Source organism: Cololabis saira, chromosome 24 (assembly GCF_033807715.1).
Source record: "Cololabis saira isolate AMF1-May2022 chromosome 24, fColSai1.1, whole genome shotgun sequence".
Taxonomy (NCBI): Eukaryota; Metazoa; Chordata; class Actinopteri; order Beloniformes; family Belonidae; genus Cololabis; species Cololabis saira.
In genome coordinates, this window is record NC_084610.1 from 6,418,124 (window position 1) to 6,490,212 (window position 72,089).

At 39.9% G+C, this 72,089-nt stretch overlaps 1 protein-coding gene across 1 annotated transcript; it reads right to left on the reverse strand.

The window, feature by feature from the left end:
* Positions 1-15,292: 15,292 nt before the first annotated feature.
* On the reverse strand, positions 15,293-48,881 carry LOC133425089 (prospero homeobox protein 1-like). Its single transcript, XM_061715770.1, has 7 exons — positions 48,544-48,881; positions 44,486-44,901; positions 43,665-44,273; positions 42,085-43,314; positions 37,853-37,960; positions 29,868-30,062; positions 15,293-16,804 (listed from the first exon to the last, which is right to left on the reverse strand). The coding sequence occupies exons 2-7, from the start codon at positions 44,834-44,836 to the stop codon at positions 16,619-16,621; spliced, it is 2,679 nt and encodes an 892-aa protein (XP_061571754.1). The 5' UTR covers positions 44,837-44,901; positions 48,544-48,881; the 3' UTR covers positions 15,293-16,618.
* Between the last annotated feature and the right edge of the window lie 23,208 nt (positions 48,882-72,089).

Here is a 72,089-nt window from a genome sequence, read left to right on the forward strand (position 1 = left end):
AAAAATTAAGAATAACAAAGAAAAACAAAACCAAGGCATTCAAAAGGAGCACCTCAAATATCAAAACCCAAATATCAAATATCAACACAGGAAAAACTTAGAAACAATGACAAGGTTCAGCAAAGATGTCGGAATCCAAAAGTCCATGGCAAAGGGGGCGAGCTGTTGCCTAAAGGACAGTTGGCCGTGAATGACGGCATCTGAATCCTTTTTAAAGACAGAGCTTATGCCAATAGCGTAGCAGGTGGTGAAGGCCTGGGATAGCATCCAATTAACTAGGCAGGAGGCGGCAGCAGGGGCGGATGGAGCCAATCCCAAACCAGTGCTAAAACATCCGCCTTACATAATGGACACCAGCAGCGAAACAGTACATCAACCAATCCTTGGAGAGCACTGAAAGTGATCTCTTGGCATAAAGGAGGAGCAAATGAACATGACTGTGGCCAGAGGTGTGGCAGACGCTTGACAGACGATTTAACCTTCAGATCACTAAAAAACACTGGCTTGTCTCTATGAAGCAGAAACGTGTTTTTGCTTCCCTTCTTTGAATTGCCTTTCCTCTTAAATTTTCTTCCCACCTTTTATTCTTGGATATTTATGTTTAAATCCATGACATGTCCACAAAACTGTTTAATTTGAGATACCGCCATCCAGTGGGTCCATGGCGTGGGTAACAAAATAATTTTGTCTTATTTTCCACATAATTTGTACAACATTATAGATTTACTTTATAAGTACAGAATTATCTTTGCGCGCTCTCACAGGACGGATACAATAAGGTGGGGGGACCATGGGCCTTGAGTTTGACATCTTATGTAGCGTATGTAGAACAAGGGTTTTACGACTTAACTTGCTCTGAGTCTCTGTACTGTTAGACTTCTTGAAACAAAACAAGTAAAGGATCCAGATACACTTGGAAGAAAAAAATGCAGATATAGCAGTTGGTACCTGCTTTAAGATTTGGTTGATCATTCTTTCCCAGCTCTACTTTGATGTGAAAAGTTTTGACTTTTTTGTTGTTTAACAATTTAAAATAAAAAGATAAAGAAGTTCATAAATCCAAAATGCCATTGATTTTGATGCACAGCTCATTAATTCCCTGTGCCTTAGAATATTATGGCCAGTCTCCATCAGAAAAACATCTTTAAATTCATTCTGTAATAGATCCACAACTGCAAAAACACAGTGAATCCTCAAGCTCATGTGTTAAAAGACCTCTGGAACAGGAAGGATGTTCAATCCTTCAACCAGACTGGATATTTAAAGGTAAGCAAAAAACAAAAGAAACAGTTTTACAACATTTTGTTGTGCATTTTGTGTACAAACAAAACTATAACTAAATCATAATAGTGTCTGATTGTTGCTGACAATATTTTGCATAAAAATGTTCTACTTAGAGAAATCACAAGAAAAACTGCATTCATTTTAGTGATATCCAATTTGTTATGCTTTCATAATGTGCAGAGGCAAATACAGGAAAACCACAGAAGGTGAAATGACCAAGATAACTTTTTAGTTGTTCACAAGCTCGTCTAAACTTTTAACCAGAAAAGGTCTCTTTTTCATTTGAATAAAATGAAATCATTAGCTGCAGCCCAAAGCTGAACGGTTATTGAAACCGCATGCTTTTAAGTGACGGCTAATTTAAGGATCCACCCAGAAAAAGTTATCGCACAAATGTGACATTTTACCTTTGAACGAGTGCATAAAACTGGAGATTTATCCTTCATCCCTCAGATTTTACATTAGAGGCAGAGAGGGGGAAACAGAGAAATGTGCGAGTGCATGGATGTCAGGAGAGATTGGTGATGTGGGTTTAAATGGAACTGCCTCGGGGTTGTCACCATTTTTGTCTGTTCAGAGGACAAAGTGTGAGCAGGAAGTTGTCTGTGTGTGTGCATATGTATATCTGTGTGTCAGTTGATGGAACCCCTGGGTTCTTGAAAGGTTGTTATTGATGGACTCGATGGCCTTATGTACATGAGCCACGTGGCTGGCACACTCTTTCCACTGTATGTGAATGCAGGAGATGTCTGTCTATAAGGATGTGTTAATGTGTATGTGAGCCCTCGTGGCTGCTCTGTGTGAGCTCGTATTGATTCCCTCAGTAGATGTCTCTCCTCTCAGCTTGGTTGAATTTTATCATCACGGGGTGTCCAGTCGCTGCTGTCAGAATGTCGAAGCTGAAAGAAAAAAAATCTTTCAATGAATAAAAGTTTAAAAGCTTTGATTTTAATGGCTCAAACAGTGGCTTTAAAACTTTCATCATATAATAACCTCTAAAATCTACATTGGGTTCTCTTGTTGTGTCTTTGTAGTTGTCTCCCAGGATGAAATTTTAAACAGGAAAGTCATTTTTAAGCTATTTTTGCCGCTTTGGTGTCATCTTTGACAATGTGACATTGTTTTAATGACTCCACGAATCCATGGAGCCAATCTAGATTAACATTTTTAAATGTATTAATTCCTGACTATTTTTGCAACAAAGAGAAAATTAAAGGCGTAATTAGGAGTAATTAGATAATTTTATCAAAAAAATCACAGAAAACAAATATTCAGTTGGTACAAAGTTAGGTAATTCAGTGATCAGATGTTTTGTACAAGGTTAAGGGTGGAGAATTGAGCAAATTATCTGCTGGGTCTATGAATGTTGGTGTCAGAAAAAAAAAAAGATTAAACGTGTTCCCTTTTCTGTCAAAACTCTTTACACCTGGTATTAATCTCTGGTGTTCATGCACCCAGGATGCTATGAGATTGGATCACTTGAACCACATTCTGGGTCTGGGTCAAGTGAATGTGGTTTGGTCACATGGAGACTCTTTTTGCAGTATAAACACAATCTGTCCTGAGTTACACTTAAGGACATCCTGCATATAACTGACCTCTTCTGTCTAGATGGAAGAGCATACTCATTCCTGCATCATATTGAAGTGTGAGACAACAAGCAGGAGACACAACAACCGACAACACACATCATGGACTTGTCAGTGTTGTTCTGATTTTCCTTCCTCAATTCTTCCTCTTCTTTTGGATTTCTAACTTTTCACATTTGTGTGTCCATCCTCTAAATCAGCCTTAGGTAAGGGCAGGGGCACACGGCAGCACAGGCTGCTTGCTGAGAAGAGTGAGGAGGATACGAGCCTTCAAGTTAGTCTACTGTACAAAATTCTTAATGACACCTGAAAAAAAGTCGTAGATTGGTTGCTCGTCACTTTAAAAAAAAAAAAAGAAAAAGTGAGGGGTCTGAAAACTCGCTAAATAAAGCGACAGAGTCCCAAAGTTGGCAACACTGAAGTCAGCTCACTAACCACAACTGTGACTCTAGGTTGAAGGTTACGCCTAGTCACGTGCCTGACTAAAACTGTAATTGTGATGAAACTTTTTGATAGACAATGAATACATAATGTATATAACAGTTAATTGAATAATGTAAATGTTATTAAAATAAAGTCAGATCAACTTCCAGTTGTTGTAAGCTGTCATTGGTTGTCAGTCCACCTCTTTGAAGATCATCTTAGCTGGATGTAAGTCAAAAATGTGTACCTAAATCTAACTCAGTTTTGATAATCCCGTTGTTGGCCATCACCTGCTCTTGTGCAGTCTCTGGATTGGAGATTTTTAAAAACTGTTTCGCTAAAGGCTGACAAATTTTAAGCATGGATGCTCCACTTAGATAGATGTGTATTTTTTTATTTGGTAAATGATAAAAAACCTTTACAAACAAGACAGAGGTTGTTGAATGTTGGCTCACTGATTCCACTGTGCAGTATCTAGATCTGGATCTAGGTCATTATTGTGCAAAGTTAGGATTGGGTTTCAATGAATACAGGCAAGCTAATATACCCCTCTCACACCAGAGTGGTTACTTGCGTCAGTCAGAACAATTTCCTGTGCTGATATGATATTGTGGAGATTAGTTAGAATAAGTGTTCTAAAGCATAACTTGCCTTCACAATAATACCTCCTCCTCCATGCTTCACAATCCAAAAAGGCCTGACATCATTTATTTTCTCTTTGATCGTTTTACTTCTAAGTCTCTGGCCTCTCTCTGCACTCATCACTGTGACTCTCCAGTTTTACTTTTTTTTCTTGCTCCAACTCTGTTATATACCCTTTTGTGTGTGGAGAAATGTGCAGTCTTTGCATTTCAGTTTTACAAAAAAAAAAAGCTCATATTTGGGAAGGGAGGGGGATGAAGATGCCAGCCAGTGTCACAGTGTGTGTATTTGCCAGCAGAAAATTGCGTTGAAGCACCAGTGAACATCTGGCCTATGTGCCAATGATTGGTTGGGGAAGTTCCTCCGCATATAACACTTGAAAATATCTTGGCATGTTCATGATAACAGCAGTGCAGTTTGTGCAATGAGTGTGTTTATGTGTGCGAGATCATGTATTATATTTGGTGCATTTGTGAATGATGCTTGTGTTGATTGTAGCAATTTCTGCTAATAGTATTCTTATGTTGCGAGTGGTTATTGTGCAGCACTTGTGTGTAAAACTGTGTTCTTGTGTGTGAGTGTTGGGAGCTTTTACTTCCCACCATTAGCTCTAAACTCTTTTTTTGGGCTCATTCTTCCCCTGATTACCATTTAGACTTCTGCTCATTTACCAAGCACCATCTCTCCTTTGTTTTATCTGCCCATTATTCTTCTTTCTCTGGTATTCTACTTTCTTTGCCCATCATGGTTCACAATAATGTTACTTGGGTTCAACAAGAGGCCATAGATTTTTTTCTTTTTTTTTTCTAATTTTCTCTCAAATCCTTTTATTTCATTTACTGCTATATTGACCTCTGAGACTTCCACACCCTAATCACCTTACAGTTTTGAACACGACTGATTGCATATGTGACTTTTGGGCTCACATGCGCCCATAAGGGGAGACGGTGGTCCTTACTGGCGACGTCTGCCGGTGGAGGCTGCGAGCGGCAGGCCGTGGAAGATGCGGCAGGGTTGTTAAAAGTGTTGTTAAGAGAGCGGCTGGCAGCTGTTCCTGACAGGTTGGGGATGGAAGGACAGATGGTGTTTGATTAGCGAACAGACCGCTGATGGAAGTAGATATGGAGGGACGAATGAGGGAGGGGGAAATGGATTCCAGTTCAGAAGGAAGGTAAGAATAGAAATGAATCAGATTGATAGTTAGTACAATAGCTGAAAATGTAACAGATGGAAGAATGAAAATATCTATTTGATAAGAAAGTGTAAGATAAAATAATGTATTGTCTTTTGTGAGGGAAGGAACAGAACTTAATGGAAAACCAAATGAATTAATTTCATGTTGGGAAGAGGGAAGGTACTGTTATGGCAGCTGTTCTAAACAACAATTATCTTCATTCACCTGGGTGCCATCTTAAAGAACTGATGCAAATGAACCTGCAGAGCTGGCTGATTAAAGTCTGTTCAACAAGCTCACCGTGATTGTTGCAGCCAGCCTTCATCTGATCAGTCACTTGTTTATTTCAGTGGTGTTATGAGCTGTTGAAGGAGTAATCAGTGCTGAGTTTGGCTTTCGAACAGGTCAGTCTGAGGTCACACTGTGTGTTCACTTGAAAGAAAATGTATTGAAATGATACCAAAAAGTGAGAGAAACCTGGACTCTGTCCAGGTGTTGTGCTCAAGACAAAGTCAGCATTGGTTTAAATTATTTTATTTTCACCAGCAAGGGTATATTTGAAAAGTTAAACGCTTAAGATGACAAATAATTTATTTCTGCTGCCATAGTTATGGGAGCATATACATGACTTTCTTTCATTGACAGCTTTGAAACTGATAACGTGTTCTTTCATTCTGAAGTTTACTCTTCTTGAGGTTTTATTCAGTTTATTTTACAGACTTTGGAGTTTATCTTCATGGGAATTAGTAAAGATGGTGTAAAAAGCTTTAAAGATTGTTCTAATACTTAACGGCTTTCCAAACTTAACGGCTGTCTTAAGTTGTAGTTTAGGATTCTCAGCAACTGCATTGTGTTCACATGGGACTGATTGTATATACCAAAATATTATCTAACATCCCTGTTGAACACAGAACATGTTTAACACATTAACTACAGCAGGACAGAGAGAATTTCATTCAAAAAAACTTTTAAATTTCAGTAAACTCAACATTTTGACTATAAATGGGACACTTACTGTAGAAGATGTTTTCTGCTCCTGTCACCTGTCTTTTCAGTCTTAATTACCATATATAAATCTGACCTGCAGGACTGTGAGCAGTTTGGATCAGGACATGGTCTGCAGCTTCTGACTGATATGGAACTGCATGTAACCAGAATCAAAATATGTTCAACTCTCGCCAACTTCTAGTCTCCCTCTGAATAATAGTTTAAGAAAAGGCTGAGACGGAATTCTATTCTTCCAATGACAAGCTTTAGTTGTTATTCCACTTTTCTGTCATCTCTTTTTCCAAATTTGTTGCATTTCTGAATGGGTGCTTGGAATATTTGTGTGTGATATTGTTATATTTGTGTGTGATATTGTAACCCTTGTTACGGTATAATAACAGAGCACAGGTAGATAATAATCAATAATTATAGCTGGACCAATAACAGAAGACTTAAAGTTTGAAAGAGCCCTTATTTTTGATTACCAATAATAACAAAGGCAATAATAGTTTGCTGTTTTTTTTTCTTCTTTTTTTTGTGGCACTTGTTACTACTAACAACACAATGAAAATACAACAATTTATTACGAAAAAAAAACATTCAATGAAAATAACAAACTAAAACAATAAAGCTGGCAAAAACAACAAATAAAAACCCTCTGTTCCCAAAGTTAGCGTTGGGGCCCTTTTTTTCCTCTCAATGTCAGTGTATCAGTGTAGATGCTTGTGCTACCACACAGTCCGAGAGAGAGGGGGATTCAGGAAATCCTTTACTTCTAGGGATCAACACCAGTGGTTCGATGCAGCTCGCCACCCAGTTCACACTGGGACTATGTTTCTTCGGATCTGGAAACAGTCTCTGGATCTGGGAATCAGAAACCTCACATGCACCCAGCCGGAAGTGTTCCAAAGGATGGTTGGATGTAGTTGCAACCTCTTTTTAACGATGTCACCAAAAACCTGACCACTGAGTCAATGTATGAATGCGCTTTACAGCATTTCACTACGCCAGATCGGCAAAATCATCCCGTCTCTCACGCTGCTCTAGTGGATGACAACAGATTTTATCTCTGAATGTATCAACAGCACACGAGGCAGCGAGCGTGAGATGTCCGCACACAGGAAGTAGTGACAGGAAGTAGAACTACGGGACTGATCACCTGGGACTCACTGATTGGCTAGTTGGGAAGCCCGTTCTACAGAGCCCTTCACAGTAAGTCATTAAATGCCAATTGGTTGCGTGCAAAATATATTTTTTTCCTTCGTCATTTTAAACACGTTTTTAAACACTTTTAATCGTTTTTGGTGCATATAAATCAACTTGAATGAATTATTTATTTATTTCGAAATAAAATGAATTGTTTTAAAGCAGCACAACGTAACTTTCAACTTTTCTGAGTTTGGCGGCATCTTTTGGACAAAAGCGGTAGTGCTTTACCAGAAAGAACACTACGTTTCCCATGAGCACCAGCGCGTACTGCCGGAAAACTCCTGTCCCGTCGCGTGCATTTGTTTTGAAAGAAGACGGGACGCTTTTCTGTTTCACCATTCGAACAGATGGAACGCCAAAAAAAAGATGTTAAACTGCTGGAAAGGAACTGGAATTTACCGGGATACCTTAAACAAGGAAGCCAGGGAGCGGTATATGGAGAAAATAATGATTATTAACGGTTTGGGTTCATATGAAATCCCCTATCAAAGAATGGAGCTCCTCGTCGGAGCGCCACTCTTTAGAAGGATTTACTGCCGCAGTTCTGCACAACCCACGTCTCCGGCTACCTTGTTTAGGAGTGTTTGGCAGCTGTTTTGGTAAATGTTTGACTCGCCATGTGTTTCAATAAATTAGTATAATAGTACAACATACAGTACATGTTTTGTATTACTCTTACTTTTCTTTTCTTTTTTTTTGACTGCTTTGAAGAGGCTCCGAGGCGTGAGCAATATTTTTGTTTTCCTCGTGAGATTATTTTTTTCCTCTGCAGCTACAAATCAAATAGTTAATTTTTTTCCTCAACAAAATTAATCGCACCGCAGAGAGCTGGCCAACAACTGCGTTTAGCTGTAGAAGTGGGGAATAAAACCCGTTTGAATGATCCGACCCCGGTCTGTGAGTGTTTATTTGTGGTTTAATAAACCCGTGTTTTGATCCGACGCCCGTCTGTGTGCTTGTTAGTTTGTTTACTGAGGAACGTTATGTTTGGTCGGACTCGTTACAGCCGCGATCCAACCCAGCCGACGACTCTTTTACTCCTTTACTTTGTTATCAGATACTTGGCCGGCCTCCGTGGTTCTGCCTCCAAGCAGGAAAGCGGTGAAAAGTTAAACCATTAGCGATCTTTTCCCCACGTCTGTTGTGTGTGGAGCTGCTGCAGCCACAACGCAGCAACGGGTTACCAGCTTCTGCGGAGCTGCGTTCCAAGGCCCGCCCATGTTCGTCTCGACTACGAATCGGGAAGGAGGGGGAAGTGACGTATGCCGTAAAGCAGTCAAACCATGTTAAGAAGATCGCTTGATTTATAAAACATTTGAAAGTGAGGAGAGACGTCATTCTTTAGTTTCTCTTTTGGCTGTTTTATAGTCTTGCTGCTTAAGCAGAATGCACTGCTTGCAGTTACTTTCTGTGAATGACAGTATGTTTACTACTATTGCATTGTGCTCCATACAGCTGCAGTGTTCCGTGTGGATTTAGGGCCAATCCCAATACACCCCCTACTTTCTACCACTAGCCCTAAAAATTAAGCCACAAGGCGTAGGGCCCTTGTAATCTTCCCTACGGATTGGGACACCACTTGCTACGTCACTGCGTGGTTTACGTTCGGGTACGTGAGCGACTGCGTAGTTACGTTTGCACATACGTCACACCATATCAGGAAGCGGAGAGCTAGAAGCTGTTTTAATTTCCGCTGTAGCGCTGTTTATATGCCACTTTATTAGGTTTTAATATTTTTTCAGGCGTAAAAGTAACCGTTAAGATCCCCAACCTGGGCTCAGTTTACCCAAATAATGCTTGTTAAGAAATTTGCTGCAATGTTTTAGGCATGAGAAGAGCCGCCGGCTCGGGAGCTGATTTATGGTTCCGCGTTACACCAACGCAGAGCCAACGCGTGCCGTACAGTGCGCGTCACCGCGTAACCTACGCCGTAGGGTCTACGTTGGTGTAACGCAGAACCATAAATCAGCCTTTATTCTGGCGAGATCTTCGCAACAACGGGCAAGCGAGTGATTATACATTCACTGAGTGAATATTATGAAAGTAAAATATATATTTCTCGCTAGAAATGTAATCAAAATGCATTTTTATGCAGAAACTAACTCAAAATATTGATTTTATTCACAAAAAATTAGAAATGTCCGCCATGTTTTTTTGTTTGATTCAGTCTGCAAATGATGACGTAAAGCATTCTTGGAAATTTTTCTGGCCCTCGGTCGCAAAGTCAGCTTCTGAAATCCATCACTGTGAAGGGCTAGATTCATACACACTAGCCCTTGTTAAGGCCACTACCCTTACATGCAAAGAGGAATTGGGACACCACTACCCTCACGGGAACGCGCAAAATTTCGGGGTAGTGCTGAAAAGTAGGGTTAGTGGGGGGATTGGGACTGGCCCTAAGTCGACCACTAATTTAAAGCCACTCTATGTAGGAAAATCACTTCTGACCACATGGGGGCAGTACTGAGATAGTGGCGATATGCATAGGAATCCATAGGAATCCAGATCTATCCTTTGACAAGGATATGTTTGTTATCATGCCCCATGCATGGGAAGCTTCAACACGACTGACCCAAACAATCATGAGTATTCACGTGTTGGAGAATCACATGCTGAAACAGTGTATGATGCTGGACAGGTAATGGTTAAGCTGACACAAAATGTTATGTTGAGAAAGGTTTTCTTCATAATAAACTCTGTTCCTACTTCATAACAGCACTTACTACCTAAGGTGCATCACTGTTGTGCCATCTTTGTGGGCAGTGTGTGTGCTGGTTTATTGCATGCTGATTGAGAATGAAATAATCATCAAGCCAACACAAACACAGCTGTTTTATTGTTGCACTGCTCAGATGTGCTTTCACAGCCTGCCGGGTTGTGTCATTGTGTGTGTGTGTGTGTGTGTGTGTGTGTGTGTGTGTGTGTGTGTGTGTGTGTGTGTGTGTGTGTGTGTGTGTGTGTGTGTGTGTGTGTGTGTGTGTGTGTGTGTGTGTGTGTGTGTGTGTGTGTGTGTGTGTGTGAGAGAGAAGGATAGAGAGAGAGAGAGATAATTTGGATCACAGTGACCACACCTCCTGTTCAACCTTTCCTGTACTAATGAAGAGCTTTGGCAGTGGAAGACAATGCACAAGATATTATTGGTCATCTTTGTTGTTTATCCACACTACCAGTCAAAGGTCTGGACAAACTTTCTCATTCTGTTGTATGAGAAAGTGTGTCCAAACCTCTGACTGGTAGTGGATATTCTGTTCCTTTTAAAGCCAAATATTTGCAGCAGTCTTTCAGTGTTGTTGTATTGATCTGTGCCGCCATGTGCTCCATACTGGTAATGACTGAATTAGACAGCTTTGCTACTCACTTCTCATCCTTCCTTGTTGAACCATCTGAAAGTTATACAGTTCACCGCTAATACTGTAAGTCAAATTATTTCTTTTTTTTTGGTATTAATAAGTAGTGATTGTTGAACAGACCATCTTCATATGAATTGTTTTATTTTTTTTGAGAAAGGGGCTTGGTATATAAGGCTTTCTTCTTCTTGCCCCTTTTCCATCATGGAATGGAACATATGTGAACTATTTCCATGATATGGAATAAATAAAAATGAAATGAAATGAAAAATGAAATAATTTTCAGTTCACTCGCAAATCATCATTAGCAAAGGCAAACTGCTCAACACTTTGTGCCAAAGCCTTTTTTGTTCCCGCTGCGCACCTCAGATTACATTCACGGGCATGAATAGAACTGATTTGTGTTCTTTGCAGAAAACTTGTCAGGATTTGATATTTCCCTGTTTTTGTTTTGTAAGCCCATGTCCCTGAGTTTCAGTTCTCTTGACCCTCCTGTTTCCCATCTGCCCTGATTGTGTATATCTAGTCTTGTCTTTCCCCTGCTCCTCGCTGGTCCGTATGTTTGCTCCCTCCATGTTCTCCTCGTCAGTTTTCTTGTTCATGTTCCCGGTCCGTTTTTGATCCTGCTCAGCAGCGTTTTTGGTTTTGTTTTTGTTAATAAATCTTTGTTTTTATGAACTCCTGCCTCCTGCCTCCTGCTCTCCTGCGTTTGGGTCCTCATCTAACCAATCCTGACAAAACTAAACATTGGCTGAGATACAAACATTTTCAATAATTAATATGGAGAAGCTGTGGACCATGTAAATCTGCTAAATGTAAAAAAAGAAAAAAAGAAGTAAGACACCTGATTCTTATGGTGCAATAAACATCCATCCATTTTATATACCCGTTTAATCCTGTGCAGGGTCACAGGGATCTGCCGGAGCCTATCCCAGCTCATTACAGGCAAAGGGCAGGAGTACACCCTTTACAGGTCGCCAGTCTATTCAATAAACCTCTTAAAGCTAAGAATAAATAAATAAATAATAGAAAACAATTGAAAATACCTATGTGGGGTGTGGTGCTGGTACATATTTAGACAGTTACTGCAGCTGCATTGTGACACTTGCCTGATGGTACTAGTGAGAGCTGGGTGGAGTTGTGGTTGCTGGAGTTTCAGATTATCTTCCAAATCACCTGTCATCCTGGAGGAAGCAGAGCTCACCTTCTATGATTTATCTTGGCATACCAATCTCTGCAGGACTTTACAACTGAGGGCAGAGCCATTGTTGTACCAGGCAGCGATTCTGCCAGTAAGAATGCCACCTCAAGATAAAAAGGCATTGTTGAGCCAGCCTTTGTAACAGCCTCATAGTAGATGGACCAAGTGAGATCCTCAGATCCTTCAGAATTTTATGTTTAGACCAAGTTCTTCTAAACATTTCCATTAGAGAGTATTCACACTGTATACTTCACAAACTGGCCCTGAATGTGTACAATGTGTTTGATGTGAACCTCATCTGTACCTGTCTATCGACTATCAGATGTCAGTGATATGAGGCATTTACATAGCTGGCCTCCACTTTCTCCAGAACCTTTGTAGGTCAGAGCTTGTGTAAAAGTGTGCATTTTTCCTGCCAGGTTTGTCTTTATAGATCCTCATTTTTGCAGCAGAAGTAACCCAATCATCTCCTATATCGGGGGTGAGCCATGGTGATGACAAGACTAGGCCCGTTGGCTGTTAGACACTTCATCTTCTAAATGCATCAAAAAAAAAAAAATAAATATATATATATATATATATATATATATATATATATATATATATATATATATATACTAATATATATATATATATATATATATATATATATATATATATATATGTGTGTATATATATATATATATATATATATATATATATATATATACTAATATATATATATATATATATATATATATATATATATATATATATATATATATATATATATATATATATGTATGTATATATATATATATATATATACTGTATATATATATATATATATATATTTATTGATTGATTGATTGATTGAAACCTTTATTGTCCACTCTGGGGAAAATCAGTTGTCAAACAGCTCATGACATTTAAAAAGAGGAAGAAAAAAAAGTGCAACATGTGCATGTGTTGAAGTGCAACATGTGTAAATAAAAGTCCAAGTCAGTTAGACTTTTATTTAAATATATTTATATAATAATAATATTAATAATAATAATAATAATAATAATAATAATATTATATAATATATATTATATATATATATATATTTATATTTCCAGCCTTTTGTCAGCAGAGTAAAATAAATCTGTTTTGTAATTTCATAAAACTTCCTTTTGTGAATCTTTTTTTTTATTTATTTTATTTTTTTGATTATTGTTCTTGTGAAAGACTATAATTTAACTGGTCATTTTGGCTGACATGGACCCACTACGTTTTCAGGAGCAGTTAATGCTTCACATAGGTATATTATGCATGTCCTTTATTACAACTCTAATATCTAAAAACCAATGTCAAAGTTATTAACCCTGTAACGATAATCTCAGTTCAAGTGTGTGGAATTTCTGGCAGCCTTTTAGAAGAAACCCTCACATGATATCTATAAGATTAAAGTGAAAACGAGGTCCTCTGTTTTCATCATTCAGAACAAGCACCTCCTTGATAGAGAAAGGTAAAGTAGGTTGTCTTCAGTTGGTTGTTGTTCAACTTCACAGCTAGGTGTCACTAAGTCCCACATACTGGGACGTTCAAGTCAGTCTTTGTCCCAGTTAATCTAAACCAATCAAACCAAACACCGCTCATACAGACTGGCTGCTTTTTTACTTTACACAGACGCCGCAGTGTCACAGTTTGTTCTCTTTACTCATTTATTGGTGTGGGAAACTTATTGTATCTTCATTTTTTTATCCCCCACCAAACTCAGTTTGATTACTACACTTGTATAATTGGAAACTTGTTTATTATGCTAGCACCACTTTTGCAGTTTTGGCAATATTTGGGTGTTTGTTGGAGCAGAGAAAAGGAAAGGCACATCGAGTGCTGGCACTCTATTCCACAATGTTGACTGTGGTTGGCATATAGTCAGCGTTTGGCGCCAACACTCAAAGGGCATGGTGTGTATTTGTTTGTGTTAGAAAGGTCAGTGATGCTAGATAAGTATGGATGTGATAAAATCTGTAAGAAAGGAAGTGAAGAGTGGAAAAAAAGATATAAGAAGGGTGAGGAGAGTAATACCAGTGATGGAGAGGATGAGCAGAGGAGGAGGATGGTAGGGCAACGAGGGCAGACGGGCCTCGTCTTTGTGAGTGTGAGTCTGTACCTATGTCTTTTTGTGCATGTGTGTGTGTGTCTGTCCCTGCGTCTTTGTACTGGCTAATCTCGGCGTCAGCAGCTTTTTGAGGCTTTTGTGCTGACAATAATCACGCAGCGCTCCTCTTTTCAATTCATCAGCAACAACAACAAGGGATCACATGTCCCCCATACAGAATCCAGAGAGGGAGAGGGCATGGACGGAGTTAAAGTGGCCATCATGTTGCTTAGTTACAGCCTGGGTTGGTGGCGAGTTTTTGTGTGTGGGTAGCCACATTCAAACGGTCAATGCCCTCTTCACCCCTGATGAGCGTAAATAGAGCAGAGAAAAGTGCTGTCACATACATGGAAACAAGCAACGCCTCCTTTCTGTATGAATAATTTATTTCATGTTGCAGTGATGGATAAACAATGAGTAAAACAATGAGTCAAATCTGTGGCAAGCATTAATGATAATCATCATCAGAATAACATTAATAGGAATAATTCTTTCTGTTTATAAATAATAATATCAGAGTGATCAGAGTAATTATTACATCTATACAAGCTACAAATATCAGCATTTTGTTGACCTTTTTTTTTCTTTTTTTTTTCCTGCTGTTAAAACCTGAAACTTCACACATGAGCTGGCTGGTGCAGCTGCCCCTCCCAGCCAATCAGAGCCCAGATAGGTAAAGAGTACAATGTAAGCACATTTTAGGACAGTCCGCTTGAAAGATCTAGAGGCTAAAAGTGTTCCAAGTGTTGAAATCTTTGGAGTCCAATCAATACATGGTGGAAGAAGACAAAAAAAAGCCTTCTGTGTGGTGACTTAAGGGGAGTTCTCCACCTAAAGAGGATTATTATATTTTGAATTTGTGAATAAGCACTTGATTTTGAAAAAACAGCAGCACATGACATTTAAAAAAAAAAAAAAATTGATTTGAAATGACTTAGAGATTCTGTGAGACACACCTGAAAAATGAAGCATCTGTAAGAAGTAAAACACCCATTCCCACATTTCTTACTTTCATGCTGCATTTAAATAAATATTAAAAAATAGTACTAGTTTAACCCAATTGGTTTACTTAATATTGTTGCAAAAATGTTTCAATCAGAAAAAAAAAAAGATTTAAAGTGCTAAACACTATTTATTTCAAGGCCACATGGTTGTGTGACAAAATCCGTCCACTAAAAGAAAAGTCCTGCTTAGGATGTAACATCTTAAAGCAACGCAAAATACTTTTTTCATCTTAAAGTGTCAGTTTCAAATTTATTTGAAAGAACATTTTATTATTTTTAGAAAGTAACTTTGGACTCCCGGTTACGGTACCATGTCAGACAACTATGAAACCAGCTCACAGAGCTACAGTGGACATCATGGTAGCGGAGATAAACAGACTACCCCAGACTTGAGCAAATAATGTTTGAAGAGAGAGCGAGAGTAACTGAAGAAGAGACTGAGCAAGTAAATCAAAGATACTAGGAAAGAAGAACAGATCACTCACACACATTAGTAGCAGCATGTGCCACAAAAAATGGTCTCAAAACTTATGTTAATGATCATTTTCAAATAAATCTTTAACTAACTGGCTTTTCTAAACGTATTTAAAAAATCAGAAGGATATTGAACTGTGATATGTGTGATCTAACTATGCAATAGTGAGGATTTGACTCTGATGCTCTGGATGCATGGCTGCAGAAAACATGGCTGGAGGGGCAGCCAGGGAGGGGCGGGGCAAGGAAAGCCACACAGTCAAAACAAACAGTCTCAGTACAAGAAGATGATGGTGTAAAAAGAGGAAACATGTACAGGAATAAACAAATTTCTTTTTTTATGCCCAGATTTTCCGGGTTCAGGTTAAGATGAGGCAATGCTACTGTGCTTTCCTATTCAAGTGCGTGTGTGTGTGTGTGTGTGTGTGTGTGTGTGTGTGTGTGTGTGCCTAAGTTTGTGTATGTGTGCATTGCTGAGCGTTCATAGAAGAGAGGATGTATGCTTATACAAAGGAGAAAAAAATACGGAAACATCACTTTTTTTGTTGCTTTTTTTCTTCCTTTTTTTTTCCAAAAATGCCCATGTAACTTAAAAACATCCACAATAAAAAGATTTTTTTATATATTATCTTCTTTATTATTAGTTCACTCCAGACCTCATGTCATGGGCTGATGATTCATCCATCATCTTCATCACCTCTGTCTTCCTCTTGGGAAGTATGAAGAGACAGTTTGAATGAGATGGAAGAGACAGAGATGACAGGGCTTTTGGGAAGGAGGAGTTTTTCTGTAAGTGCAAGGTTTAATTCTCATTGTTTTGTTTTAATTTATAAAAGTCCCAACATAATTTGAACATCATCAGACTCTGAGTCTGAGCCCTTTATCTCATTCAAATATAACTCAGTCAAATATCTTTTCATAATAAATCATCTTGAGGGCAGTCTTGTCTTTAAAAGAAGGATTGACTAGAAACAACCGTCAAATCTCTGGTATCCTCCAAGAAGGACCTCTTTGAGACTCCATGAATACCAAATGCCTTCAATAGCTTTTCTTTCAAGACCTCAAACTAATCTAACTCTGTACTTCTGGAGGCATTTTGTAACGGTCTCCACACGGTCCTTGGAGGTTTGTCTTGCTTCTTCTGTTTCCTCACTCCTAGTCAGTCATGTAGGAGCTCCTGGAGACAGCTGGGAGATTTGAAGATCTCAGGAACGTCACTGTCCAATTTGCAAATCACCTTGTAAATGGCCTTTTTCCATGATGGGTCTGCATCCTTTCCAGCCACGATGGCATTGAAGAACTCTCGAAGAGTCACCTGGGCGACCTCGAGGAATCGATCGGGAACCTGGATGACAAAAGTGGGATAGGCAAAGAGAAGCATGTATGACGGTTAACATTGTTATAGGAGGAACAAACCTTTTTATAAATGGATCATCACGCAAGTTTAAAAGACACAACTGCTACATCTGAGTAAACTGCGGTTTTCTTATTAGAAAGTTATATGAATAAAAGACCTACAATGGATCAAGGTTGACATTACAGTTTTTTCTTCTCTTTTGATAATTAGCTCTTTCTATTTCAGTGGTTTAAACAGTTGTTATAATTTTTCAGCATTAGAAAACCAAAGTAAATTTATTTGTGAGTAAATATTTTTAACCAGCAAATAAGTTTATTCCATACCCAAATGGATAAAACATAATACATTTGCATTTGTCTTTGCTACTGACTATTAAACAACAAGATTGTGTTGAGAGCTGTCACAGAGTAAGATAAAATACAGAATTGTATTTTCTCTTACTTGTGGTCAGATTTGAAGAGGTTGCTTTCAGAAGACTGTGTGACTGAAAGTGGTGAAGAGTTGAGCGTGTGTGTGTTTCAGGTGTTCCTATATTACTATTCCTGTAAAAGTGTTCTTCCTCAAAATGTTTCTGAAACATACTTCCCTTTTCTTTACAGCCATCGCGGTTTGTGTGCATTTGGCGTCACACACCCACACGCAGACTGACGCATGACAGCAAATAACACTCTCACTCCGTGACAGCGGCAGGTGAACGGTTTTCAGACTGTGTGTGTGTAAACGAGAATTTAAACAAGAACAAAGTCACTGCTGGAATCCAGTTGTCCTCACTGACGCAGGCACAGATATAGTGTCATCACAAGTCTTTTGTTCATGTTTAAGTGTGTATGTTTTTGAGTCTGCTTAAAGCAGTACTTGAGGCCAGAACAATGGCACACACACACAAACACACACACACACACGTATGCATCCATTTTTCATTGTTTTTTTTTTTGCCCTTTCTCCTGGGGAGGAGAACATCCAACAACACCAAACAACCCGACTATAATTTTCCACCTTCCTCATCAGTTTCTTTTTTCTTTCACTTCATTTTTTATTTTTATAAATGATGCATAGAGATGCAAAGACGTGCTATTGACTCTACCTGACCAAATATGTCCACCTTTGCACCCAAACGAACTAACACGCATGTAGAGGACAGGGGACTGCCGTCTACGTGTAACCCTGCCACGCGTGGCAGGACGTGCCAAGGTTAGCTGCCAGGAGAACGGATGAATCACTCCATGCACACACATACACGTGCATTCGCGCACAAACTTTCATGCACAGCCTAAATGATTCCCCGGACTCTCGTATACTTTGTCTACTCCAGCCCTACCCTTTCTCTCCTTTTAGCTGGCCTCTTGAGACCACTGTTATTTCAATGAGGCCCTCTGTCATTGTCTTGGCGTAGACACTACTGTACAAACATACAAAAATAGAGACATTTTATTCAACCTTTCACGCGACATCAGCAGGACCAGTCTAAACTTTGGATGTAGATATTGTCTCATTCTTTTTTTTTTCAACATTTTTCCAAGTCTTTAAGAATGTGTAGAAAAGGTTGCTATATTTCCTTTTTTGGGGGCTTCACCGTGTGTTTCAGCCCAAGCACAACACTATATCCCTCTGTTGATACAGGAGAGAGCATGTGGGTACTGAATACCCTACAGTGGAAATCATCAGCTCAACTTCTCTACATGACAATTAACCATAAATCTCAAATTTGGACTCATCAGGCGGTCCACTTGACAGTGGTTCTATTTGAATGAATTTGAATGAAAGTATGACTTATATATATAAAGTTAAACTTTCAAATGTCATGTTTTCCAAGATATTTCAAGGTTGTTCTTGCTGACTGAGATGTTTTCAGTGGTGTGCAGTTGCAGAATAGTGACCGGCTAGAGGAAGCCTCTTGTGTAGCTCTGGTTATTGTCTTTTATTCTCTGTTTGCAATTTCATGAAATATTTTTAACATTTAAAAAAAAAAAATATTAAAAATGTATTATTTATTTAACATTTTTCTTCACAGATTTGGATGCAGTGCATCTTTAGGGATTTTGTTCTGGTAATTATGGCACATTTTAACATCTGTTATGATGAGTAACCATGCCAACTGGGTAAATCGTTTACATGTGGGAGCAGCGGATTATTTTTTCCAAAGCCAGAGTAGTGCCTGGAATAAGAACCCAAATTCACATGGATAGAAGATACGTTGAGGATGTAAAGCAGGGGTTCAAATTGAGAAAAAATATAATGAAGTTAAATGATTTCTTCACTTGATCAGCATAGGGAATATAAGATCAAATCAACTAAAACAGATTAGTTTTTGAAGCACTGCAAAATAAATGGAAATATCATTTTACTGCCTAAAATTCACACACTCTGCCTGTACGCCTTTTGATATTTAAGACCTCAGATTAGGAACCATTCATTCCAAAACAAACCCATCTCTAGTTTAATAAACAACTTGCCCGACTTTCCAGCAATCTTGTTTTGATTTCAATCTTTGCCTTTTACACATCCAGGACAAGTTTAAATAAACTGCCACTTTAACAACTGCATCCTCTGACTCTTAATGGCAAAGTTTGCCTTCATTTTGTGATGTTTGTCTGTGTTTGATTGCTGGATATTGAGGATTTTTAGATTTGAACAAAGAGTAGTAGAAAATAAACTTGATTGAAGATGAGCCTTGGACCACATCAGGTGCCTAAAATGATTCTTGTAATCTTTAAAAGGCTGCAGCTCAAAGAGAAAGCCCTACAGTCAAGGTGCTGTTTAATGGTTTGCTGTGAAACTGCCCACTGGGACAAATAAAAGTTGAAACCTGAGCTTGATCTTGAAGATGAATGTGCCTTTGAGACATCCTTTCCCTCCTGGCATACACGCCCCTTCATCCTTTGGTTGCTCAAATCTTTAAACAGGACAAATCCCTTTCCATTTATTCCTGCAGGTTCTTTTTTCAAATATATGTCCTCACAGACAATAATATTCTTTCGATTTCTGACCTCTTCGCTGTTATGGTCCTGAGAGGGAGATCCTAAACAATCTAAAAAAAATCTGGTGCTTTGGTTCCATTTTCACAATGTTCCATTGTCACAATATTTCTTTTAGCATAATACGTGTGTTTGATTGAGTCCTGCGTTTGATTGATTATCTGAATTTGCAAAGAGCTGTGAAATAAAAACTGCCGTGCACAGCTGGACAATAAGAGAGGGAAAGACCTTGACCTAGAACAGGCCTGGTCACACTGTCCTTGTGTCACCGCCTGACTCGGTGTGATGATTGCTGTGTTTTTTCAAATGTTTCAGGGTGACGTTTGTCATCAGCATGGCAGTGAGACGACTCAAAGTGCTGAAGCAAGACGACAAAAAGGGCACCGCTGACTCGCACGGAAGAGGTACGGAAACACGAGCAGAAAGGATGGACTGAAGCAGGGAGGATATTGTGTGTCAGGTTAGGATAAACACACACAGACACACACTTGGGTCCAGATGCCCAGATTTGTCTGGCAGTCGTAAATCAGTCCAATAAAGAGATCTAAATTAGGCCATCATCAATACAGATGGGCCTGTTTTCTCTGTGCATGTGTGTATCTGTGTGTGTGTGTGAGAGAGAGAGAGAGAGAGAGAGAGAAGGAGAGATCAACTCTGCCCAGGATCTTGATATGGTATCTAGTTGCCAGGAGAAAGTAGGAATGGGGAAAGTGGGAAAAGAAAGAGAAGGATGAAGAGGAAGAAAGACACTTTGTTTCCAGTAAACAGAATTTGCATGATTGCTCGGGTTTGGTGGGTAAATATTGGATGAGGGGAGGCTCAATTACTCTCTTCACACAAACACACACTCACACAAACACAGAAGGACAAGAGCCTGTAAATCTCTAAATCACTGCCCAACAAAGAGGCCTACCGGGACACCTTCCCTTCTGTTTTTTTCCCTTCCTCCTCTTCCCCTCATCTACTCACTCCCTTCCCCATCTTGATGTTTTGTTGAAAATGTAATCTTTTGACACATTACAAGACAACTCATCATATATACCACAAGCAAACTGGTCTCACTCTCAAAGACATTTAGAGGTACAGTAAGGTTATTTTTCTGATACTGCACATCATGTCTTAACATCTCAGCTGGTTTCAGCCACTTGACTCCTTTCTAACCTCCGCTTTCAGACCGCCTTTGAAACTGGTTTCATAGCTTTGTGGCACCCACTTTCAAAGAATGACAAATGCACTGTGATTTTAAGTTGGTTGGAGATAAGAATTTCAGGCTTCGGCTGCCACAAAACAAAATTCCTTTTTTTTTTAAGAGTTATTTTATTTGGTTGTCACTTTTAATATGTGGTCTAAAGCACAGGAAAAAAACGTATAATTTCTCCCCTTTTAATAAATGATTCCATCTTAAAAGCTGGTTCAGCTACTTTCTTGTGATCAATAGTTTTCTGTCAAGTTAAGTGGGAGGAATTTGGAACCAAATGTCCTTTTTCTTCTATTCTGAAGACCTTTCACCTTTCATGCAGAAAGCATCATCAGTTCAAATGAACTGGTGGGGGATTTTATCATATGATGATGCTTTCAAGATTTTTTCAAGATGGAAGACGAAGGATTGAAGCCTTTGAGACCTGGATGACTAAGCATTTATACCAGCGTATGTGGGGAGAGGTTTTCATTCAATTTTCAACATGGACTAAATCCATTTCATTTACCTGACTCTCTTCCATGGCACCGCAAAGGTCCATTATGCCAAACAGCATAACATTTCAGCATTTTGATGGAAATAATAACCCCTTTCTGAACACATTTCTATCAGAATCATTAGCGGCTTTTTTTTTCTGTACCCAAGACTGTGTTGCATTCACAGTGATGCTTGCAATGACTAAAAACCACCTGCAGGGACATCAGCCAAACCTGAAAGTGCAGGAAACAGCCCAGCAGTTTACACCTAGCAACAGTGAAGTCTGGGTCACTAACATGGTCATTTGTCAATGCAGCAGGTCACAAGCACAAAAGGACACAGTTGCACTAAACATATTTGTAGGGTAAAGGAGAGCCCTTATAACTAGGTTACTTTTTAAATGTGTAGTGAGCAAAGTAGCCCCGAGATATTGAACAATAAAATAGTGAAAACGCTCAATAGAAAAAGCTCCTTTTTTCAATTTTTCTTTTTCTCCTTATAATTGAGCCGAGAGAAACCTTCAGCTAACAGAGAAATTAGTTTCAGTCCAAATACCGTCATCACTCTGTTTATCATCTCTCAGTCCTTGTCCTCAACGTGAAGGAGAACAGCTTTTCTTCCACTTTAAAACCTTTATCTTCACATCAACCAAGGTGTTTTCTTCAGCTTGAAGGAACTCAAGCTTCAGAATCTGTGTCACATCCCATAAATATTGTCAGTTTTGTTTTCATTCGTCCGGCTAAAGATTACCACTAATGTGATGTTTGTTAACAGTTGTCCATCATCCTGCTTGGTTTGCACCCTAAACGTCAGTCCTACCATTTCTCCTCTTTTCCTTCTCATTTGGCTTCTTCCTCCTCTTCCTCCTACGTTCAAACATATTACTGCTTTTCCCTCCTTGTACTGTCACAATGAGGTTGATAGAAACTTTTGAGATATGCATGTTTGCTTCCATTAGTCTTTCTGCCTTCAAACTTCTGCTTTCCTCCATCTTAACTTTGTCTTTTACAAAAAAGGAAACATGCACATGGGTGTCCTCAAATCAATATACAACATACAGGACTGTCTCAGAAAATTTGAATATTGTGATAAAGTTCTTTATTTTCTGTAATGTAATTAAAAAAACAAAAATGTCATACATTCTGGATTCATTACAAATCAACTGAAATATTGCAAGCCTTTTATTATTTTAATATTGCTGATTATGGCTTACAGTTTAAGATTAAGATTCCCAGAATAAACTCTTTTTTTTTTAGATAGGATATTTGAGTTTTCTTAAGCTGTAAGCCATGATCAGAAGTATTAAAATAATAAAAGGCTTGCAATATTTCAGTTGATTTGTAATGAATCCAGAATGTATGACATTTTTGTTTTTATAATTGCATTACAGAAAATCCCAATATTCTAATTTTCTGAGACAGTCCTGTATGTTTAATTCTATCATAAGAAAAGGTGGTGTGTTGTTTTTCTGTGTTTATAACTTTCCTGCTGATGCTTTTGTTTTGGGAGTTCTGTCAAATACTTTCACAGTTATGCGTCTCCCCTTTCTTGTACCTTTGAAAGCACCAATTTAGTCTTTGATTGTCTTTTTTGTATGTTTTAAATTATAGACGAAACACACTTGAAACCCTCTTTTTTCTTGCCTTGAGGTCTGCTCTGCTGCTGGTCAGTCAAGGGTTTCCCTATCGAGTACACAATATTGGAACGCTGTCATGTGCTGCTCCTTCTATGGACTGTGTGTGTGTGTGTGTGTGTGTGTGTGTGTGTGTGTGTGTGTGTGTGTGTGTGTGTGTGTGTGTGTGTGTGTGTGTGTGTGTGTGTGTGTGTGTGTGTGTGTGTGTGTGTGTGTGTGTGTGTGTGTGTGTGTGTGTGTGTGTGTGTGTGTGTGTGTGAGTGAGTGAGTCACACACGAAGTGGGCATATCATTTTTGCACCAACACACAGGCATCTGCTTCCTTTTTCCTTTTCTTCTCTATCACTCTCTTGCTTTCGCTGCTATCAGACCTGGCTTCAGTCACACACACCCTGGCAAGAAAATACAAACACACACAAAAACAGGAGAGGGTCCCACATCTAAATCTCTACTTTGTCTTTTTAAAGGAAATAATAAAACCAAATCAACAAGTTGGTGCTATTATTTGCAGCTTTTAAGATGATGGAAAAGGATGAGATTATAGTTCAGGATCTATACTGTATATAAATGCCCTGCTCTACATAAACGTGCCCCAATGACCCATCACTATGAAAGTATCCTCATCTTTTCATTACTTTTTTTTTAAATTTGAGTTTCAAGAAGGAACATTTGAATTTATGAATGTATAGTAGACAGTTTATAGAACTGAGTCTTTGAAGGACCTTCAAATTCTTTAAAGGTCTTTCATTCCATTCTTCGTCTTGACTTCTGACAAGGCTGAGCCACCTCTTCTTCAAATGAAGGTGTTCGCATTCCATCTCTAACCTGCAGTGGTCTGCAAACCTGTCAAACTGCAACTGTGAGTCACCTCAACCACACGCTGCTTTACTGTGTGTCATTCCTCCAGTCAGGAGATTCATCTCTGTTCCTCTGCTTTCCTGCTGCTCATAAATAACACAGACAATAACCCTCTGGTAGGCTGCTCTTTGACACAGTCACCCATATTTGCAGCAGGCAGACAGCAGACATTCTGAGGTCAGGCAGGTAATACAGCACTGACAAGAGGCGGCTTCTGCAGCTCAAACACTCTTAGCTTGACTCTCAGCTGCTGCTGCTCTTGGTTATATCAGCCGTGTAGGTTTTGAGTCAAAAGAAGGGTAGAAGTGGAGACTAGAGGTTCCTCCAGGACATCAGCAATATGTTTCCTTTCTCAGCTGCTCTTTTGTCAATCAGTCACTGATCTCACTGTCACCAGGACAATGACAATAAAGTTTCTCTTTGTTCAGACTGCATGTGACTGAGAGGAAGGGTCTGCGTCCTGAGATTGCGTCTCCGTGTGTGTGTGTTGTCACTATCTCATCGGTGTGAGTATCTTCAGTTTGTGTGTGTGTGCACTTTGTGTGTCCTTGCTCATGCACGTGAAGCGCTTCCTTGGATTTGTGTGTGCGCTGTGTGCTTCCTTCTGTGTGCGCTTCTGCGTGTCACCCATAGAGGACAATAGCCCGGGTCATCTGACTGAGAAGCTGCAGACCACTAGTATCACATGATAGAGGCTGAAGGCCACGTCTTTGTTACCAGGCCTATTGTTAAAGCTAAGGAGACAGCTGGGGCAGGGGAAGGGAATCACTGCATGCCCAACACACTCACACTTACTGCCAGACCACACATGGACACACATTCATACGCCGCCCCATCGTGACTCCAATCAGGCTCGGTGACAAAGATGATGCCCTCGTCTCCTCAACTGGAGGACTAAGACACACGCGCACACAGGCACAGACACACACTGCAGGCAGATAGCTATAATTATAGTGACAGAAAGTGGCAGGTGGCATTGTGTGTAGCATACCATTCTCTTTCAGCCAGCAGCGCAGAGAAAATACTGTGAAAATATGGTTACTTAGTGTTCATTATTCATGTCTGTTCATGACGGCATCAAGAATGCGCGTTCACATTGAATGTATATAACTTGGGTTGCTGTTTTTGTTCGTCTTTAATGCTGAATGCTTGGGTCAGTTAGGGTTAAGGTTTGAGAAAGAATGACACTGTGTTGAAGATGAAAAAAGATCCTGCTGAGATATTTCCTTTATCTTCAGAGTGTTTGAACAGAGCGGGATGCCAGTGTCAGGTGTCAAAGTCCTGAGCTTTGTACTCCCCATCCACCCACCCTCACTGACCAAGAAGTATTAGAGGGATATTTCTGTTGGTTTGAAGTCGCCGTGTGAAGTTCTTCTGAGTAGCTGGCGTCTTACACGCTGAAGACGGCAGACTGGGAGGAATTCTGATGGGCAGCGAGACCAAGGATTGTGGTTTAAGGCCGGTGTTGTAACACAGACCATGAAAGTCCACTCTTCTGTGATTGTTACTCTGATGCTGGTTCAGATTTCCTAAACTAAAACTAAAACTATTACTAGTTTGTAATGTAAGTAAAGCAAAAAGATAGTTTATAAATATGTTGCCTGACACTTTAAACTGCACCATCAAGTATCTGATTCAATGTATGCAGTCTCCGTTCGAGTAGCCAAGGCATATTTTCTGCACTAATTCTGAATTAATTTGAGCTCTTTCCCTTAACTCACTTCCATTATCTGTACATTATTCTTTTGGATGCTTTCTCTTAAGACCTGATAATTTGCAGTACTTGGTATAGTTAAAGCTTGTGTATCTAGGGAAACATCCAACATGACATGAACCTTAGAAATTAAAAATAAATGTCCAAACCTATAATAAGAGATGATACAGAGAAAAGGAGGTGAAGACAAAGAAAGCAGGACAGGTGTTGTCTTTGAAGTTCACCTCCTCTGAAGTCCTTCATCCATTACTCAAGTGTGCATGTACGGGTGTGGACGTACGCGTGTGCCTTCTGGGTAGGTTATAACTTGAGTAGGCGAGGACGACGGACAGATTGAGGAGAAATTCAGAAATAAAGATACACGTAACTAGAATGGACCAAAACAGACAAGTCTTCTTCATAAAAGGATGACAAGAACCTGCCCTGCTCAAAGCAGATAAACCCAAACTTCATCACCAAGGCACTCTTCTCTTTCTCTGAGGACAATCTAAAAGAAATCCCGCTTTCTGAATCGATTCCTGGGAGCCGAGTTTAGCCCCCTTTTCACTGGGTTCGTATAAAGAGGAAGCGGAAAAGATGATTGAATAGATGAATAACGAGCAAAAAAGATGACAAAGAATCTAAAACGCTGCAGAAAGACACGAGAAGTTTAGCCTTTCACAAAGTGCACAGCTTATGAAACCAGATAGCTCTGAAATGTGAGTGTGTGACCACTCTGTGGCCTCCAGGTGTGTGTGTGTGTGTGTGTGTGTGTGTGTGTGTGTGTGTGTGTGTGTGTGTGTGTGTGTGTGTGTGTGTGTGTGTGTGTGTGTGTGTGTGTGTGTGTGTGTGTGTGTGTGTGTGTGTGTGTGTGTGTGTGTGTGTGTGTGTGTCCATGTGTCAAAGTCAAAGGGCAGATTTTGGGAGCTACCACACCCATCCTTCAAGGGAGGGTATCTGTACTTTCAGATGATCACAAATGAGTTGTATGTGTGTGTGCGTCAGCATGTGTGTATGTGTGTGAGAGGGAGAATGTGTGAGGCGCAGCTGTGCCGTCATTTGGTGCTGACAGAGCCAGCGAGGATCCTTGAACTGGAAAGATGAGAACGTCCTCTAGAAGGCCTTATAAAAATGTCTCATTGTCCCATCTCACCCAACAGTGCACGCACACGCGCGCGCACACACACACACACACACACACACACACACACAAAACTAAATATGACAGCTTTGTCCCATTCCACGCTGCTTTATTCTTCCACTTCACATTTACATGTGTGTGTGTGTGTGTGTGTGTGTGTGTGTTTATGTTAGAGTTTGGAAGAATGTGCAAATGGTTTGGCATGCTTCAGCCTCGAAGTCGTAGGTGCACCAAAACAAGTGCCATGCCCAACGCTGCTGGCAGACCCAACCAACAACTCGTCAATCTGTTCTCGGTAATATAAAAAAAAAAGAAGAAGAAAAAGAGGAAACATTTCTCTTCCACTTGGCAGAAGCCTGAGGCTGACACCTTTCCCTGAGTGTCCTGGCAAAGAAAATGTCTGTCTCTTTTTGTTTGCTCACTTTTTTTTGAAGATGAACCTATTCCCCGTTTCCTTTTCTTTTCTCCAGCCTCCTCCCTTTCTTTGCCTTCCTCATTAGTAAGTGGGCAGTGCAGCAATTAGCACAAAATTGCTTCAGAGATGAGGGAGAGAGGAGGAGAAGGGAAACAGGAGAAGAAGGAGAGATGGAGAGACAGAGGTAAACAAGAACGAAGAGTTGAAAGAATGTGGCTGAAGAGGCGGGAGGAGGAGGTAATTAATGAAGCTGCTGTAATTACTGGGGCCTGTTTACGCCAAGTTTCGAAGACAACACACACACAAACTCCCGGTGAATTACTCTCACCTTTCCAAAACATTAACTGTTTAAAATGCTGGCAATGAATGTTTACTAATGAAACAAGCTTTCCAACTCAGAAGAGTTGAATGCTTGATTGCTAATCTGCTAATTTAACCAGGAGAATATCTGTCATAGAGTTGAATATTTCAGATATTTTAAATAAGATTGAATTGATCAAGCAATTTTGCTTGGAAAAAAGAGCTCAAAGACCCTTTTTGACATTGGTTCAAGTGCTCTTAAACCAAATCTACTAAACATCTTTCTGCCACCATAAAGGTGAAAAGACTGAAACGCTGGAGATCAATTTGTTGAAAAGGCAGGGACGGAAGTGGAACAATAGCACAAGGAGAGAGGTCTGTAGAAAAAAGAAGTTGATAAGAAAGAAAGAAGTAGCAACAGGGGAGAGAAAGAATGGAGAGAACAAAGGCAAATGAAAAAAGAAGGTGACCAGGAGCACATAATGATAGAGGACACACGTGAGGAAGGATAGCAAGGAAAGCGCAAAAAGAGGGGGGTGGAGGTGTGATGAGGGACAAACCAAGGTGGAACTCTGATGATGCTAAATTTGGTAAAAGAAGACTTCTCTGTGTGTGTGTGTGTGTGTGTGTGTGTGTGTGTGTGTGTGTGTGTGTGTGTGTGTGTGTGTGTGTGTGTGTGTGTGTGTGTGTGTGTGTGTGTGTGTGTGTGTGTGTGTGTGTGTGTGTGTGTGTGTGTGTGTGTGTCAGGAGACTTGCTGAATCGGCCGAGGTTCCAGTTTCACGCCTCTGAGTTTGACGGAGGGGGAGAGAGATGGAGAGGGGAAAGAGAAGGAGAGAGGGAGAGAGGTTCCCTAGCCAATAATGTTCCCTCAGGGCAGATAGATGAAGAGAAGAAGGGAGGTGAAGGGAGAAGAGGTGGCAGGAGGGAAGGGGGACAAAGGAGAAGAAGAGCAGCTCTTACCTTCAATTTATTGAACACACACAACCTTTTACAGATGCCCTTATTAGCATATTTGTAGTCAAATGTATGTTTTGTAGCACTGCAAAGTTACTTTTATATTTCTGATTCTCAGTCAGCCGTTAGTTAATATTCAATGAAGAAATGAACAAGTCAGATCCAGGGTCAGATGATTGTTGCTGGGGTCAAGCTGGACTGAAATCATCTGATGCCTTCTCAGCTCAACAATGTTGAGAAATGAGCGACACCAATGTGGTTGCTTTCAGCACAGTCCCCATGTACAGTTGTAGTTTTTGAAGCTTCATCACAACACTTGTTTGGAAACAACACAGAAGAGCTGATGATACGAAACAAGATGTCTACAAGATGATGTAACGGCAGGAAAATGGATTTTACGTTTGAGAGTGTGCATGGTTTAGAGGCCTGCTTGAACCTTTACCCTTCATTCCCTAAATATAACCCTCCTGACAACAGGCCGAAAACAAACACACGCAAATGATTTGCATGTGTCTGTCCGTTTCTTGTACATGCTCTTTACATACACACCTGTGAAAATCTACCTGACTCTTGCTATGCAAAGTATGCAAATCATTTACTATTCGCTCCTCCAAATAGGACACCAAGACATTTAGTCGGCGTGTTGGACTGCGTGTGTGGGTTGTGTCTGCAAATCTTAGCCTTTATGCATTTAAGCTTCAACAATCATCTCCCTGAGCAAAAACGACAAGAGTGTGTGTGTCAGCGAGAAGGTGTGCGCTAATGGACGTCTAAATGCTGCTGATGTTATGTTGGATAGTTTAAGGGCCCTCCGGTCCCCTTAGACCAATATTGAGAGGCAAGAAGTGAGCGAGAGACTGTGACTTCTGCAAATCGCTTTGACAAGGACGCCGGCGCCTGGAGCAGCGTCCTCTTTCGCCTCATCGAACTCACACAAACACACACGCGGACTGTGACATCCACACCTCAGCAGAATTGTGAGGTGACTGTTGCGCTCAGCACAGCTGACTTCGTAGAGGACATCTGTGTGAGTTGTGTTTAACACAGCTTTAAAAGCCATCCAAGAAACCAATTGGGATTATGGGTGGGGGTAATGACACATGTAACCAAGCAAATTAACTTGCACTTATAGAACAATTTTCATTAAAATGTAGCCATATATTAATAAAATGGTGTTATCAGTATAAAAAGAGGAATTAATGAGGTTTATTCTCTCTGCAGCTATATAAGATATAAATATGTAAAATAGTGCTCTGACTTAGACTGCGTTAAATTACGAGAGACTAGTTCCTACTCTCAACAGATTATCTATCCATCCATCCATCCATGCATCCATCCATGCATCCATGCATCCATCCATGCATCCATCCATCCATGCATCCATGCATCCATCTAGCCCAACTTACCTCAAAGTCGTTGGCCTTGTTGTAGTGCATGTTCAGAGCCCTGAAGAGTTCTGCGTCTCGGCTCACTGTCATCTCCTCAGCAGCGGTCACCCCTTCGTTGATGGACTGCCGAGCAAACTTCTCCATCTGGATGTAGTAGAACTCCCTGAAGTTGCTAAACCACTTGATCAGCTGAGAGGTGATGCAGCGATTAAACTGTGGAATAAAATCATAAATAGATTAAAATCAAGTCTCACCCTGGGATAAATAAATAACTGTTTTTTAGTGATTGTTGCATAATTTCATTTGCAAAACGATTGTGTGCATTGATTATATTTTGCAGGTTTTGTGAGATATTGTGCATGTTGATTGTAAAAGAAAGATTGATTTACAATGTGGGCAAAAATATGAATATGTATTCTCCTCTTCTTAATCCTATGTGTGCAGTAGTTTTTTGTGGATTGAGGTTACAAGAGGTTATTGAATTTCACTTGAAAGTAAGTCATGGAAGTTCCTTCTCTGTACCTCAAATGTTTAGGATTTCTTTGGAGCACTTTTTCTTTGGAGCACATTTTAATGTCAGAGTAAGCCTGCTGAATGTTTGTTGTTGTTTCATGTATCATATCACAACCTGATGTTTGCTTTGGTACTTATTTGCATGGCAGCATGTCATCAGATTTGCCTTGAATTGGGCCTCTCTGTGACTGCTTATCTTGATTATGACATATCATCTACACAGGAATTTGCTTTTTGCTTTGGACTGTGGATTTTACATGCAAATAGTTTCCTTGTTCCCTTGAAAAAAAAAATAGAAATCTAGATCTAAACAGATCTAAAACAGAATAAGAAATCTAAACTTAATTTCCTTGTTGGTGCATTTTTATTTAGTACATAATTGAAAAGAAATAGCATTTATTGACAATCAGCGATAAAGTTACTGTAAGCTCATCAAATATTGTGGAATAACATCCATAAAGGGCACTACCACTTCCATTTGTCACATTAATCATGAACTAGTTGAGCTAAAGATTCATCATTCAATGATGGATTGCTACTGCCGCCAATGTTCTTTAATCAGAAACATTTAGACTGTGTTTGATTTGACTTAGTCTGAGTTTGAAAAGCTAAATGTGATCTTTTTAACCTTTGTTTCCACATTATTCACAGCTGAATCCGTCACAGAGAGAACAGTTCAGTCGTGCTGGTTTCCCACTAAAAAAGACAGGACATTCATAAATCCACTTCTGATACCAGACTTGACTTGATTTCCATTGATTTTAATATGTTTTATTGGTGTTTGGTCACATTTTTTTCATATTAAGTTCTACGTGAGTGAGCTCTGCATAGCTTTTTTGTTTTTTAGCTGTCCCTCAGAAGTAAAAAAAAAGAAAAGAAAAATATACTGTGCCCAGTGAAAGTGCATGTGTGTTTGTGTTTGTGCTTGGTGAAGTGGAAAAATGGCTTTGACACAGAGATTAAGCTCGGTATTGTTACAAGACATTGTCTCACAGGAGCGAGGGATGAGGGAGAGGTGTGTGTGTGTGTGTGTGTGTGTGTGTGTGTGTGTGTGTGTGTGTGTGTGTGTGTGTGTGTGTGTGTGTGTGTGTGTGTGTGTGTGTGTGTGTGTGTGTGTGTGTGTGTGTGTGTGTGTGTGTGTGTGTGTGTGTGTGTGTGTGTGTGTGGCGGGGGGAAATGGGGCAGTAGAGAGGGGTGAATGGTGTGTGGTAGCAGGGAAAGAGGAATGCATGTAGGGAGAGACGGACAGAGGACGGAGAGGGAAGAGATAATTTTTTCAGGAGCTTTAGAGGGGGTGACATAATGGAGCATAACTCTGAGTCAGTGTGTGTGTGTGTTCGTGTGTGTGCTTGGGGGGAATCCTGGAGAAGGAAAAGGAATTGGTTTTACGAAGGGGAGTGACACCAGGGGAAAGTGATTGTGTGTGTAAAGTGGGGGTGTTTTGACCCACAAAAGACTTGCATGAGAAGAACTTGATAAAACTTGATAAGCAAACTCAAGAACAAACAGCAAGCATCATGTCACAGACATGCCAACACCTTGTGTGCTAGTTTCACCATTATACTCTAACACATTGACAAAAACAATGTATTATTTCACATTTGAAGGGTAGGGATGTAGTTTTTGAGCTTATTATAAGGAGGGGATTTGCCCGAAAATCAACGTGTTAAACTTTTCTCCAACATACAATACTGTTATATGCTGACAGAAAGTGGTCTTATCCGAATGAGCATCCTGGTCGCTTATTTTTTCTCGACAGCTGTTAATTCACCTTCCACAAGTAAGAAAAAGTTACTACTACACCAAACCATGTGGCATTTGACATTTATGACCAAGGTGCTGCTTCTTCTTTCTGTCTGACACACAGCAGTCTTGTTGCCATAGAAAACTAACATTACATTTTAACAAATGCCAGCCCGTTGATATGTGTATTTGTCACAGAAAAGATCGCACTGTCATTCCCTTTCCTAATACACAAGAAAACCTGTGTATTAGATGCCACTCGATGGACTGATCTGTCTGTCCATCACTGTCGTCAGTATGTATGAATGAATCTGTGTAAATGTTGATGTAAAAATTAATCTTGTTGTTTAAAAGAGATTTTTTAACAATTCTGATTATATTAGAGCTACACAACTACTCTTTCTGAAAGCCAGTTGCCCACTTTCACAATACATCACTGTGGTTTTAAACCGTTATTCTATGCCAAGGGTGAGGTAGTGTAGCAAGTACAGCTCAATCACTTATTTATTTGATCAGAAAAGAGTAGATATTTCAGGAATGGCATGATGATACACAACAAACATGCACGCACCCACCAGCTCCTCTCTCATCCACACACAGTCCTGTTCCAGTCATCACAATCAGCAGGAACCAAAAAAAGGGAGACAAGACAGAAAGATAATGGAAGTAGTGAGGACGCAAAACGCTGAGTTTGAGGAATGCCATTTTGTGTTTACAATGAAAAGGGGGAAAGAGAGTGTCAGAAAGTGTCAGTGTGACCTAACTCCCCCTCTCTGTCTCATGATGGGGGGTGTTGTCAGCCCCCTCCCCAGAGGGCACAGCGGAAAGGCAAACGCTCATCCTTTAAGAATCTGCACACTTCAACGACAATCCTCATATCGCTGCACATTTTCTAGGGAACAGTATAAATGTGCACAGTTGACACAAATCTATGAGTTGTAATGCAGAAGGATTCAGTTGGTTCTGGAGGAATAGCTGTTTAGTTACATTTACAAATTATGTCTTTTGGCATTTCTGCTGTATTATATTATATTCTAAATTTACAGGAAGTGCAAAGGGCAGCACGGGGGCTTGGTGGTTAACACTGCTGGACGTCTGGCTAATTGGTGATTCTACATTCCCCGTAAGAGTGAGTGACAGTGCGGGTTTGTCTGTCTGGGGTCCTGTGCCATTCACCAAGTAAGAACTGGGGGTATATTGACACGGATGCAGAGTGAACATCCTCAGTGTCAAAGCAAATTTAAACATTCAAACCCAGGGACGGCTGATGTTCAGTTAAATCAGTATTGACAAGCTGTTGCTGTTTATCTCCTGATGTCGCCAAATTGGCTGTGTAATTCTTTGTGCATCTAATTGACAGAATGGGTGAGTGGCCGGTTGGACACTAATTGATTCCTGCTGAGTTGGTGGTGTTGGTTGTCATTTCAGCCTTTTAAGGCAAATGTCTTCACAGCTCTCGCTGACGAAAATGTTGCATCTTCGTGCTCGGTCCACATATGTGTATTGGCGAGAGCAGGAACCCTCCGCCAGCAGGAAACTTGCGAGTGAGGCTGAGTTAGGAGGTCCCCGAGCCAGCAAGCGTCTAATTAATCCTCCTCCAGTCTTAACGAGGTCTTAATTACTCTCACTGACTCTCTCAAGGCGAGACATCAACAACCTCAGCGTGTCGTGCTCACATGTATGATTGTCTGGTCAGAAGGCAAGAGGTTTCAGCATGCAATTAAGATTCCTTGTGTGCATGTGTATGTGTGTGCTTGCTCATCTGTGCCTAAAACAGTTGTCAGCTCAACCCACTTCCCACACTGAGGGACAGGGCCATTGTGCATAAGAGGCTCATCTTTAAGAACCAGTTTCCCAGAGACAAAGTCCATTCAAGTCCAATTAGGGGAAGCCATTCGAGGCCCTAATTCCCTTACAGTGAATCTCCCTGATCCTTCTAACACATGCTACTTATTGTTCCCTGGGAAGGAGGGGTGGATGAGGGGGAGGGTGGTGCTGGGGTTGGAGTAAGGGAGAGGGTGAGAGAAAAAGAAAAAGAGACACTGACCCGGATTTTAGTAAATATGGTAATGATGAGGGTAATGAATGCAGGGGGACAATGAAACGGGACATTCAGACAGACAGACAGACAGACAGCAACACGGCGCTCTTCAAGTCTTAAAAAGAACAGCTTCACTTATCACAAATAGGATTATCCATGATTTATTTTTTATTAAGCAAACTAACATCATCAGAGTTCCTCCCACTCAAAGATATGCTGGATTAAACGGGATTAGGACTCGATTAAAACTAAAATTTACTATCAACTTTTATTTACATTAAATATGAATTAAAAAGAAGCCACCATTTCTTTAAGGATAAAGATGTTAACGTTCTAGTGTTAAATCCTGTGAACTGAACTGTTCCCAGTAATGAACCAGATACAGTATGTTGTAACTCTCAATGTGTGAGTGTTGTCTACAAAATATCAGACATCAGTGAACCACACCATGAGCAAACAGTCCCACAAACAGTCGCACTGCTCTAAATACTGAAATACACTGGCTGACGGGGAAAAACAACCACCTGGATTTAAATAAGCAAATAGGAAAGAGTCTCCCATTAGCCATTAATATGTCTCATCAGAAACAAGTTAGCAATTTATCATTCTTTACAATTTATGCGGTCATGGAAAACATGTTACTCTCTCAGGAGGGTCAGTTTACTGGTCTGCAGATATTCAGCACAACTGAGGATAAACTACCAACATTTGGTAATTTAATTAATTTAAAGAGGTTAAAACCTGGATGGATAGAGGTGAATGATTTGAGATTATGTAACGGTTCTAAAGGTAGCTTTAGAAATGTCAGAGAGTTTAATAGTAAATATTATATTGTAGAATTTCCATGGACATAATAAGAAAATAACTCAAAGTATTGGCACAACACCTGGGTAAATTTAGGAAAAGCTTTTATTTTATTTTAAGTGAGGTTTTTCCAAGACAAAAAAAAGGCTTTGATTTGCCTAAATCATAAAGATAAGACTGAAGCAACGGCCAAAGGTCATGTGGTACGACAAATCAAGATTAGTGCCTTTTCTGAGAGATGGATGCATCAGGGTTTACTGGTTGAACTTCTATAAGTATTCTTCCACATCTAGAAAAAAACGTCCTAAATACGTAGATGTGACATCTATTTAGCAGTCCAGCTATTTAATAAGATCACAGAAAAGGTATATCTACATGTAGGTGTGGGAGCGTGACTGCTGACTAGTTGTTTCATATAAGACAACCAGTGTTATCTGCTCAATCGTGTGCCAGCACTTTAACAGTGTCATCAGTATAATTCAGCCATTCATGTTTTGACAGTAAATTCCTAAACAAAGATGTTTTTATTTCAGCAAAATCCTCTGTTTGTGTTTTTGACTATTAACCCGGCCTCACTGTCCATCTGCTTCTTGAAGAGGCTGACCAAGATCTGCAATCATCTCATAATCTAAATCCATGTTTGTTGAGATTGGCGAGATTAATCCAATCAGTTTGAGGATAAACCCACAGACTGGAGACTAAATTAATTTTAAAAGCTATTATCACTCTTCAGAAGATAAACTCACTCAACACATTAGTTATGACTGTTAATTTGCCAACGTAAAGTTGGAAGCCAGACTTGATTTGGCAACAAATTTATTACATATTTTACTTTGATGATTAAAACTTAAGATGATTATAACGTATCATCAATGCCACCTAAATGCCACTACATTTTATTTTGTATTTTTTTTAATTTTTACTTTTATTTTATTTTGGAGTCTTGATGATACGTATCAGAATATATTCAGGCATACAGGTAGATGTTTGGTTTGGATGTTATTCATTTAGATGACCAAGTTTAGCTTTTTTGTTTATCTTATATTTTTTTAATTTTTTTTTTTTTACTTTGCAATTTATCTTGGGCGCATGCAGCATGAGTTCAAATATTTCCTAATAAAACAAATATCTATTCAACATTTTCTTGAAAATATGTGAGCACACCAACATCGTGCCAGAGTTAACTCTAGCGTCTAGCTACAAAGTATGAACAAAATCCAGGACGAGCCAATGCAAAACAGGAAAGTATACAGTTCATGTTTTGCATTGCTTCTACACATCCACATGACATTTCTGCATTAAAATTGATGCAAAAAAATTCCCTCATCATTGATAAGTCACTGCATCGTCCGTCATGTGCAAACATGCAAACATTTCTACAATGTAGTTTTTGCATTGCATTTAAAGTTGAACAAGTAAGCAGTATTCTAGGATTACTAGTGTCAGTAACTTTTCCTTGACAGAGTTCTAAATTGATCTTTTTATAGCTAACTAGGAGTTAATACGCTCCTAGTTAAAGACTAACTGTCACTCTGACACTAGGTAAGTGCAGCAACCTTGCGTTTGCCTGGCAACCTTGTGTCCCAGCGACCGTTGTTGCCATGGCAGCCGATGAGGATGTGGCACTGCCATGAGGAAGTGGTCAACACAGATATGAGCTAAAGGGCAGCTGGTGTGTGTGTGTGTGTGTGTGTGTGTGTGTGTGTGTGTGTGTGTGTGTGTGTGTGTGTGTGTGTGTGTGTGTGTGTGTGTGTGTGTGTGTGTGTGTGTGTGTGTGTGCGTGTGCGTGTGTGTGTGTGGCTGCTCATTTGAATACAGCGTCCTGAATCTGTCGAGGAGCCGTATGCTCCTTTGCAAAACCAGGAGCAGCTTGTAAACATAAAACAATCAGTGCCTTTGTTTTAAAGCTGTTGTTCTGTTGTCATCCCTTTCATTTGTTTGTGTACCCCCCCCCCCCCATCATTTTCTTTAAACATGGTCTCTCATGAACAGACTTAGTCTTGACTTTTACTATTTATCATTTTCATGTTTTCCTTTCCTACTGTATGTGCACTTTCTTAAATAATATGTACAATGTCATTACTTGTCTTTTATCTGAGCTGAAATAAAAGTTCAGCTTGTTGGTACTGAGGAGTGAGGTGGTGACGTTAGTGAGAGTGAAAGCGTTAACGTACATGTACGTTGTACTGAATGAATGGAGGCTCAAAAGTTTAGGTCGTGTATTGTTTGTGTTTATGGGGGGGTGGGGGGTCTTGCAGAATGTGTGTGAGTGAGAGGGAAAGTGAGTGTTATCAGCCCCCCCCCCAAAAAAGCCGATTAAGGCCAGAAACTCTAATTATGCTACAAAGATGTGACAGACTGGCACCCATCTGCGCTGCATGGGTCTTGTCTCTCTTTCTCACACACACTAAAATACACAGAGTAATTAAGTAACAAAACTAACAAAACTGAATAATAAATGACAGCAAAATGCACAAAAGTTACAGATTGTTACACTACCTGGCAGTGAAAGTTGGCCATAATAAAGAACGATAAAACCCCAGCTGTAACCAAATGCTTTCCACAAAAGTGCATACCTGTTTGTTCATCAAGCCCATCTGTCCCTGAAAACGTACTTATGAGATTTTTGAGAACTGATCTAAAGTTGCAGCAGCCACACGTCCATGTCCAGACTCGGTGACGACAGTGCGACTCATATCGCTGGAGTATGAGTCACATTTCCTGTTCTGTGTCTCATATTCCCAGAGCAGGTTACACAACTGCATGAAATTACTGACCAAATCTGCATTATTGTATTAAAACATATTTGAAGATTTTAAAATCTTTCTAGAATAATTTAAAGATTAGATAAAATGAGACAGAAATAAATGTAACTTTCAAAATAAAGGAGGCGAGCTCTTACCTTTACATCAGAGAAGTACATTTTGAGCATGTTTGATGAAGGATAGCGAGTGTAGAAGAACATCAGCTTGGCTTTCTTCAGATGGTTTGGAGACAAGCCCTCCTGAATCTGAGTGATTAAATGTTAAGGAGCCACCATACAGTTTTATGAAACTTTTTAAAGATAGCAGTGAGGGAACATCATCTTTAAATTAGGAGTTATATTTTGATGTGCACTAAAATAGTCAGTTATTACATTCTTCAACAACAGTGCCTGCGACTAATGTTGGGCATCTAAGTATGACATCTACACCTCAGCGGGGAGGAAATGCAGTGCAGACAAACCAGTTCCACTGTTCTGTTGGAAAGAGAAGTTGGCATAACTTACGGAGCTCAGACAAATTATGTCTTATTCGGAGATATTTGTGTTTTCCAGGTGCAGATGTACGAATATGGGGGGAAAAAAATTGGAAACACGTTGCTTACTTTAATAAACAAAACAATTTAAGAGATGCAATGAGTGTAAGCCAGTCCTCTGTGGGTGTGGCATCTTGCACCCAAAGCAAAAGCAAACACAATCACCTGCTGGGTTCATGATCACATCCCACAATCAGTGCTGCAGCTCACTAGCTCTGCAGTGCCCCTTCCTCTGTCTCAACAACGAAAATAATAATTGTGGAGGCCTCGGATGTAGGGGTGCCAAGAGCGTGTGTGTCCAGCTGTGTGTGTGACAACAGCTGTGCCCCACCACGCTGCCATTTCCCCACCACATTAACGGCCCTATAATCTATCAGAGAAGATGAGGCAATCAATGCAGCCCCCTGCAAGGTCAATTAGCACATGGAAAACACACACACACACAGACACACACAAAGAAAACCCCAGGGGCCATGTATGGCTGGAAAAAGGGAAAGAGTAGCATCAGCAAATGGGTGTAAAAGAAAAAGAAAAGAGGAACAGCTTGAGGACAGAGAGTGGAGGAGAAAATTCAAAACGAAATGCTTTTCATTTCACAATAATTATTAGATTCTGTGCTAAAATTAATTATGTAGTCGGATTCAAAACAAAAGTACAATTATGCCTTTTCATTTACTCTCATCAAATTCAAAATGTATGAGGTTTTAGTTTCACTGGCTTTAACAGTTTCATGAGCGTTTAAGAGCGGTTGTGAAACTTTAAAAAATAGAAAAACTGTCACGATGCAGCAGCAGAGGTGAGTCTTGCTGTGATCCATCATTCATCGATCAGCGACTGCAGCAGGTCACCAGACAACAACACCATCACTTAGTTAACATTCATACCAACCTGTCGGGGTGTGTGTGTTTAGATCATAAAATACACTGTGTCCAGGTTTTTGCAGCCTGTGTTCATTTCTCTGAACACAAACAAACTAAAGCGCACAATCGTGACTCAGACCGAACAAGTGTGAGGTAATATCATTATGAATACAAAACAAATGTGTTTGTTTTTGTGTAATAGTAGCCTAAGTGACTCTGTGAATAAACAATGCAATTGGTTATGTTCTTTTTCGTCTCCACTCCTTTTCCTCATCCTTTCTTTCTTCCTATTGGCTTGTGTTCCTCCTAATGCATATCTGTCAAAGTGCCTGTGTGTGTCCTGCAGGGCTCACTGTATCAGCTGTAACTTGACCTTGTTACCAGGTGTGTGTGTGAGAGTGTGGGTGTGTGTGTGTTTGCGCACAAGTAGGAGGGGTGAATTCGGGGAAGAGGGGGAGGAGGGAAAATTCATAAATGAATGGAGGACATCTGCTCAGCTCAATACAAAGGATTAAAGATACACAGACCTGAGTGTCTGTGTGTGTGTGTGTGTGTGTGTGTGTGTGTGTGTGTGTGTGTGTGTGTGTGTGTGTGTGTGTGTGTGTGTGTGTGTGTGTGTGTGTGTGTGTGTGTGTGTGTGTGTGTGTGTGTGTGTGTGTGTGTGTGTGTGTGTGTGTGTGTAAGTAAGAGGGTCTTTCAGATGAAAAACACCTTAAAAGAACTGCCAGGCCACCTTGAAGCAGCGACTAACAGTGAAATCTCAACTTCATCCCTGCCATGCAAATCATCAACGGTGTGTTTGGCGGAGGAAGGAAAATCCTGAAGCTACTTGTAATGGACACCAAATAATACAGTTTACATTTTAACAAGTACAATCTTACAAATATTGAACAACTTTTTACTATTTTAAAAGTCTGAGAGTGATTGAGTTACCAAATGTTTAAACGGATCCCTTGGATTCAATGAAAATCAGGGAGACAACAAATAGTGGAGGTAAATGGAATTCAATTAATAATCTAAAAGAAATAATAAAGAAAAAACAGAAATCTAGTTAATAAAGTTAATTTAAAAATATCTGTTACAACTATAGTTGTAGTTAGATTTTTTAAATCTGTTTATTCTAGCCAATATTCAAACTTCATGAAAGTTGTTTCATTAAAGTTTTAAATTATGATTTTCCTTCCTGTCCGCTATCTTCAATTAACATAACATTCTTTCATAATCTTATGTGTTTTGAGAATATCATAGGCTATTTGATATGAATTATTACAGTATCAGATATCACGTAATTTATTTTTTTTAAATCAGGAGAATTCTGAGTTTTTGTAAAAGTGCATGAATAACCCGTATTTAAAAAAAAAATGTAAAAAAATATATATATATATGAAAATAAAAGGTTGAGTGGATTCTAAAGCTGGTCTCCATCTTTTGAAATACTAATGTCCAGTTTCAAAGATATTTTTTTTTTTCGATCAAATGAATTGGAGAGCATTTCAGAATGAAACGGCTCAACAGGATCAAGAGACGTGTCAAATATTTCTTGTTTTTTAATTAAAGCGACATCTAAATTAGCTTTGAAGATGACACTGTGATCAAATCCTCATCACAGCTGCAAGGAGTCCCTGTTTGTCAGGTTCAAAGTCTTATTTTTCTTTTAACTTTGTTGTTCAATCGCGTACGTTTTGTCCTCACGCCTTTTTATACGCATGTGTGAGTCAGAATTTAGTGGCGGGAAGAAGGCCTCTACATATGAAAGGTTAGGATCGAAAAGATAAACAGCTACCTGCAGACACCTGTCTGCAAGCACACGCCATGAAAGGGTGTGTGTGTGTGTGTGTGTGTGTGTGTGTGTGTGTGTGTGTGTGTGTGTGTGTGTGTGTGTGTGTGTGTGTGTGTGTGTGTGTGTGTGTGTGTGTGAGCGTGCTTTCCAAAAGGAAGCAAAGCACACACAGCTGCTGAGCAACTGAGAGCGAAGGCCAACAAACGAAAGTCAATAGGAGTGTTCAAAAACAAGAGGAGGGACATAGAGACAACAAATCTTATAAAGAAAACATTTTAGATATTACACTACTCCTAAAATTTTGCCCCAAATGCTGATATACATTTATCCTGCCATCAATACAGCCAAACATTCGCCTCCACCTCTTCCATGCTCTTTGAAACATGATTAGCTTTGAGCTCCTGATAACAAGGTCTTACCTCACACACACACACACACGCACACAAAGTGAAATATGATTTGCTTTGAGCGTTTATGTACAAAGTCTTTATGATGAAAGAGAAGCTAACAGCACAAGAGTGTCTCAGACAGTGGGAACAGTGTGTGTGTGCGTTGAAGGGGGAGCTTAGTAGCCTTTCTCAGCACCTTTAAACACCACAACCTGCTGAACAGACTTAAAAGAGCTCGAGAGAGCAGTGTGTGCGACCTGTTTAATCTTCCTCCTCTTGCAAGATCTGGAGCGCCCTTTTCATCTTCCCCACTTACCGAGAAAACAAGAGCCTCAGAACCGGAGCCAATTAATACATTTAATTGATATTAAAGACTTGGTGTCATTTTGCCTCCTCCTGCCGCTGCCTCGATGATGTCTCAGTGTTTATATGAAAAAAGTGACTGATGTGGAATAGAAAAGTAGTTTTCAGCTTTGTGACGTGGGTAATTAAAGCAGCGCAAAGGAGCTCTGAATTTTTAGCTCCGTGTGTAAGCGTGGAGGCTCTTTTTTTTTTTTTTTTTTTTTTTTTTTTAATTTCCATGATCTGAAAACTTTGAAAAGTTGTGAAGTTTGAACAATAAATGTTCGAGTAGATTGACTCTCGTCAGTCAAATTTGGAAACTACTTTGGCTTAATAATTATGGGAACTACTCAACCCAACCCAGCTCTTGAAAATATATTGATGTTTGGTTTTAAGTTTGTTTAAGCACTTACTAACTTTAAGTTCAGACAAACACACTCATTACATGTTCCAATAGTAAGGATACAGTGCTGCCTGAGTAGGGCGAGATGTCAGACATGTCTTGCAGGTCCCCACACTCAGACTTGATGAGGGACAGCGACAGGCCCTCGGGGCCGTGTTGGTTTGGAGAGCTCTGCCTGTGGTGGTGGTGGTGGTGGTGGCCCATATGGCCGCCTCCCAGGGATGCCATTTTGGTTCTGAGGCTGACAGCTTCCCGAGTTATGTCCATGGAGTCGGGGGAGGACCGATGGTGATCCTTGGGCCCTGGAGGGTAGCCAGCTCCTCCTCCATGTGACCCCAGAGGGGTCTGAAAGGGGTAACCCATAAGGGGAAGAGGGAATGGGTGACGAAATGATGGAGGGCTAAACCCAAGTGAAGCTGTAAGGGGGGATGGGTGGAGGGAGGGATGGTGAGGAGGGGGAGGGGGAGGAAGAGAGGGGTTGTTCTCTCCTCCACTTCCTCCACTCTTGCGCACCACCAGCGGGAGTGCCTCTGTTTGATCATTGGGTGTGGGGATCCCGCTCAGTCTGCCACTCAACCCACCGAACGAATCCAACGGGCTCGGGACAATTACATCCCCAAAGCAGTGCAGCCTCGGGTTGGAGGAGTGGTAGTTGGGGGTGGGACTGCCATCGCCATTCAGACTGAGCCCCATGGTACCACCACCAAAACGTGAGTCTGGGGTAAGAGGCGGCAGGGGACCAAAAGGTGGTGGACAGGAAGAAGATGAGTTGGAGGAAGAGGAGGGTGCAGCTGGTGTGCTGCTGTGACAGCCATGATGGTGATTGGTGGTCTGCTTGGGCGAGGAGAAGCCCTTGACGACGGTGTCTACAACCTGTGACACGGCGCAGTTCAGCTCCTGCTTCAGAGTCTCTGCCAGCTGCCGTCCTCCTCCCCTTCCTGCTGCCGTTTCTCTCCTCTTCATCACTCTTTGGCCATTCCTCTCCTCTTCCTCCCTGCTGTCAATATCCTCCTCCATTTCTCCATCTATCAAGGCCTGCTCCCGGAGGAGGGCTCGGGCCCTGTCCAGGAACAGACCCGGGTCCAGCTCAGACAGGTCATCGTGGCCGTGCCGCCCTCTGTCTCTGTGCCTCTCCTCCAGGCCGTCAGAACGGATGCTGTCTTCTGACAGGTTGCCATCGTCTTCCCTCTCTCCAGCTCGGTCGGCCTCTCTGCTCTCACCATTTTCTTCTTCTTCCTCTGTCTCTGAGTCATAGATCTGGTAGAACTTTTCCTGAAGTTGGCGCAGCTGTTTCTGCATAAAAGAGAGAGAATGTTTAGACCCTTCCTGAACCCTCAGGTCATTTGCTTTCGTAAATATAATATCAACGGCAGAGCACACTTTCTTTATGTTTTTTGTACTTCTGTTTCTATTTTGCTGTTTGTATTCATGGCTCTCAGACATAAATAATTGTATCAGCTCCTCCTTTTCTTTCTGTCTTTAGTTGGATAGTGTGTATATTGGAAAGTTTTACACTTTGACTCTGGGACTCAGTTGAGTCCTCAGCTATTGTTTTCAACCTGCACTTAAGCTGTATAAATATACTGAGGTGGGTAATGTTTGTGATGCACGTGAGCACAACAGCTCTGCCTTTAGTTACCAACCTGCATGTCTTCCAGCTGTAGTTTGAGCTGCCGTCTCTCTTCCTGTCTGTGCTCCTGCCTGGAACACACCAGCTGCGTGAAGCTGTGTTGCTGCTGTGGCAGACGCTGCTTTCTCTTATTCTCTCTGTAAACCTCCCCAACGCTAACCACACCTCCCCGTGAGCCCGGCGAGCTCAGAAGAGAAGAAGGGCAGTCACTGCGGCTGCTGGTGTTGTGGCTGCCGCCATCCCCTCTGTGCTCACTGATGCTGCCGCCGCCGGCCTCATTGTCCCGGCTGCTTTCTTGGTTGTGGTCGAGAGCGTTTGGTCGCACCAACGGAGAGTGACTCATACCGCGGATGATGTTTTCAACACGGGCTCGCTTGGCACGGAGGTGCTCGTCTGACAGCCGGTCCAAGTCAAAGGAAGAAAGAGGGAGGGGCTGAGAAGGGGCGTGGGAATTGTGGTTCGAAGTTGGTGGTGGCCGCCCGAACGAGGAGGAGGAAGTTGGAGGCGGAAGAGGAGGCCCAGGAGAAAGGCAGTCGGATGGGCTGTCCCGGTCACGGGATGAGTTGCTGCAGGCGTCCTCTGCCTGAATCTCTGAGCCTCCACTGGACAGAGCTCCGCTCCCCTGTGATGAACAATAGGACCACTGAATTAATAAACGATTAATTAATGATAATAAAAATTTAATGGATCTTTGAATAGGTACTGAACAAAAGAGGCTTCTATGGTTGGTTCACAAGTGCATGGCTTTTCAAGTCTGAAATAATTGATAACTGAATCTACTGGTGATTTACGGAATTACGTTTTCCCAGTGTGTAAGTGAGTGCTGGCGTTTACCTGGAAGCCGGAGTCACTCCCTCCATTCTTTCCCATGTTGTTCTTTAATAGCTGAGAGATGATTGTAGCCCCAGGGAAAGGCATGATGGCATCTTCATAGGAGTTGGCCCTCTTCAGAAGCTTTCTCAGAACGTTGGACTTCTCTCCGTCACCATTGGTGCCCCCGTGGCCGTGACTGACCAATGAGCAGTCTCTGTCCTGGTCAGGGCAGTGCGCTTGGTTCATTCTGTCGAGCAGAGTCTCCCTTGCACGAGTGAATATCGAACAGCCCACAGTTCTCTTCACCCCGATGTCAACACGTCGACGCTTAGTCTGTCTGGTTAGGAGGGCGGTGTTGTCATGATCAGGCATCACGCAGGGCAGCTAAACAGACATGACATGGGGCCCTCACAGACTCACAGGATGGGAAGAGATACCTGATCAACGAAAAACAGGAGAAAATGCAAACTGTGATGATTAGTTATATTCAGTCACAATGTTTTTATACAGAGACAAAGTTTTAAATTACAATATATGTAAATCCCAAAGATTATTTCATCACTGTTAGTTTTTTCCTCCCAATGAAATTCATGTGTTACATAGAGGTTGACATTCTTGTCCACGTGATACGTTCGGATGTATCAAACAGTTTTCAATAATTAACAGATACAAATCCTCACGTGTTCCCAGGTGTAGCTTTTACAAATATGACGCTGACAAGAAAAGAAGCAATAACTTGTATTGACTGTGCGCTGAGCAAAATTTGTTTTGTTTTGTTTTTTAAAAAAGGAATACAATTACGAATCAAAAGCCAAAGGAATCACTGGAGGACAGTTTTTAAAATAATTCCTCCTGAGGGGTAACCTTGATTTCTGCATCTTGTGAGGAGATGTGAAGAATCGACAGGCTCTCTCATCGTCAGAAGTATTTCTATCCTCTCCAGGGATAAAACACAGTTTTTTCCTTCCTTTTTATTGTATTAGTCCTTCTTTTTACCTCTTTATTATTTTGGAAAGTGGCTCTTATAAACCTTTGGAAAGCAGTGAATTTTGATTCACTACTTTAATGAGAAATGTTTGTATAAATGTTGGGACTTACCAAGTTGTTTAACAATAGCATGTTCAAAGCTATCTTTGATTGAAATAAGTGTATCATTAACCCTAATTTTGATCTATACAACTTTCCGTTAACCTGAGCATCCTTGTGATTTCTACTACTCAACATACGCACATCTTAACTCTGAACTACTGCCGTCACATTATTAGACAGCTGTTAAGATTAATGAAAATATTAAGTTTTGAAATGAAATGACAGCTCTGTCCAAAGTTTGCTCCCCTTTGGTTTTACCAGGCATAATTGGCAGTGAATTATTCTCATCTTACCCAAATTAAATTGAAACTTTTTAAAAGGGTTGCAGCTGCAGGTGAAACTTCTGCTCTGATTTTACACCAACATCATGTTTGCAAGTATGATATGAAGGGATCTAACAAACAGGATTTCATGAAAAATGTAACTCCCGGAGGACATAGTCTTGTGTCGTAAAAAATAACACCTATACTGGGAATGGAGTTTAACAGTCACTTTTCAATTAGCTTAAACATGTATGAAAGTGATATTTCTACCACTGCTATGTTTCACTCAACCACTGCTTCCTCCGCATGCTAATGTGTATTATAAGAATACCATATGTTGGGAGAAAACCTTGAGATTTCCAGCTTGACAAAGACTTTTTCATTCAGCCTCACTGATTCAATGTTCAATCTTGTGTGAATACGTGTGCACACACCGTGGCTCACGATCACTTTCACAAGCATGTTTGAGGAATACTAGTGTAGAAGTGACCAATAATCACACTTAAACAGACAGATGAAGCCTTAATATTACCTCTCAGGTCAGAAAAAAAGGTTTTTCTTGAAACTTATGAAACATGTAACACTATTACTACTCAAAGCTGTGATCTGCAGCAGGACAACGCTGATTCAAATACTTGGAAATGTTTTAAAAAACTTGGATTAAATAGTGCTGAGTTTCAATTTAAAGACACGGCGAACATATTAATATTGCTGTCCTCCTAATTTCAGGAAGGGTATCAAATGACTTAAAATAAACTAATAAATTAATAAAACTAAAATGCAACATTTAAAATATACACAACCATTTTAATTCAGGCTAATACTGCCTCACACTTCATGCACATGCACACAGGCAGCGTTTTCCAAATTACGTTTGCATCTGTTTTGCAAGAGATTTCATGGTCTGGACTAGGGAAATAACTCAAATTCAAAGTGTTTCCTCCAAAGGTTCTGCATGCATGTCCTCAGTTGAGCATTTTCAGTCCATCTTAAAATGGAAAGAAAAGACAAACACATGGAAACGGTATGAATGGAGGACGTAAATGAGATCGTTTTGCAGGGCTCCACAACAGGCAGCACAGCGGACGCTGTTGTGTTACTACACAACCTTTGCTAAATGAGATACTTCCAAAGCAGGCATAAAGGGTTACTTTGAATATGAGTTTCACTGCTGTGAATGAGAGGTGTTGAGGAAAAAAACACACACACTTGGTCTCTCTGCTCAGCCCCGGCCAGTGACCCAGATACACACACACCCATATTCTCTCTGCACGCACACACACATTGATCCCTGTTTGCAGTATAAGTTCCTCTGCCTGCTTTAGGCAGAGATCTTACGCACACACATGCAGAGAAAGCTGATATCTGTGAGATCCAAAGAACAATATGTGTGTGTGTATATATATATATATATATATATATATATATATATATATATATATATATATATATATATATATATATATAATGTGTGTGTATTTATTTATAAAGTCCAACTGCTTCCATCTGTCAGTGGAAAAACAGCAAAGTATCAAAATGCCTTCAGTGTTATTTTGTTGAACACATTTCATTTAAAAAACAGAGCAAAAAGAATAGTTTTCCTTCAGTTTTGTTATAGGTGAATACCATGTGTGTGTCGAACAAACTTTTGAGTATCTGTTAAAGCTAAAGCTTTGAAACGGGATGTGAGAGTGTGTATCTTCTGTGTTTGAGTTTAGGTGTGTGTGCGTGTATGTGTGCGCGTGAGTGTGGGTTTGACATCAAAACTGAAACTCTTATTTTAATCTGAATTTGGATTGCAGAAATAACTTTCTCTGCAATTGAGAACTGAAATGGGAAGTGTTTGCTGTCAGTGAGTAGATGTTGCATTTAAAATGAATGCAAGTGTGGGCTGATAAAGGACTAAATAGATATTAAAACTGTGTCTTACAAAAAAGTCTAAATTAGTTTTGGAAAAAAACTAAATATAACACTTTTTACTTTGCCATTGTTGTATTTTTTCTCTTTAATATCACTGGAAGCTCGAGCCTGAACAGGGTCATCACTTCTCTGTGCGTTGTGAGCGAGGAAACCCACTTTCTAGAGATTGATAGAAAACACTGTTACTTTCACGCGCTGCTTTATGCAGGGCAGATATACAGATATGTTTGTCATATATTGTCCAAACAGAAACTAGTCCTCGATATAGACAGTCCTGCAGCAACAGGAGTCAACTGTCCGTTCATTCTGTTTAGATGGACTTTATTAGAATAGAACGAGCGGATAACCCCCGTTGTGACCGTGTTTTCCATCCGCTGTCAGTTTTCCATTTGCTTGAACTGAAAACATCTACCTGTTTAAATAGGTTTTATTAATTAAAAAAAATAAAACAACAATAAGGAAAAAGCAACGCAGGTGCGCACATCAGTGTGAGCTGAACTAAACACGCACCAACTGGCTGAAGTAAAACAACAACCACAATTCCAACTTTTTATCTGTCATGTTGTTGTTCAGACAAACCGGCGTTAGTTTCAGACAAGCGCACAAGTCACTGCGAGCGCAGCTTTTCGGGGAAAATGGTCCAAGATTAAACAAACTGATCTGGATCCGTGACGAGGATGGACTGAGTCCATGAACTGGACACAGTGAAGGGACAGTTGGACCGAATCCACGCAACGCACTCGGACAAACACGACCCCAACACGAGTGGCAACAACCAGCGTAAGAAATAAGAAGTGTTGCACTTACTTCTCTCTCGAGCGTCTCCCGGAGTCTTCCCGTCGAAGAAAGGGCGAGCAGGAGAGACAGATCCAACGCTCGCCTTTGAGATCAATGCCGTAATTTACTACGACAAAGTGGAGACGTATGCAGGGGCGGGCGTGCCCGTGTGTGGAGGGAGAGGGAGACAGAGAGACAGAGAGGAGAGAGCAGCTCATACACTAGTGAGTGGCTTCTGTTGTGTGTGAGGGACACGGGCATGGATGGGGACAGTGTGCTGGTGTGCGCCGCTCTCCTCCCGGGACGGGCCGTGGTGAGTATCGAGCGCACCCGCTCCGTCTTGCTCCCTCCGAGCGACTGCAAGACCCTCGGCATAAGAAACTAGAAGACACGCACATGAAGGATACGCGAAGACGCAGCGTCACCGGTCCCGGAGTGAGGTAACGGCTCCACCTGACCAATAAGGAGGAGGAACCGGCCACGGTGGATTATATTTATAAGGGGGCAAACTGAAAAGTGCGCTCTGCCAGAGCTGCGGAGCAGAGAAAGGAGAGAAGGGAGAGAAGACCCGCGGAGAAATGCGGAGGGTAATCTATGAGGCGGTTCAGCCATTGTCCGTCATTTGCGCTGAAGCTGCAAAAGTCTTTGCAGAACGAGTTTGCTGGCGTGAAGCGGGATTTTTAGGATTTTTAGGACTACATTTCCATAGTAATGGAATTAAAGTTATACCAAAGTACCGACAGTTTCCAAAAATGTTTAATGCAAATATATATATTTTTCCCTGATTGGTGTTAGTTGCTTAAAGTGCTTACAATAACTTCAGTGAGTTACAGTATTGGTTTAACTCATTGAGCATTTTTATAGGTTCGCGGGAAGTTACTCAGCTCTATCTTTATAATTTCAATAAAATCTGATTTACGTTAATTTAGTCCATTTCTAATCATTTGTCTCAACTGGTATATTACAATGCAATAAACCTGGGCAGCTGTCAGCGTGTGTGCGTAAAAGGAGACTCGTGCGCCTGGACATATCGGGCCAAGAAAGTTTCCCAGATACATTAAAATAATAAAAAATAATAACACAGGGAAACCCCCCTCTTGTTCAGAGGACTGATGCTGAGGCTTGGAGCTCGTTTTGCGCAAGGACACTTCAGCAGAGCGCATGTTGCTGGAGGCTCTTCCCGTCATAGGTCGTTGTCCGTCCTTTTACTCGCAGCCAAGTGAACAAAACACAATTTCATAGATGTACAAATACTATTTTTTATATTCAACTGAACTGTAAGTGACACAATCAAAGGTTGAGTTAAGAACTTTTATGATCAATTACTGAGATTTGGCTCTAAATCGTGCTCCACACACACCACCGCGTCCTTTATAAATATCCCAGCCCTTCAGACGCAAACAGAAATCCTGAGATGAACCTGGGATGTTTGGGATGCGTGTGTTGCTCTGCTGCTTAAACGTCACATTCCTACACTTGTCAAAACTGAGTGATAACTCATGTCTACGTCGTCCAGCCTGTTTTTAGTGCACGTATTTACAGGGATGATCGAGATGATAGGAGCATCGTGGACACACTGGGAATCAACATGAGGAGGAAATTAAAGGCACGCCGACAAACGGAAATGAATAATCAGTTCTGAGTACAGTTTTATGAAAAAAATAAATCAGTGGCTTAATTTGTTTATAACTCGTGTCGAGTTTTTGTTTTCATTGTGATAAAAAATAAAACTGAGATAATCAGATGTAGGACATAGAGTTTACATTTTTGTATGAGATTTAATTCACGGTTTTAATAGAAATTAAACTCAACAGTGTAGAAATCTGAGCGCTTCTGGTGCAAAGGCCAGTACGCTTCGCGTGTACGTGTGTACGTGCACGCGCGTCTGTTCTTGGACTGTGTGACAAATAAACGTATTTACTTATTAATAATTTCCGAAATTACCATTTGTCTTATTTTAAAAGGCCAAGATGTTCAATAAAAAATGTTTTAAAAATTGTAGAAACGTTCCAACATTTTTCACTGTTAAATGTCAGCGGAGCCTCGACACGAATATGACCAGAACTTTAATTTGCAGCACTCTTGACCGTCATCTCTCCTCAAGTAAACTACACACGATACAAGCTTCAACACATAGTTATTTGACTATTTAGACATGTGTAAAGTCTGATATTCCACTATAGCCCACATGTTCCCCTGAGGAGACGGAGGTGGATCAATGCTGCCGCTGTCTCAACCAGGCCCTTCACCCAAACCCAACTCTCACATCCTCTTCCCTCCTCTTATTGCTGGAGTAATGTTATGTCGGATAATGTAGTTTGGTAACTTTAAAATAAGCGCGGGTTTCTCTCTCCCTCTCTCTCTCTCTCTCCTTTTTTTTGTAATTATCTTTCACCGCCAGAGCGCACGGAGAGGGAAGCGCAAGGTGCGCACACGGTAAAAGAGCTGCTTAGTTTTAGTAAAAGCACGGTTTCTGTTCAGCCACCTATGACGGAATTCGGGAGGAATCATATCAATAAAGAGGAAAGCTGGGTATTGCTTATGAAACAGTTTTGTTGTTGGAAAGCAGCCTGTTTGAACAAAAAATGCAAAGACCAACAATCTACTAAAAACAGAGAGCCATGGCTGAACTGGATCACTAAATAAAATCTATCCCAAGAGAAATTTAGCTTCTGGACAGATAATGATCACTGCAGGACCAACAGAATATTAAACAAACAAATAAATCCATATAATGTAGGTTACATAAAAACTGCATTATAATTTTGTGTTTTCAGATGCACATGTCCACATGCTACTTCTGGTGAAATAAATAAATACAAGCTTTAATGCTTAGCTTTTTCAGCTCCCTGTTTAGACTGTATGAGGTGTCAGTCACCTCTTCTTATGTGTATATGTGTGTGACAGAGAAAGTGAGCATGACAGTCATAAACACAGACGGTTTGAAAAAGGTAGAAAATGTGCAAACTATGAAAGGCATAAAACGTGGACTGTGTGTGTGTTTCTGCCGTGGCCAGTCGCCCTGAACAGGCCTGCAGTTTACTCAGTGCAGCTGAACACTGACATCCCGGCATGACCTCACAAGCCAAATGGCAACACCAAAGGTTTTAATCAAATCAAATCAAGCTGCCCGGTGCTCATTTTGTTAGATTAAACCAAAGAGTCCACACACACACAGACAATGTGTCCCAACTGTGCAATGCACTACACCTGATACACAAGTTTTCCCACCAGGAAAAGTAACTGAGGCATCTTTGAGGCACACTCTTCAATAGGTCCCCTTTTGAATGTGATGGGTTTCATTAATCAATGTCAATTTTCATTAAGTGTATGACGCAGTTCTTTTTCAATGACTCTGAGGATGGGATTCTCTTTTGTCTGTGATTAACGGCACGACAGGATCTCACGGCAAACTGCTTTTAAAGAAAAGACTTGAAATGAATGAATGAGTGATGCCGTTTGAAGAGGATCCGCAGTTTCTGTCACGCCTGCCGCAGTATCTGTTATTTGCCGCAGGAGAGGATATGGCAGCAAATTTGAACTTTTTTTTTCTGCGCCACAAAATGGGAACCAACATTATCATGCAACTCTTGAGCAGGTTTTTTTTTCCAGTTCATCTTTTCTGTTTCAACCATGGACAGAGAGACACATTCTATCAGATGTACTTAAAAAAAAAAGTTTAAGATGTAGTTATTTCTCCACCTTTGCACATGAAGAACAACCTGAAACTTTGAGACTGGATTTTAGTGCAAATAGAGTTTGTGTTGATGCCAGCTTGCTGCAGCCATTATTGACACTGCATCTGGAGAGGGTTCTGTTCTGGGCTCAGCTAATGTTGCTAAAAACAACATATTCCCTTTTCTTCCACATAATGCTTTGGTGTCACCCGAAGTTCACTCTGCTAAAAGGCTGGCATGTTATGTAGGGACTCCTTATATGTGGACGGACACTCACATCCTGAGATATATGTTGAGCAAGAGCAAGTAAAATATGTGGATCATCATCCTTCTAAAAAAATACACAAAAGGGGAATAATGAAAATAGGCTGAAAAAGGGAATAATGGCAGGCCTGCCAGTGATGGGGGTCTGGAGGTAAAGACACATGGATGGTGATTTCTCATTTTTTGTTTCTTTCTCTGTCCTGTTCTCCACGTGTGTGTGTGTGTGTGTGTGTGTGTGTGTGTGTGTGTGTGTGTGTGTGTGTGTGTGTGTGTGTGTGTGTGTGTGTGTGTGTGTGTGTGTGTTTGCTTTTTCTTTCTCCTATCTCTTTTTCGTCTGATCTGTCTCCATCAAGATGCCATTATTCAGGACATTAGCCAGGAAGAGCTAAAAGCTCTCAATGTCGAGGAGGGTCCCAGGGTCCTTGCTGAGAGCTCTGACGCAAACATACACACTCATGCATGCACACGCATACACCTTGACTACAAAAGTACGATATAGTAAAGGTGAAGAGGTAAGAGGTGGTAAAAAGTTCTTCTTGCTGACAGTACCGGGTATCTAGGCTCCTCTGTTCCCATCTGGGACCCAGAACGTAGACATTAGGTGACACAAAGAAGAAATGAGCATGGCAAAATAAAAGCACAGTCTGTGTTGCACCGAGCACACAATGTTTCATCATAGGTTTATTTATACTTTGAACTTTGATACACATGATACTCTCTTTGCTTGCTTTATTCTGAAACTCTAATCTTGCACTGAATTATGTTAAAATAATCAGAATTGCTGCAAATTATCAATAAAGGCTGTTGTGTGCAGTGCTCTGTTAAAAATGACACAAGGTTAATTGAGGTATAGTGCAATTCTATTTTTAACTTTCTTTCCTGTTTTTTTACTGTGTTTATGGTTCTTCTAATAATACTGTAATTTTACATAACAGCATTAAAGACCATAAATTCTATGAGACTCATGAAATCTTTCTCATCCATTTCTTCAACTTGTGCCATAGCAATACTAAAATTTGTAGGGCTGTTTATAGTTTTATATCATAGCCACGCTGGGTTAAATCTTACAGTAAAGCTTCAGTAATTCAAAAATTACAATTTCAAGAGTTCTGAATCACTGCATCAATAGATTGTGCAATTTGTGAATATTTTCCAACTTCCCCAAAGCTCATAAGCCTGGCGCCATTAATCTGCAGAATGTCATGCAAAAAAAGGATACAAATCTGAGATCTGTGTCTAAACAATTATTCTTTGATAGTTCTGTAACTTTTTAAATTCAAAGTTGTTTGCATCTGGTTCTGTATAGCCATAGAAATACGTCCTTAAGTTTAAAATTAAAAACTATACTTTACTTAACTATACCACACACCTCTCTTGTTTTACTGTCATTCTGACAACATTACACTGTTGTACTGTGGACAAAAGTACCAGTTGTCAGTCCTTTGACACAAAGACTGTAAGTAAAAAAAAAATAGCATCAAAAATAAAGTTTACAACTTTTTAATTATAGAGCTGCATGCCACCGATCAGCCATAGTATTATGACCCTAACAGGTAATGTGAGTAAACACTGCTCATCTTATCCCACTGTAATGTTCTGCAGGGAAAACCTGCATCCTGTCGTTTACATAATGTTATTTTGGAGCTTGCCATCTGCTGAAAATGTTTGGAGACCAGCCACTCATGTACATACACTTATGTACATTTTATTTGTTGTATTTGTTGTTTTATTTCTCAACTTTTCTCTTAACTCAACATTTTTGTTTTTTAATTTTTCTTTTTATGTGAAAAAGTGAACGGTAACTATAAGGAGTCTGAGTCTGAGGTTTTTATTAAGTCTAAACTGCCCGGATACAACTATGATGGGCAGTGATGTCATGTGTGGGAAGCAGGCCCACTCCACTGAGCTCCCACCACAACCCACAGTACCAGGCACTCCAAACACCCTCAAATAGTCTTTATCCCAACGCTGACTTTCAGCCCTTTTGGGAGCACAACAAGGACCTGGTCAAGATTAACATGTCAAAAGCTTCTGGCTGCTTAATGTAAAAGGAGATAATTGAGGAAAAGCAACAGCGTGTGACATATTACACCAGGTCATTATTCATTTAACAAAAACTAAGCCAAAATGTAAAAATAGTGGAAAAACCAATTCCCTCCTCAAAGCTTCTTTTTTTAAAATGAGCAGGACACATAGCAGCCAGGTGCTACTCATCATATGCACTCAATTAATTGTTCATCAGCAGGTATAGTAACTTATAAATAGAAGTTTTTGCAGTTGTGCAGCATTTGAGTGGATATTAATACAACACCACGGAGGAAAGTGAGAGAAGACTGTACAATGATCAGAGAAACTGGAAAAAAGAAAATAACTCCAGAGCTACATCTAGTTTTAGAAAGAGTTTAAAACATCTGATTTTACATCTAAAATCTGTAGCGCCAAAGTTTTTAGCTGCAAGTCAAAGACTGTGCAAAGATCTTCACGGGTCACTATTTATATGAGTCCAACCAAATTACTTTGAGAATAAAAGGACAACAGCACTCCTATTGGTTGGTGACATTAATTACGTCATGACATGACAGTGCACATAATTGTAATACGATTCAATTAGTTTGATTGTGTTGTTGTGCAGAGGCACAGGAAAGACCACTTCACATCTAAGAGATCTCAGAAGTGATCCACAACTCAAGCAAGATTCTTTATAAGTTTCTTCTACGTACATTTCTCTGCGACCATGAAACATCTTGTAAAAGTATTAAATCTAAGATCAATAATGACTACAATTTAAATAAAGAAAAGAAAAGACAAGTAGCAAGTAAGACCTCTTTGGAAAGGTTGCTAGGAGAACGTTTTTCCTATTTTAAAATAACAAAGAGCATGGGTAATGTTTGCAAAGTTACATCTGAAAAACTGCAAAGGCTTCCTAAACAATGTTCTTTGGTCTGACAAGACCAAAGTGGAGATATTTGACGAGACTGCATGGTTGATAAAAGCCAAACACATAAGATGAACAGAAACGTCATGCCAGCTGTCAAGCACGGGTAGGGGTGATGATTCGGGCTTGTTACCAGTCACAGCATCTGGACATCTTACAATCACTAAGTCGACCACAAATCCATTGTGCATCAAAGTATTCTCACATCTCACAGCTAAAAAGTTTGGTCAAAATTGGTTCATGCAACAGGGCAATGATTCCAGTAACACCAAGAGATGTATGTAGACATATGTTTCATAGCTCATTAGAGAAGATCATAGTTGTTGTGGACTAAATATTCACTTTATAAATATTCTGTAAAAACAAACCACAATAACGTCAAGCAGAATATTCTCAAACTGTAGGTTTGGTGTAAAATTTGCATTTATCTCTACATTTTATATCTGCATGCGCCATATAGAAAACAGATTTTTTCTTTTTTTTGTGAGTCACAACAAGTTGCTTTTGTTCAGTCAGGTTTTGGGACTAAAAACCGAGTTGCAGCAGTAACTTGGATGTGATGATCAGCAGTAAATGTACTAAGTGCTGGAGTATATCATATTTTATCAGCTATAATAAAGTAAAAGAATTACAGCCCATTTTGTCTGTTGACTTTTTATGCGTCTTTTATATACCGTTTTTTTTTTATGTCGTGGCTCTTTTATATTCTTTGTTCTGTTTTATTCTCTGCTATATGCTGATATGGGAATGTGTCTCATGAAGCCTCTGAAAGTTTTTTAATTTGCATTTAATTTTCAAAGTGGACTCTGTCCAAACTTTTCCTAATTGTTCTCTTCTTCAGTCTCATGAAAAGGGGACTTTTCAGAAGTCATCCTCCTCCTAAATCTTTCTTCCATTGCAGTTCCTGCACTACAAAAACATCCAAATCATTAATTCTGTCCTTTTTTCATTTATCATTCTTTCTTCCAGTTCATGTAATTTATGTTTTTTTTATTTTTTTATCAGACTTATGGCGCTCCACTCTGCTCATGTATTTATTCATGTTTTTCTGCCTCCGATGGGTAACGTGGATCAAGTTGAATAGAGATGGTGTGTATGTGCAGCTTTTCTGTAGACCTTCACCATTGTGCTGATTCTAAGAGAAGGTCTTAATCTAGCCACTGCCATTACCACTACTGAGACCTCCAGCCTCCACCTCCCCTCTTGCCCTGATGTTGTGCCTGGACATGAAGGCTCTGTAGTGGGCAGGTTGGCGAGCCAGATCGGGGTCTTGGGTCTAGAGCTTGGCGTGAGTCCCTGCTCCTCGGCCTCCAGCACCAACGCCCCCTGAAGCCCCACAACGAAGCCTCCATCCCGGTTGAACTTGGCTCCGACGCTGCCTTGCTGGCCCGGGGCCTGGCTGGATGGAGGGGGAAGAAAGCCTGTAGCTGGATGTGCAGTGGAGTGAGAAGAGGTGGAGAGGCTAACAATGCTATCAGAGTGCTGGCGTCCATCTCTCAAAAGAACAGACAAATGCATGCAGCCATGTTTGTCTTTATTTATCACAGCTCTTCACACGTAGATGACAACAAAGGGCAAAAGCAAAATAAGAGAGGGTCAGAGGAGAGAAGAGAAAAGAGGGAAAAGTGGCAGAGCAAAAGAGAGAAATAGAGCTGAAGAGCTGCTTAAAAAGATGGATAAGGGGAAAAAACAATAAAGGCAAAAAATAAGCGGCAGACATAAACAAATATAAAGAAATAAAAGGAGTGAAGAAGGAGAAGTGTGGAATAAAAGACAGCGAGAAATGGCAGGGCACAATGTGAATGAAAGAGGGAAAAAGGGTGGTAGTGTTTCCCAGCAGTCTGTTGGCCGAAGCCTGACTTTGTCAGGCCTCCTGGATCCCCATGGAAACAGAAATCTGCATGTTTGCTTGAAATGCTTTCATTAATGCCTTGTAGCCGAGCCAAAAAAGCACGACAAGGGACGAAGAGATGCCGAATAAAAAATAAAAAAAAATCCCAACACAAATAACGCAAACAAACAAAGGATAAAAAGACTGAAAAAAGAGCAAAGACAAACTTAGTGAAAGCAGTTTTCTCTCTTTTTTCCCCCCTCTATTTTTTCACATCTACTCATTGACCCGTGTCGTTTTGTACACAATGTGACAAACAGACATCAGGGGGTACACTTTTTGCATGTTTTTGAGTGGCCATCACTTTGGGGATCAAACTATGCTCAGTTTAATAATGTTGCCATGTTTGCATGGGGTTTTATAATGATAGCCTTTGGCACATTAGAATAAGCTGTGGGCAGAGACAGCAGCTTGAACAAACAGTTTGAGTTAGTTGGCTTTTTATTGTTTAATAAAACTCACGAGATAAAAATAACTTAACCTTTCCGTTTTTTATGTATATACTGTAAATAAACAGATGTACATAATTTTGTAATATAAAAGCCAATTGAAAACAGAATGAAAATATCTGGTTTTTCTTGTATTTAATTAAAAAAAAATTAAACTGAATACAGAGGTAATAGAAAACTTTCATCTTTATTGCCGTGTGTTGGTTTATAACAAGTTAAATATAATCAATCTGTCAAACACACACAGACATGGCATTGTCGATCAGTCAAAGCTCCATCTTCCTCTTTCCTTTAATTGAATTCGAATTACAGAGTTTAGCTCTTGCCCTTTAAACTGAGGACATAAGGAAAGGCCTCGGGCTAAAAGAAGTTTAAAAGAAGTCATGGCAAGTGATGGGACGGTTTGTTGGGTGTTAAACGCGGCAACACAACTACACACAGGAGAAGAAACAGACCCAAACAGGGACGAGTCCACACATAATTCACATGTTCACAGAAGTAGCAAGGTATTTAAATAGCAGAACTCTGTCTTGTTGGTAAAAGTGTGTGACTAGTTACAAATTTGCCAACATCATCACTCTAACCTTATTTTTTGAATTATACTTCATGAAAAAAATATTTGTCCACATTTTTTGATTGATTTTTTTTCATATACTTATATAGATTTTAATTTGTTTATTATACTCTAAATTAGTTGATGTACCTTTTTACAATAATGCATTTCTGTTTTACTGTTCATAATTAATTGTAATATTGATATCTCTGTTTTAAGTTTTAATTAAGATTTGTTACTGTGATGCTTTTTGTATAGGTTACAAGCTTCATTTTATTTGCCTTTAACTTAACACAATACATTTTGTCAATGTAATCAAATATATTTACAGTTGATTGTCACTACATTTAGCATTTAGTCCGAATTATCTCTGCATGACTAAATTATGCCTTAATGTAATTTCCTTCTGTCAGTGGATGGACACATTTCACTTGGTGCTTGCACAAGTTTCCCTCGGACGTCAGTGTGAACCTTCTCCACATTTGGACATATACAGGTCCAGCACTGATTTATTATCAGAAGGGGATGGATTCCTACTGCAAAAAGAAAATATGTTTGAGAAATATTGTCACATTTACTGTATCCCAAAATAGTTGTACTCACTGCTGTTTACAGTTAATCGGGCACAGATGTGCATTTAATATTAGAGTGATTAAAATCAATGCAGCAGTTTTCACATTTGTTTTAGTCATGGATGCAACCTGGTCTTTGCAGGTCACTTAACACCTTAAATTTGGGTTTGGTGTGATTTGCCAACAACACAAACCACGTCCGTGTTTAAAACATTTTCTGCGTCATCTTCATGTGTCTCGCTGTCTTGTCGCTCAAAGCATGAAATTGTTGGCTTTCACTCGGATGAGAGATCACTATTATGTCAAATGTAAAACTATCAGTTCGATTCCACTTTCTCACACTTGCCAAGTAGATCCAACACATCGTTTTAAAACATCACTCCTAAGAGAGTAGACCTTGACTTTTTTTTTTAATTTAGTCGTAATATTAAATTTGACAAAAGCAGTTTAGGCACACCACACACACTAGGAATGCATAGATGGAGATATAAAGTAGAAGTGGAACTGTGAAGGTGGATGAGGATGGATGAGGTTGATAGGAAAAAAGACAGACAAAGTAGAGAAGATGAGTTTGAGACAGAGTGAAAGGGAGCAAAAAAAAAGGTTACGATAAAAACTGAGGGTTAGGAACCAGAGTGAAGAACAAACAAATGAAAGGGAGAGACCTGCGCCAAGCTGTGATTTCACAGTAAGAGTGAGCTCTTCATCTGCCGGTGGACCCGGCCCTTCAGTAGAACAAAGCCACCTCATACCGCACTCGTTTATCGTCCATTTTTCATCTCTCCTTTTTTTGTACATGTAAGAGAGCTCCCTCCCTCCCTCTTTTTCTCTTTCTCTCCGACACAGTGGGATAACCCTCACAACCTACCGCTTCACACACATCATACACGCACACACAGTCTTTGCCAGATACTGATGGACACTCGTATACAAAGACTTTCCTGTCTGTGAGTATTAACAATGTGAAAAAAAACATTTCCTCTCTCGTTGTGCTTCCTCTTTGTAATTTCTGGACTTTAGTTTGATGAGCACCACCCTCCACCACCACCCCTTGCCTGCACCTCAGTCCAACTCTCTCTGGTATAGGTTAAGAGGTGCTATGTTGACTCCACCACCTGCTGTCTGGTTGCACATAAACAAACTAAATGTGTATTTCCTCCTGAGCTGTACCCCATAATCACAGCACCAGTAAAACCTCACACTCCATTTACCTTTAGAGCAGGTGACTGCCTGGGCACAGCGTGCATTTGTGCATGCATGCATATGCAGGGACAGAAGAACTGTTTGAGACTGTGAAGGAAGTTAAAGTGTTCACAGAGGAAAATCAGCAAATGGCCTGAAATCTATTAGCAAATGAGTGATAGAAGTTTCATTTTTTCCGGCCTCATGAACTACTTTTAATCTAATATGGATCTGTTTTTGCACTTCAGGCCTGGAACAACTTCATAAAAGTTTTTTTGTGGCTGGGAATTTAGGGGTAGTGAAAGGTTATTTAAAAACCAAAAAGAAAAAAAAGTTATTTCAAACAGATCATTGTGGTGGTAATTTAGCGTAAAAGCTGTATCCAAGAAGCGATGCAAAGAGACTTTGATGAGCATGGATGGACAGAGGCTCTCCATTTTGAAGTAAATTCAAAACTTCCTTTCTCTTTTCTTTTTACAGTGTATAATATCATTTAAGGATTCGAGAAACCTTGAGGAATTTCAGTGGTTAAAGGACAAGGATGCAAATCTAAGCTGGTGTGTGCCAGTCCTTCAAATGGCACTTGAGATACACCTGAAGGTGTCCCAATACTTTAGGGAGGATAAAACGCATTAAGAGTACATATTACAAAATCATCACAGAGATGGCTTGACCTGCCACTCACCCCTCCATCTTGTTTGTGTACTAGTTTATTTGTTGGAAACAACAACAACCAGGCTCTGTAATTATTCTTCAGTGCTGCTTTGCTCACTGTAATTATACACCCATAAGAGTGTGTACGGGTTTCAAGCATGTACACATGTGATAGTAAACAGGCATACTGAATGCTTGTGTGTTGCATTTTTGTGTTTCTCGGCATGTCAACTACAATTACACACACATACTGGCGAGAAATAGAGGGAGAGAGAGAGAGAAAAAGAGGCAGATGAAGAGAAAGAGGGATGAAGGGGCAACAAGCTGAGTTCTTTGTTGCTAAATGGCAGTGATTCACCATCAAGCCATCCATTTCGTTTAAGTGTGGAGCTCATTTGCCTGTGTGTGTTTTACTACGTGTAGAACCAAAATGGGTTTGTAAATGTGTGAAATAAAGATGAAAAACCATAACAGACACACAGGAATAGATAGAAAGCAATCAGCTGTGAGTATGCTTCTTTATCCCCTCTTCATCCTCTCAGTGACATCAAGAACTGGCATTGCACCCATGTTCTACGTGTTCATTAAGTGCATAAATGTAGTTTTGTATTTGTCCAGAAGCTCCTTTCATACACACCTTTCTGAGTTTCTGCTTCGTCTAATTTTTAGTCTGTCACATTACTCTCATTGGAAACGCTTCAACTCCACCTCTGGTCTCTTTCAGGCAGTATGTTGGTGTTTTTCTGCAATTTTATTTTACCTCGTTGGTTGCAGTGTAATCACACATCTCTGAAAACATCTCATTTCAAATCATCTCAGTAAGAGACTGAATGAATTTCATTTTAAGCATTTGTGTGGGATTCGCTGCCAGTTTTTAGATTTTATTTTAATCCTTCTTTTACAGTTCACTGAGAGTTTTTTTTAGTTTAGTTAGTTTTTTGTTTCAGTAACTTTTCATCACTACTAAAAAATAAACTAAAAAAAAAACTGTTCACCCAATTCACCATCAAGTTCCTACAGTTTCTTGTAACTCGTCTTTTCCCCTGGAAGTTCTGCTGAGGTTTCCCCCTGCCCCGACCAGCTGAGTCTGATCTATTATTAATGTCTGAACACAGTCTCTAAGGATCCGTCATCTATTATTAACGCTTACAATCCCTTTCTTTCTCTCCAAGGATCTCCTTCTGTCTTCCCCCTCACACTTCCCATCACGCCTCCTTAGACCCATGTGTCCCAACTTCAATCTGATCAACTGATCTGGAGAAAAGCTAATAACAGGTGTGTTTTCATCCCTCTTCATGTCACCCGCTATCTTCAGCCTGTCTGGGATTTCTTCTGAGTCTCCAGGGCTTTTTACAAGGTGCTAGCGGCACCTGGCTGAGGTGGCAACCTGCTAAATATGTGCTTGAAGACACATCTTCAGTTTTGAGACCATCAACCAGCATAAGCACACACACCGACAACTTACACATCCTTTGTAATGTGTGTTTACTCACACCTGACCAACATGCTGTTCGTAGTGCACATCTGTCCAAGATACGCGCACAAACACACACTAATGACCGCATTTGATCGGACATATATTCATAATTTTTCCATTTAAAGGGGACTTATTGTGGCATCTAATGTCTATTTTAAACAGGCCTTGAATGTCTTAAAAACAAGTTTTTGATTTTTTTTGCTAAATAAATTAGAAATTCAGCCTCTGCGCCATGTCTTTATCTTCCCAGTTTCTAACCTCCTCTATGCTGTATTTATTGGCTACCTGAAGGACGCAACACACCGCTACGGAAAAATGGCGGAAGTTATTTACACCGTATCATACAGTAACTGCATGCGATGCGAGCGAGCGTCACCGTCAAAATCAATTCCATTGCTTTATTTTCTATTGGACTGTCCTAACTGGCCGCAGCGACGTAGCGCTGCGCAGCACGACGCGCTGTTTTTAGCTGAACATTTGTCGGACGCCCTGCTTCTATTTTCTTCCTGTCGCTCGTGTTGAAAGCCGGTTGAAAGCGCTGTAGGAAACGGTCATGATGAGGAACGGCTGATCCAGTTAGTTGAATGAAATGAGAAGTTATCTCTATGATTCCTCCTCATTTCACAAAAAAAACCTCAGTAAAGTGGCAGCTGCTGGAGGGAGATGGACAGAGAGCGTCTGATGTCACGCAGTGCTACGCGATAGTCGGACGCTCGCATGCAGTTACACGGTTTTATAGTTGTGGGCGTGGTTTGCATTTTGGTTACGTAACGAAAATGCGCCGAATCTGAACGGCTCGTAGAAGCCACATCATAATGGACGGATCATCCGGGTGGCTGTACAGACACTGCAGAATTTGGTTGCTTTCCTCCTTCTCAGAGTTGGCAGGCTGAGGGGAGACCACTTTATACAGTATATGTTAAAGCAAGAAAAAACTCTTCCCCTTTGAAGCTTGATTGAAGAGTGGAGGATCAGTTATGCCTAGCCAGTGTAAGATTTGGTTAAAATTTTAAAAACATTGTCGTCTTGGAGGAGTTGAAACAGAGCTGATTGACTGGGAGCAGCCAGCTGTATCTCTGAGGTCTGAGGTTTGTCTGGTGTGCAAATGTTGTAAATCTGAAGAGTTCCCTCCGCTGAATAATGCTCCACTCTTTGTTGGTCATTGTGGGTGGTATAATAGAAAAAACTACTTTTAGTTTTAAATCCCAAACACAGACTATGAAGATCCACTTTGTGAATAAAAGTTGGAAAACATCTGAAGAATCATAGGATAGGAGTTGAAGCTCGAACTTATCTCAACTGAGCTCTGTTGTAGATTGGTCCATTTAACACCATTAACTCCCCACAGCTGTGGATATCACAGTGGATTCAATTTAAAAGTGTAATGCAAATTATAGTCAGTTGCTATGCAAATGAAACATTGCATATTCAATGCAAAAAGTACCATCAATACAAACTTAGTGTAGAGGAAGCACAGCATCGCAGAAGATTCCTGTTTGTTCATATTTAACAACAAAACAAAAAAAAGTGTGTGAATATGTTTAATATTTTCATGGAAACATTAAAAACTTTCAAATAACTGTTAAATGCCCTAATGACTTGGCATTCCTGAGAATCCTGTTTATCTCATGAGAGTAGTTTTTGTTGCAGTTAAACTCAGGCAGACAAAATTGTAGTACAAAGTCAGGGACAAAAAAGAAACTAAGAGAGAGGTAGTGTGCTGTGTGTGTGTGTGTGTGCGTGCGTGCGTGCGTGCGTGCGTGCGTGCGTGCGTGCGTGCGTGCGTGCGTGCGTGTGTGTGTGTGTGTTTGATGGGAACAGACGGTACCGCGGCCTCTTGCTGGCACATAAGTGTAATCAGGTGCAAAGAAATGTGTGTGTATGGTGACAGTTTTTTTTTTTTTTTTTTTATCCTCAAGTGAATCGAGAAAGGGAATCTTGGACGTCGTCTTTTGGCAGGAGCGTGTGTGTGTGTGTGTGTGTGTGTGTGTGTGTGTGTGTGTGTGTGTGTGTGTGTGTGTGTGTGTGTGTGTGTGTGTGTGTGTGTGTGTGTGCTCCTGCATCATCTTCCAGAGAGATGATAGTCTGCAATTAATGTTCTAGGAAGTGTCTTGCCAGCTACAGTAGAATCAGGCAATCATCTTATAGTGAGCACTCTGTATGAGGCACACATCATTTTCCAGAATTACCTTTCAATTACCAGCCCTCTCCTGTCAATTTAACACAACACAAAACACCTTAAGGTTTTCTTCATGCAGCTCAATTGTTAGAAACCAGGCCCTGATCATATGTTGTTGTTTTTTCAGCCCAAAATAGGCTTTACTTGCTCAGTATCTATAACAACATTATAATTCTTTTGAATACAAAGCGTATCATAACTTCGTGCAAATATGATGTGGTGAAACAAGGTCAAGGGTATTGGGTATTTACAAAAACATATATATATGTCCATAATTGAATAACAACAATAAAGAAAGAGAAGGAAAGTATAGTTGGACATGTATGAGAGCATCATGGCAGCAGCAGTTATTGTAAGTGAGCAGTAGGAATAATAGAAAAGTTCCAAGTGGAAGTGGGAATCCATCAAGGATCAGCCTTGGGTCCCTTTGTATTTACTGTGGTGATGCACAGGTTGACAGATGAGGCCAAACCGGAGTCTCCATGGACTATCTTTGTTTACAGATGACATTGTGATATACAGTGAGAGTCAGGAGCTGGTGGAAAAAAGTGTGGAGAGGTGGAGATATGCACTAAAGAGAGGAGGAATGAAGTTCAGTCACAGCAAGACAGAATACATGTAGGTAAAAATAGAAGCAGTTGTATGACGAGGGTGTACAGAGTAGAGATGAAAAGCTACAGGAGAGAACACTTGTGCTCAGTTGATGACAGCAATAAGGAATGTCAAAAAGAGGTGGAGAAGAGAGTAGAGGAAGGATGGAATTGGTGGAGAAGAGTGTCTGGAGGGTAAAACGAAAGAAAGACTTTATGTCCAAAATGATATCTTAATTATTTGCTCTTCTTGTTGCTGTAAATCGTTCAACTTTTGAGATATTTTTAAGCAGAGGATGTTATTTATTTTTCTTTTTTTTACTGCTTCCATCATTTTATTCCAACAATGCTCATTCAGTTAATGCTCGTCAGACTATATAAACTTTGATGTTATTACTTAATAATTGCAAAATAGATTTGGGTTTCAGTTGTAAGTGCTGGCATGCATTTCACCTGGCGAAGTTTGATGCACACATTGAAGGGATATAACCAAATGAGAAGCATGTGGATGATTGTTTCTAAGGTTTTCATCACACATACGATTGCTGTTGAAGTGTTTTCCTCGTGCATGACCTCATGCGAGAGGTTCATCTCCTGCTTCTTACCAGGTTCTTTAATTAGTATTCTATCTGCTTTTATATCCTTATGAACTTCATAAATGCCACATATTCAGAGAATAACAATTAGACTTAATTAAGATAATTAAAAGCTCCAGCTAATCTGTCAACATGGCATGTTTATAGCTTATACTCTACAAGTGTGTGTTTCTCCTCTTCATGCTTCACAAATCAAGAAGATAACTGAATAATGACTGCATAATGAGCGTGTCCTCAAGATTCACAGACACACACCCACACACATACAGTATATCCACATTCACAAACAAACATGTCTTTAAGACAGGCAAAGCTTATCAATAGCAGTTAATTAAATTCTTGTGCATGTTAATGAAATATTTGCTGTTTGTATTGTGCTCTAAGTCTGTCTGTGTTTGTTTGCTTTAATGAAAAGATTTCACCTTGACACTGCGTTGGTTATAGGGAGTCTGTGTGTATGTGCATGTCTGGAAATGAGTATTATAGCTGTATTTACAGTATTTCGTGTTTTATTACTTAAAATCTAAAACAAATTTGACGGAAGGCAATTTTGGATCTTAAATGAGTCAGAATAAAAGAAGCTTAAACATATTGACACTAAATATACAAGTGACAGATTTTTAAATGTTTATTAGCAAAAGCAAAACCTTGATTAAATCAGTTTATTATTAACTTTGTATCATTGTCCCTTTGCTTTGTTGATGGTTTATAGTACACTGATGCACATTAAGTTCATAAAACATTTATCTTTTTTATCCCTCTTCTTATTTACAATTATTTCATGAGAGGAGGCAATTATTTTTTGGTGTGAATAGCCTCTTGCTCTTCAAAAACCACATTTTTCTGAAACCACCAGGCCTGAAGCCATAAACTGTTGTTGAACAAGACAACTGATTTTGAGTAATAATGTTCTTGAATATGAGTTATTGACCTAAAATTGACCGTTGAAAGTTTATATCTTGTCATTGGTTGCAGGTGTGTGGTCATAGCTCAGTCCGTCCATAAAATGTAAATGTAACGACGGATGGAGGAAGGTGTAACTTTTTACAAGGAATCTCTTCACATTTCAGCTTGCAAACTTTAGAGAACCACTCAGGCGCTGAACATCTTTTCAGCATATGCACTGTTACAGAACATTACTACACTGCCGCCTAAAGTTTTGTGGCTTTATAATTGTGAAAATATGCAAAATTATCATCTATATATCCATTAGTCTTCCCCCAAGTACCGCCAAATTCCATTGATGATATGTTTTGAGTAAGTAGAGATGAATTCATGGCATTTCAGCTTCATCCAGTGTTTGAGTCTTCACCGGTTTTGCAACCATACATGCAAAACCACTAAAATGTGTGATAATTTGACTTTTTTTTTATTGATTGTAAATCCACAAATCACTCAACTTTTACACAAGTGAGCCATTGCCTCATTTTGAGAGGAGCTCAAGTTTCTGGTGAAGTCTTACTTCCAACAAGGAGATTTATTCATGTGGTATCTTTCCCAGTGCTCGTTAGAGGCCAGCAAGTGGTAGCCCGTTAAATGCTCACAATTTATGTGGAGCTTTGTGGTTGTATTTCTCAAATTAAGCTGTCATTTGTGGGCCTAGCACTAAACTCCCAGTATGTGTGGATAGAGATATCACTGCCTTTTATTTATTTAATTCTTTAAAGTCAGAATTGAAACATCAAGGTCAGTTTGATATGAAAACTGTCACTTACAAACTATTCTGGTTGTAGACAAAGATCAATACTCTGTGTGTTGTCCTTATTACAGATTAAAGAGAGTACTCGTGTCTATTGTTGCTGCCTTTTTTTCTTACCTCTTTCATATGTTATAATACAGCACAAATCTTCTGACACCTGTTTAATATATTTTTAAACCTAAAAATTTGAAATAATATAAAAGAATAGCTAAAACAGTGATGAGTGTAGGGAGCAAATTAACAAATGTGTCCCTTTGATTTTTCTGTTTGCTTCGTTTTGCTCTTCTTGTTGCATCTTTTCTTTACTACCCAACACCATCTGTTCATCTTCAGTATCTTTGGTTCTGTTCTGCTTTCTCTGTTAAACTCATCCTCCGAATCTGTGGCCTGGACCTTTTCCCTTGGCTCTGAGTTATTAGAAAGTTAGAGCTTTTCTTCAAAACAGCCTCCTTGCTGGCCTCAAAAAGGCATTGCAGCATGACTAGTTCAATCTGATCAAAAACATGCAACAATTCCTTTAAAAGAAAAATATTCAGATCTTTCATGTCTTTCATATTTCTGTCACTTTGTCCACATTTGCTCTCAGCGCTCCTCCTGATTAAAACCCTCACCCTCCCTCGTTCTAGCCCTTCTAATGTCTGCTGCTTTCCCCTCCATTTCCCATCCACCCTCCTCCATCTCAGGGACATATGTCAAGAGGAAGCAAGCATCTGCTCCTTGACAGGGATTTAATGTCCTGCGCTCTTCTGTTCCGAGCCAGAAGTCCGTCAGTCACACGGCGGCGGTATGGCCATGTAGAGCCTGGCGAGTGTGTGGGACATGGACCCAGAGTGAGGCTCTGTTCCATTTCATTTGGTTTGTCTTTATGTTGGTGGAAGTTTCAGTAGATTTCTAAGTGGCACAGCTACTTTGTATGATAGAATGGTAAAAAATATATTTTGTAGTGCAAGAAATCAGTGGAAGTGGAGGAAAATGTGAGAACGACGCAAGGAATAAAAGACCAGGGAACAAAAGAAGTGTGAGCGTTATAAACCCGCATATGAACTCTTCCATGTGAAGACCAAGTGCCTGTTGCTGCTGCCTCACTACACCTTCCCTAACAACGCCTTCTTAGACGGACTAACCGGGACACTATGTTTGTTTTTCTACAGACCCGGCTCTGTTTTGCTTTGACCTTTTTTTGCTTTAAATTCAGGACTCAAACACTCTTTTGTTTGTTTTTTAATCCAATCCAGCATTTGAGTCTCCTGTTTACCTGAGCTTTTACAACAAGACGATGATTTAAGGACCAGCAGACGGTCCTGAAATGACCAGCTTCCAGCGAATATTTGCAACAGGAGTTCAAATGTAGCAAAATTAGAAATAACTTAGCCTATGTTTGGCTATCGTTTCAGTGCACGCTTTTAGAGCCAGACCCACAATGTTCACTCGATTGGGTCGACTTTTGATGCCGAAGTTGGAATGTTGGGGCTTGGTGGGAATAGCTTCTGCTGTCATCGACCACTGCATTATGGGAAGGTATGAAAGGTAGATTGCTCAGTTACATTTTTCCAGAAGTATATATATTTTGTATCCAGTCATGTTTGAATGAACAACTCCTAGGACTCCTAAGAATGAGAATTTGCACAAGGTCACGTTCAGCTGGAAGTATGAGAATGTATTCACCTTCGACCGATGGCTCCACCAAACTGCTGTCACTTTTTCCCCGTGTTAACTTTTCACTGGAGCTCAATCTAGCTTCTTTTTTTTTTTAACACTATATTCATTGACATTTTTTCAATTATTACAACAATACAGTTATATCTGTTAATAAAATGTACAATAAAATAGAAAAAACAAAGAAAAAACACACAAGCATAGCAGACATAAAGATACAGAGACAAAAACCACGACATCAAAAAACATTACCCACAAAACTAAAAAAAAAACAAAAAAAAACCAACAGAATCCTCCCTACATTATCATTCAACAGAATCATCCAGTAGAGGTCCCAATGGATTACTCCTCATAAAATGCATGAACTGTCCCCAGATTTCCCAAAAGTCATCAGATTTCCCTTTCATGGCATATATCCATTTCTCTAATGAAAGACAATTTGAGAGTTCTTTGTACCGTTGCTTGATGTCTGGTTTGTCTGGGTTCTTCCAAAACAATGCTTTTGTATGTTTAGCCTGGAGAAGAGAGTATGTTATCATACTCTTCTTTTTACTGTTTATTTTGAAGTTATTAGGAAATATACCTAATATACACAATTGTAGACAAATAGGAATATCTTCTGAGATAATCTGATAAGATAACAAGTACTTCTTTCCAAAACTTTGCGATCTCTGGGCATTGCAATAAGCAGTGACATAATGTACCCCTCTCCACGTTGCACTTTACATATTGGTCCGGTATATTAGGATCAAAACGATTAAGTAGAGAGGGAGTCAATCTAGCTTTTTAATTTCATCAGTTTCTCACAGTGTGTTCAGATCATTTGTAACAGCTCCTTGGTTCCTCCAATACTTCACGTGTAACATTTGAGCTGAGTCCTGTTACCTTTCTAAGACTAGGTGGTACTCTGCAGACTCAAACCTCCACTGTTAATGGATGTAAAACTTAAAAACATCTTCAGCAAATGTTAGTGAGGTCACACTATTAAACCAAACTTTTTACAAAAATGTAAAATGTAATACACGAGTACAGCACAATCAAGTGGCTTTCCTTAGTCAGTCCAAAATAGCAAAATTTCACTGTAAAAAACTATAAAAAAAACTATACTAAGACATGTTTAAAAATAAGAACACATTACAAATTTCCTATCTAATATTGCTCATTTATGTGTTGCTTGTCTTTCATTATTGTGGGTTTTTCGTGTTGCTTCAAACATTCTAAGCCTGTGTTATGACCATTGATAGCCACGGCATAAAAACTGTGTTTCAGTCTGTTTTTCTTGTAACCCTGAATACTTTCCAGAGGGAAACTGTTCAATGAGCCTTGGAATAATACACTTGCTTACTTTACTTCTTTTTATTTATTTTTTGTATTTCATAAAGCTGTCAGTAACTCACACTTTTTACACATTTTCTCATGCATGGAGACTCTGATCACTGCCCTGTCGAAATATGAAGGCGCTAAATAAGAAGCCCGTAAACACTATAGCATCTAAGATAGTGCAGATAATAAGACTTTTATGGTACATGAGCTTTTTCTAAGACTTTTGTTCTTTGTTCTCTTTTAGTGTTAAAACTCCCTTTAAAGTCTCCTTTTTCATCCTTGTTTTTGTATTTCAGTTTTAACCTTGTACCTCTGTTCTGTGATTTTGCCTCCTGTTTTCTTTTAAAATACTTTCCTCTTTTTTGTAGTTCAGCTTGCTTCTTGTTCTGCCCCTCAAATTCGTCATTTGTTGTTTGTTGACAGGGTCTATATATCCTACCAGATTTTGTTTATTCAGTGCCACATCTTTATCTTTATGTGTTGTTTACTCAATATGTTCATTAAGTGTATGGGGAGACTTGTTTCCTAGCACCAGTTTGGATTACCTGCCACAGCAGCACCTTGAGGTGTATTTTGTGAGTAATTATTAAAGTCCTTTTATGTAAATTAACCTGCCTCCTCCTGAAGTCTTCACTGGTTCTCCCCTACTGCACATAAATTCACACTGATTGGTAATGGCATTTTAAAAATACACTTGATTTTTGTGCCATTGATGTGCTTTTTTATAATTTATCCACTTTTGTTAAATATAAACAGTGATGAATTTAAAAGTTGTGTATAAATAAGAATTACCGTATATAAGCCTATTCAGTTCCTTTAAGACACACACATACATACATAATGCACTTTAAGACCTCTCCCCCCCCAATTTAGTGCAAGAATAAACAGCAGTGAGCGAAAAGAAAAGAGCAAATGTGTCATTAATAAAAAGAAAGATGAGCTAATTGTGTTGCATGCCCTGGAAAAATCAAAAATCCATTAGAGAGAGGTAAAAGGATGCGGAACATGGCTTTTTGAAAAACAGATGATGTCTCACAAAAGAAGAAAAGCAAGAGCGCTTTTACCTTTAATTTGGGCCTATATCCTTGATTTAAGATGGTCTTCTTGTTCAACTGTGTGTGTGTGCGTGCATGTGTGTGCGTGCGTGTGTGTGTGTTTGTGTGTGTGTTTTATGCATGTTATTGTTGTACTCTGCTTAATGCATGCCAGTGACTCAGGCAACTTTATCTAATCTCCATAAATGACCATAGAGTTCAGGAAGGTCACACACACACGCACATATGCACACACTCTCACACAAACACATCTCCATGAGAGAGAGCATAAGGAGACAATAATTGAGAGAAATTAGAAGAAATGATGGAAGGGACTGGTCAAAGTAAAGAGAATGAGAGAGACAGAGAGGACTCTGGGGTGAAACAATTAGCTCTGTCATTTAGTATTTACTCTGCTTTTCCAGCTCTGAAAGGTCAGTGTACTCCTACAAAAGAAAGTCATTTTCCTACGCAGGAAATAACACACAAGGTTTTTTTTCTCTGAGAGAGACCAGAATGATAGCAGCGTATTCACTCCAAATTTTGACATAACATGTGCGCTCCAAACTTGGCAAAATGTGGCATAATACAAGGACTCTGAAAGCGAGGCGGTACACTGGGACGCAGTCATGAATAATTTCATCAATTACACATGTTCTTTTTCTTCTCACGCATCAAAATATCCTGCATAAAAAAAGTAGAGGATTAACGATGATTTGTACATGTCCACACACTTCTGGTGAGCAGAAACACAAGAGTATCAGACTTCTGCATGAAACAGACAAGAGAAATCAGTTAACGTGTTAAAATCAGGTTAATGGGCGTTCGCTTTTAGGTAAAACACC

Excerpts from the sequence above, each read along its gene's own strand:
- LOC133425089 (XM_061715770.1), bottom strand. The coding sequence starts at position 44,836 with ATGCCTGATCATGACAACACCGCCCTCCTAACCAGACAGACTAAGCGT. Across the intron at positions 44,274-44,485 it reads GGAGTGACTCCGGCTTCCAG|GGGAGCGGAGCTCTGTCCAG; the intron begins GTAAACGCCAGC and ends TGTTCATCACAG. Across the intron at positions 16,805-29,867 it reads ACAAGGCCAACGACTTTGAG|GTTCCCGATCGATTCCTCGA; the intron begins GTAAGTTGGGCT and ends TTTGTCATCCAG.